Source organism: Lactuca sativa, chromosome 4 (assembly GCF_002870075.4).
Source record: "Lactuca sativa cultivar Salinas chromosome 4, Lsat_Salinas_v11, whole genome shotgun sequence".
NCBI lineage: Eukaryota > Viridiplantae > Streptophyta > Magnoliopsida > Asterales > Asteraceae > Lactuca > Lactuca sativa.
In genome coordinates, this window is record NC_056626.2 from 73,905,316 (window position 1) to 73,977,404 (window position 72,089).

The following is a 72,089-nucleotide window of genomic DNA, read 5'->3' on the forward strand; positions in this document are numbered from 1 at the left end:
AAAAAAACTAAAATATCTATTATAACATTTATATTAACTCTTCATATTTAAATCATAAATCTCTTCAAATAAATTAATGTTTTTAATGAGCAAGATTTTACAACTTTATAAAAGAAAGAAAAATAAAAAGTTATTAGTGATTACTAATTAATAATCATAAGTTAAAAACTTTTGAGTTGTAACTAATAAATATACATAAATTAGAAAACTTTTGAGTTGTAGTGTGAGTTTCAAATAAAGGCGGTACTTGGAAATGTATATTTATTATTATTATTATTATTATTATTATTATTATTATTATTATTATTATTATTATTATTATACTCTTCTAAATAATTGGTTTTGATTCATCATTTTAATCTTTTCAATTATTAAATATAAAGATATTTAATTATAAATTTATAACATACATAGGTGCATATACGTGTTAAACAAATCACATTATATATATATATATATATATATATATATATATATATATATATATATATATATATATTCGTAAATATCATATGTAAATCTTGTCGCATTAATATGGATAAATTACTTTCATATGAAGAACATATCATAATAAGTCTATCATAAGTACATATCAAATGTTCAAAATTATGTTATCTTTTAAATATGTTGTGTAAGATAACCCAACAAAAAAATAATAGAAAATAAACATAATGAAAATAGAAAAACTACAATCAAATAAATAACATGATAATTTTTCACTAACTTGCAATCAAAATATTTTTCTTGAAAAAGAAGAATCGGAAAGATACTCCAAGCAAAACTTTGATGTTTGGAGAGTCATATTCAAGATTGATTAATATACACAAATCACATATAAAGATTAAATGAGAAACTAAATATAAAGAAAGAATAGAAAAGCTTCATTTGTATTGGTTGAAAGAAAAAATCATATTACAATTACCATCGATGCGACATAATCCATTTTTTCAAATCATTATATTTAGATCGTAAATGCTTCAACTATATGAAAACTTTTGAATCATAATATCTTCAAATCCTTCTTACATGTAAGATTTTATATAGCACAAAAGACACAAAAGATTGGACTAAATGCTAATTAAACATAATATAAGTTATAAAACTTTTGAGTGTTAAACATAATATAAGTTATAAAACTTATATGTAAGATTTTATTTCACTAAATGCTAATTAAACATAATATAACTTATAAAACTTTTGAGTGTTAAATCATAATTAAAAAAAACTTTTGAGTTGCATTAGTTAAAAAGGGAGTTTCAAATAAATGTGGTTTGAGAAAGTTAAAAAAGGGGTTTCAAATACATGAGATTTAAGAAAAAATACTAGTTTTATAAGTATCTATGATATGATGATGGCCACATAGATGAGCTATGTCAAGCTTAAAAGAGAGCACATATGTTTGCATAGGAAGATATAACGGTGAAGAAAACTAAATAAAAACGTGGTTCCTTTTTACATTTTAGTGGTGCGGCTCTAGCATTTAATGGTGCGGTTGTCATCTTGTTTTTGAAAAAAAATAATTTTTTGTACGGTTTTATAACCACACCATTAAATAAGGATTTTTTGATACCATATTTGTTGGCGTGGTTCAACACTAATATCAACAAAAGCTTTCCGAACTAGTGCTATCTAGTTACTCCAAGTATCCACATCATTACAACTATTACATAAAGTATAGTGATACACCCCTTAGAGATGGACTTACAAAATATCATGGACAGACATCATCAAAAGTATATGTGTGATCTTTAATCTTTGATCTTTGACTTGGCTTCGTAATAACATCAGCAAGCTGCAATTTCCTATAGATAAGCATAAAATGGATGGTCTTCATCACAAATACAGTGATAGTCAATCCCTATATGATTCATGTATATCTGAATGTAGGATTAGAGCATTTTCAACTCACTCTCATTTTCTATTATTTTCCTCATTCCTCTCCAACCCTACCCCATTTATTCCCCTATTTGGGGGGAAGTGAATAGTATAACACCATATTTATATATTTATACATTTATGGTTTTTATCTACTAATTATAATTTAAATGTAATATTTAATACTTATAATATTGTGTTATATATTAAATTATATTAGTTAATTATAAATATAAAGTTTGTTTTTATTTATCAAATTCATATTAAAATTTAAATACATATTGAAATTTTAAAACACAATAAAGTATTTTACAAAAACTTATAATTAAGTGTTATAAATATAATATTATTTAGTTAATATGATTGTAATGAAAAAAATATAGATTATATATTTGTTAAAATCAAATTAATAGAAGGATTGTGTTTGACAATTTATATAAGTTAGAAGAATGAAATATAATTTTTTGGGGTAAAAATAAAATAAAAAATGGAGTAGAGTTGGAGATAAAACGCTGTTTACCTTATTTTTACTCAATTTTTGAGGTAAAAAATGAAAGTGGGTTAAAGATGGTTTTAGAAGCTAATTGAATAACCTGATTGTTATAAAAAAAACATATAAGAAGTACAAGCAACCATATTAATTTACAAGTAATAACTACGGTAGCTAGTATGGTATTCTTTTTTAGTAAAAGACCGAGAAACAATTGATTGCTTATTAGACTTTGAAGAAATTAGCGAATCTCTAAATTAGAAAATAATAATAATAGACCGATGAATTATATGGGACATCCAACACAATTTGAATCGCTAAAATCCTTTACTGAAGTTGCATCATTGAAATCCCATTTTTGGATGAAGTTTCCCATAGCCAAAATAATCCAAATTAACTTGCATATAAGAAACACTTGGATTAGTAAAAAAAATAGTAATATGATACGAACAAATCAACCAACAACATATGGCCTTGTAATTGTAAGATATATGAGCCTAATGAATCACTCTCTTTGTATGGGTTAGCTTGAAATAGAAGTATAAAACATCATTTTTAAGATTTTTAAATCATTTTCAACATCACAGAATTCCAAAACATATATTTTTTCTGCATAAGGGGTTTAAAGGTATACAAGGGCAACCATAAGTGATTAAGGTGTTGTTTGTTTTTCCGAAACGAAAATTTAAAAAGTTTGCGGACCACCTCTACAAACCTCTGCTGCAGAAGAGGTGGACCAAACGGCTGCAGACTGTAATAAGAAGCACGATTGTTTTTGTTAACATCTGCAAACTGCTGCAGACATAAAAAATTTAAAATAAACTAATTTAAAAAACAACATTAAAATGAATCAACTTATGTAAATCAAATAGAAGAAAACAGTTAAAAGGATTTAAATTTAATGTATTAAATGTTAAAGGGATGAAAATAGAATATAATATATAAATAAAAGACCATAAACATAATATTAAATATACTTCATGGACCATAAACGTAATATTAAAAAAAAAAAAAAAAAACAACATACATATGTCAATTGTTAGATTTTTGGAAAAAAAAAAGTGATTGTTAGATTTTTGGAAAAAAAAATAAAAAGGGCCAATTGGTTTTTGGTTGGATTTTTTTTTAAGTTTAGGTTTGAAGGAGTGGAAAGAGGTGGGAAGAGGTACAACAAATGCTTCTCCAAAAAGCACACGGGCAGAGATTTTAAGCACAGAAGACTTTTAAAAAAACAAATTGATGCTGGACAAAAAATGTTGCGCGTGTGCTTCGCCGCGCAGCACTAACAGTTTTGAAGAGGTTTTTTAAAAAAACAAACAACACCTAAAAAGCTAAAGTGAAAAATTATATTTTCAAGTTTTTCAACATAATAAGTCTTCTAATTGTTTGACCAACCACTCCATTTACCTTTGGTATGTACTACTAATATTTCTATAACTTGTATACTAGTAAAAATAGTACCTTGGGTTAGGAAGCCTAAATAATCAAATTGTAGTTAGGAATCATAAAGATAATATATAAATAAACATATTATTAAACAAATTCATTTCACCTTAAATCATCGTTAAAATTTATTTAAAAAAAATGTACACAACAATTAAATCACACAATAAATGTAAGGCGAAGTGTATGCTATAAAACTATTACAATGAAAGTAAGGTGGGATGTATGATATTCTCTCTAATAAATGAAGATTTTTTTTTGCCATTTCTCGTACTCTCATTTAATTTGCTAAATATCATTTTATAGTTCTTTTAAATTAATTTTTTTTCATATGTCATTTTATGAGTTTTTCTATTTTATTAAATTCAACATAATATTTTAACGTAATAATTACAATAAATCTACTCTAATAAATTAATGTTTTTTTGTCACATGTCCTCTTCTCATTCATTTGGACACATGACATTTTGTAGAATTTTGAAATTAATTATTTTTCACTTGTCATTTTATTGTATTTTTTATTTTATTAAATTAAAACTCAACATTTAATGTGTAAGGTAATATATATGTAAGGTATTTATTAAAAATGATGTATATATGTAATGTATTCAATATATTAAAGCCTCATTAATTTTAATAATTCAAAAAATTTCTCATTTTTCTTACAAATTCAAACTTTTCAAATTGTTAAAATTTCATATTTATTTTATTTTAAATAAACTCATGTAATACATGGGTCTCACACCTAGTGTAGTAATAAATGGATATCAATTTCATTAATGAACTTACCTTTTAATTTCAAAATTACCAAATATAAAGCTCATTAATTTCTTATATTTATTTAAATTATTTGTTTAAATTTAAAATATAAAACATTTATATTATAGTAATTTATAAGCATTTAGCCTCAAATGCTAAATTTTAAGAGGTACAACCCTTAAAGCATCATGGACAACAACTTTATGCATTTCAGAAAAATCTAATTAACCATCGAAAAAGTCTAGACAGGAACTGAATGCGTCAAAGTTTAGCAAATATTGTTAACCTCCATCCAATATAATCGGTCAGTGTAACATCCTATATACTTTATAAAGCATTTCCACTCTATTTCTCTTATCTACCTCTCAGGACCACCATTTCCAAGAAACCCTAAAATACAGTACTCCCCCCAAACTCAGCCTCCACTACCACCGCTAACCGTTACTGTCGTAAACTTCCTTAACCACTGCCATGATCTACACTCCACTAATCATTGGGTCCACCGCAATTACCACGCTAGAGTTGATGGTCGCTACCATCTCTCAAAACCATATAGCCCTTAACTCCATCACACCTACGTCGTTTCTATCCGTTGGTCTACCCAAATTTATCTCCCACATCTATGATCGCCACCTCGATATCTCTAGGAAGCCTTCACCTATGCATCCTTTCCAACCCAACACACCTCTCCGATTTAATACCTGTTACATCATCCTAAACACTTTATGCTATATCGACTTCTCTTCCCTCATCTGGATCTGCCCACCGTGACCATCATTTTTCGCCACCCACACTAACCCTCAAACTATAACTTTTTTTCTAATTGAGCCGCTGTTGTATCAGAGCATTTTTTTCATATACGCTATCATTTTTTTGTGGTTTTGTCAATGTAGGGAAAAGCTTACTGAATATTCTGTTTTTTTGTTAAGAGTTGAGATAACAAAAAACATTACACGACACAACAACCACTAACTCTTGAGGTATTTTTGCTTTCACATATTTCATGCCTAACTTTGTTTCATTTTCTCTAACAGTCATTATTGAATGACAATAGGCATCCGATAATTTACTGTTGTATTTCGTTTAGCCTAAACTACTAAAATAATGTCATATGTTGGTTACAGTTTTAGATCAATTTATCTAATTTCTATTACTAGAAGTTTGATTAAGGTCTTTAAATTGGTGAACTATCTAATGGACTATTTATTTATCTATTAGTTGTGTTTAGGTTTTGCAAGGAAAAGTAGATTCTCATATTTGCAAGCAATTAAGTTTCACTACCAATTGTTGTATAAGAGGGTTTCATTGGTATTCACTAGTGTTGTTTATAATATTTTTTAACTTTGCATTAATAATCAAATTTCAACTTATGATCAAATATTGGCAATAAGGTATTCATGTTGGACGATGCTTCAGATTCTGGTTGACTCAACAAACCTAATGAAAACATCATCAAAGGCAACACGGGTCAAGTATGAAGGTTCTAGGTTGCTTCATAAATGTTTATCAAAAATGATATATGCTTTGTATTACCTGATTGCATTCAACATAAGTTTTGATATTTTGTTTTGGACATGAATGTTTATGATCCTGGAAGAATAATCTACAATTTTAAATATGCTTAATGCACATTTGTTTATTTTCATTGATCTGGTGTAATTGTGATATGAATATTCATATTTAGCAGGTGGTTCATGTAAGGAAGTTTGGGTTTGACTTTGTGGGGACTGCAAAGCCTATTGTAAGTTCCAACTTATGTTTCTTCTACTTATATTATTTGTTAATGTCTTAATTAATAATGTTGCCATGTATTTGGGGATTTACATACTAAATTTATGCTTTTATGTCCTATTAAGGTTTGGACCTTTAATTCCATTAATGATGATATTAACTTGACCGGGAAAGTTAATACCGGCTAGTGAATTCCATGATTCTTGCCCCGTAGCAGCATCGAAAGCTAATAAGTGCATCTCCTTCCCTTGCTAGCAATTTCATTTTAATTTATCCAATCAAATTATATATTAAATAAAGAAGAAAGTTTAACATAGATATAGCGGGTAAATGAGCAACAAGCTGTGCCACAACCCCTTTCTGGATGGCAAAACTAATTCTTTTAAAAACAACATCTATAGATCTTGCAGTCATAACATTACTATGCATGATCCGTTGGACTCTATTGAGTAGCTCCACAGCTTCTGGCGGAAGGAAACCGAAAGTATCAAATGCAAAGGGTATAAACGTGTGTTGATTTTTCATGCACACTTTCTCATGTTTTGCCACTTTGCTTGATGCAGCTTTTAAAGCAGCTTGCCCCACAGTGAAAACCCAACTCCCTAGGCCCACAATAGGTGAAACCCATGTTAGATCCATGCATGCATATTTTCCTCCGGCCCATCCAAACTAAAACATCAGCTGATCTAAGTGTTGATCTTCCTTCCAATTTTATGACTTATATCGGCCTTTTGCTAAAAGATACAAAGTTTTCCTTGTTTTCTGCTTTCTTTGGTTTATAGTAGTCCTTTGCTAAAAGACACTGATGTCGTATGGTTAAAGAATAGAGAGAAAAGGGTTACTGTTGAATCGATCGACTTGGTTATTTTTTCTTTTATGTTCCATCAAAGTGTGGGTGGGTTTATTTGGGGTCTTTTTGCTGATATGTTATCCGCAACTAGGGTGAGTTTGGTGTGTGTTGATTCACTGGGTAGACATGCTTTAGGAGTTGGCTGTAGTTGACAATTTTTTACAAGAAATATCAATGATTTATATGCTAATTTTATGGAAGGTTGATGTGTATCAAGTTATTGGCTTGAAATTTTGGTTTGTACTGTGGATGGATTTAATTTCAGAATTAACTTAGTCCGGAAGAAGTATTATCTCTTACATATAGGTGTGTGTGAGAAGGACGAAGTGTTGTTAGACTGTTATACACCTCAACTTAAAAACATTTCCGATTTTACCCTTGGTTTTGGAGCAGCTTCAAGTGTTGCACACTTTTCTTTTTCACCGGTGGCATTTTGGGACTATAGTTAGAGTTAGATCGTGCTTTGTTTCTTAAACATCAAACATTTAGTGCAGGAATTGTTTTATATATTTTTATAGCATTATACTTGCCAAGAAATCTCAAACACAATATTTAAGAGTTTGTTAATACATGCAATTATATTTTTGTTTACACCAAACAAATAAATATTAAGCCTGTTAGCTTTTTCTACTCTTTATGGTTCTCTTTATTTTCACTTTTTTTTAATTTTTTTGTATTACAAGTCTTTAGCTTATTTTTGTTGTATATTGTCTTTTTGGACCTTTTGAGTCGTTAACTTAGATATTTTGTGGTACTCTCATTCGCATATATGTTTGTTGTAGTTAACCATAGTGTTATTAGATGTAATTTTAATATCCATGTTTTAAAAATCGGACCGGGCCGCCGGTTCAACCGGCAACGGTTATTAGAGGGCCAAAAACATTTCATCATGTTAACCGATAAAAACCGTTCAAACCGGTCTGGCCGAACCAATAAAGACGTTGAGTTTTAAGAAATACTTGTTTTCATTTTTAAATTTTTTTATATAACTAAAAGTAATAATAATGTAATTATAACATCGTCTGGTTTTTCCAGTTTTTAAGACTGATGCAACTGATTGGATCAGTTGAGCCATCGAACCACTGAGATTGTTGGTTCGGTCTTCGACACATTTTTCAAAAAATACCAAGTGTTAATGTCAAAAAAAATGAGAAACATATATGCAAGTTGGTATCATTGTAATTTATACTAGACGCTTTTCAAAAGTTTTTTCATCGAATAACATTTAAAGTTTATCTTCCGTTGAAAATACAGACAAAAGTGTTTCAATTATAAAAAAAAATCAATACTTTGTATAACAATGATCTGGAAACTATATTTTACAAACATTTTCGCTTGATGTAGAATGCGAAACTAAAAAGGCAAAAACAAATTTAATTTTTTTTAATTAATAAATTATGTATGAAAGTAACTAAAATATAATTCTTATATAATTTAATTTACATGTATTATAATAATAAAAATATTAAATTACAAAAAATATCCCTATAATTTAATAAAAGTTAAAATTTACATGTAAATTTCTAAAAGCTGGACAACCCGCCATGTTTATGGATAAAATGTTGAAAACTTAGTGTTTCTTTGTGATAATTTCATTATTTTTAATCAAAAAATTATGTGTTTGCTATGTGGACTCTAGAATGTGACATGTGTGTGAAAATAAACAATTCAACGCAACCACTTACATAACAATTGACACTCAACACTATAGTTGCAGATAGATTGTGTGTTATTTGAAATCGATGTGTTGTGAGTTATGTAGAAGATGTTTCTGAAATGCAATTTTAAAGAATAGTATATGTTCCCAAAAGAAATTATTCATCGTCAGTCAAAAAGAAAACTAATCGATGTTATTGTAATGCAGCACTTTCCCTTTTTAACTCAGTTTTTCAATTTTTCCATTTGACCCGTGAATTTAAAAGATATGGAATACATTGCGTCTTATTTTTAAATATCGATGTTCGCTAGAGTACACCCTATATGAAATTTGTGTTCAAGTATATTTATAAGGGTCATGACGAAAAAGTTATCAATATATTGTTATTATTGAGATAAAACAGTTTCATGATGCAGGATATGTCTTGCCTCGCGAGGAGATATGGAGGTTTTTGATGTAAAAAAAAACAAAGTTTTTGCCACATGTGAATATGAATCTAAACAATGTTATTGTTGAAATTTAATAGTTAAGATATAATTGGCTAAAATTAAATCTAGTATAACAAATGAAGATAATTTTGCCACATGTGAATACTGATGTTAAAAAAACAAAGTTTCAGTTTAGATTCATATTGTGAATATGCTCAGATTAACAGTGTGAATAATAGCAAGTCAGATTCACATTGTGAATTTTGAAAACTAAATTATATACAGTTCATATTCACAATGTGAATAAATCTACTTGTTGATTTTACAAAACTAATTTATGAGTAATCAAAACGTTAAAATATTATAAAACTACATGGAAATATATTTCGATTCATACGTAAAATTTCACTTAATTTGTACATGATCAAAGAGTTCAAATAATAGGTTAGATTCTCATTATGAATGCTAAACTTGAAATATTTACAGTTTAGATTCACAATATACATTTGAACTGATAGAGTTTTTTTTAATCGATGTTGATTTTTATTAATAGAGGACAAAAAAATTAAGCTTTTTAGTATACTTAGTTTTTCTTGAATAAAAATAAACTTAAATACTGAAAAAAAAAAATACAACAAAACGAAGTGAGTTTTTTTCGGGAAAAAAATTTGTTTTTTATATATTAACATGAATCTCTATGGAAAGAGGACGAAAAATCGTAAACACAAATATTCGTTTTCTTTTTTTGCTAAAAAAATGAAGCTTAAAAAATTAAACGAAAAAAGAGGTAGGTTTTTGGTAAAGAGTGAGTTTTATGCTATAATCTGATGTATGTATGTTCAATATATAATTGTACATCTTTTTCCTTGGCCGTTGATCATTATGATTTCCGACGCTCAAATATTGGTTCTTAGGTTCCTTGTTAATAATGGTTCTCGATTGAACCTCAATCGATATATATATATATATATATATATATATATATATATATATATATATATATATATATATATATATATATAAGATAGACCTAACTATGAATCCTGAAATCTAGGATCTTATCTATACAACAAGTTATAACTTAACTCTAGGGTTTTCGTTTATCTTTAAATTCCCCTTCCATCTTAACCATGACAAGGTTCAGATTGTATCTCATATGATCTAAAATATTGTGAGTAGTTGGCTTTGTAAATTCGTCAACAACCTGGTCATTTGAAGAAATGAATTGAACATCAAGAGCTCCCATTACCACCTTTTCTCTAACAAAAAGAAAATCAACTTCTATTTGTTTTGTTCGTGCATGAAAGACTGGATTTGTTGTTAAATATGTACCTCCCAAATTATCACACCACAAAACAGGTGGTAGTGTTTGACGAATTCCTAATTCCTTGAGTAAAGATTATATGCATGTTGCCTCTGATGCGCCTTTAGCTAAGGTCTTGTATTGAGCTTCTGTATTAGAATAAGATCGTGTAGGTTATTGTCGTGAACTATATGAAATCAAATTTGGACCTAAAAAAATTGCAAAACCTTTGGTAGACCTTCGATAATCTAAGGAACCAACCCAATCCGCGTCTGTAAAGCCCAAATAACAATGTAGAAATTGTTTTTCGTATACGAAGCCTTGTAGTTGTTATCTGATTTATATATATCTTAATATTCTTTTCACACTTTTAATATGCATATTGGTGGCTCTCGAAAAATATTGACTAATTTGTTAACAACAAAGGAAATATCTGGTCTTGTCAAAGTGAGGTACTGTAGACCTCCCACCATGTTCTTATATTTGAAAATATCTTCGTCATTTAGTTTTGTTCCGTAGTCGAGTGCAAGCTTATCTGTTACAGAAATTGGGGTTAAAATACTTTTACAATTCATAATGTTAGAATGACAAAGTAAATCAGATGCATACTTGTGTTGTAACTAGGTAATTCGCCTTGAATTGTGAAGTACTTCAATCCCTAAGAAGTAATGTAGTTGGTAAAGCTCCTTCATTAGAAAAGATTCAAATGAGGCACGAATCCAACGATCAATTGATTGCCGAGAAGAACCAGCTATGACAATATCATCAACATAAAGTAGCATATAAAAGGTAGTCTCACCATGATGAAACAAGAAAAGGAAAGTATCAGTCTTTGATGATGGGTTTTAGTCCTAAGAACATCCTATGTGCTCATACATACCCTAATGCTTGGATCTAGGCTTCTCTATTGTACATGCAAGTTATCCAAGACTATAAACCCTAATTCTAACATTCAAGTAATCATATTAACATGAGAATAAGTTTAAGATATTACCTTGATTGTTATGTAGCAATAACAATCCCAAATCTCCTTGTATTGACTTTGGAAGGCTTAGAGTCACAAGTGTCACTCCTCTAATGGTTCACAAACACCATAAACAAGAGGATGAAGAGGAGAGGGGATGGAGGCTGCCCAAAACCGTCTACAAACCCTAGAGAAGTCTTAGCCACGTTTTTGGGTCATAAGGGTCTTATATATAGTTAGGCAATTAGGGTTATCTAACAAGGAAACCCTAATTTGGATGCTTAAGCCCTAAGCAACCCATGAAGCCCTTTCCTTAAGGCCTTGGACGATTTCATATGGGCTTCCCCATAGAATTCGTCCACCTTATAATAAAAGGAAATCCATGGCCCAAATTGCAATTATCTTATAATTACAATTCCAGTCCCTTAAGTTTAATTAATCTCTTTTAGTCACAAAACTAATTACCAATTAATTATTGACTAATATTAATTAAACAATATGATTTCTCCTTTAATATATTATTCCCATAATATATTAATAAATCATATTTAATCCTTTCTCTCCATAATTCATCCTATCAAGTTGCTTTGGTGAAGGCAACCCAAAAGGACCATGCACCATCGGGTCAAGTACATACCAAAATAGTTATGGACTTAGACACTAATCCAACAGTCTCCCACTTAGAAAAGTCTAATAACTATTATGCGTATTACTTCAGATCCTGATCTGCAATCGTAGCTTTCCAAAGCCGCTGTCAACTCTGATCCTATCAGATACGCGTGTCCTTAGATAAGGGATCATATATTCCTCCATTCTAGATATCATATGAGATATGATTTCAAATCATTCTCTTTGTATTATATCTCGATTCCTGATTTATGACGACTGACTAATTGAACAAATCAAATTAGCCCTAGCCCGGCCGAGCATTTACGTTTGTCATCACTAAATCATCGAGGGGCCCAAAGATATCGCTTTTATCCTACTTTGGATAAAAGGAATGGATAAACTTTGATACAATGCTTGCTTGCACTTACTCACCAAATCACACACAACAATATGTTTTATAACACCAAGTTACTAGTGCGTTTACATATTATCAATGTGCAACCGATTTGCAAGATACAACTCACACATCTCGGTTTCAAGAATATAAGATGTTATCGTCTCACCAATCACTCGTGATACAATTCATGGAGTGATCCAAGTGAGCGTGGGTTTAATCCAATGCTCAAATCATATTCATAAGCACTCATGAACGTTGCAGCAAACATTTGCTTATGTCTAATACTCTTTTAGACAATCCACACACCAATTCACGACAGTCTTCATTCATACCTACTTCCAACATATGAACGACTGTGGCCCGTTCGAATAATTTGATTATTCTTAATAAATTCAATTATTCTGGAAGTCAAAACATGCAAATGTGAAACACAAGAATAATACTAATCCCATATGGCCTCAAACCTTTGAGTATAAATAAAACTCCTTTTATTTATCACCATATCGATTACTCATTATTTGTTGTTTCGGTTAATCAACTTCTTACTTGAATTATTACACTTGTCATATGCTCCCAGCATGCACACAATGTTTACCTATGGTTCTTACTTTGTGAAATAGATAAATTGAACACATTTTCAATCATTCTCATTTCACAACTCCAAATCCTTTTTCATAAGTGTAAGAATATCAAATTCTTGCTACTTACAGAATATGCTAGATTCTAACATTCTATGCAACGATCCTTTCGTAATGTCACTGCACCAAAGTCACAAAGACTATTGCCAATGATATTACAAAGTCCTGTATCGGAGATTGTTACAAGACAATTCCTTAGATATGATGTCTCTCACTCAAAGTACATTCCTTTGAACATCCTTTGCATAAAAGTTTCTAATCTAGTCATAGATTTTCAATATCCAATTCTCAATATGGACACGTTTCCATACTTTCCATATGACAACTCATTCTTAATAGAATCTTATCTATTCATAATAATGTCGATATGGTTCATCCAATATGGAAACATTTCCATATTTTCCATATGACAACTTATTCTTAATAGAATCTTTTCTATTCATAATAATGTCGATATGGTCCATCCAATACCAGGCTTCCAACTACTCACAAGCGACCAATCTTCGTCGAACTTTGGATTGTCCTTTGATAGTTGTTTAATTATTTTAGTCAAAACCGATTCTAGTCCCTTTTCCCTCTAAATGCGCTAGACATTTAGAAAATTTTAGAATGGTCAAACATTAAAGCATTTGCAATCGGTCCTATACCCGAAGCGTATGGGACACGACGCATAATGTTTCATTTGCTATGTTCTCAAAATTCGAATTGTGAAGAGGAATGTCGTAATCATAATCGAAATTTTAAGAACACACTATGTACCTTTGACTAAATTTATTAACATTTCTCAACCTAAGCCTTTAGATTTGAAATGAAGCATAATATTCTCTCCCTTAATTATAGTAAAACAACTTTACAACCCTTACGACTTTGCAAGGTATAACTCTTGTTTTCTATAATTAATATTGCCAACTTGCAATACGTGCCTTAATAATCATACAATCATAACATTTATACTCCCGCTATCATGATGATTATTATAAAACATAACACTTATGCTCCCACTAGCTTCGACATGTATTCATAAACATCTTAACTTCCAGAAAATCAATACTTATTGAATTTCTTAAGTTCATGTTTCTAATACTTAATGCTTTGATAATCTTTTATCAAGGCCTCTTAAACTTATACACCTTTGCCTTAGATAGTTCCTATGTGTGTCTAAACAATTAAGACTAATTGTCAAACCTCACAATTCAAATTATGGAAAGGGATACCGTAACCATAATTGAATTCGAGAATGCAATTTTACAATCACTATCTTCTTAAAATCTTTCTTAGTGAGAGCATTTCCTCACAATCATTTTCATGAAGGAGGAAATCTTATGACACTTAGATTTAAATGGTGTATTTGTTCCTATCCAAAGTTTACGACAAATTCAAACTTATATGGATCGAACTTTCTTAATCTCAATTTCTTGCCTTATGGTAGCACAGCTGTCCACCATGTCTTCCAAGTAGTTAAGCAGCTCACCTTTTCTTATTAATGTACTTTCCATTGATCAAGGTCCTTGCCTTTTATGCATTCAAATGAGAGCTCATAGGACTCACATGCATAATTAGTTTGTAAACCTCAACTCGTGTGCTAGTGATGATCGATAAGGTTTATTTGATTTGTTCTTGAAACTTTTCAAGACCATTAAGACTCCCACTGACTCCTTGACATATAAGATCCTTTTTGTCAATAAACATTTCTTGACAAACAAATATTCAAGAGTTAGTGTAGCTTTTATCAAAACACTTCATAAATTGGTTCTAGTTGGTCTTTGTCTTATCCAAGACATCACAACTTTCCACATTTGATGAATGTTATAAACCTTTAATACTTTTCACTCATTGTCACAATCTTAACTTTAAGACTTGTCATTGGAACGAAGTATGATAGACTTCTTGATTTAACCATTTCTTCAATCCTTGATTCCTCTTCTTCAACATAAAATTGTACTAAGACTCACTTAGAGGATCAATTGAGATATGGTTCTTATCATTAAGACCTATCATAAAGCATAAAAGCTACTCTCCCTTCTTCTTAGAATGGAGAAACTTTTATCTTTCTGCCTACTTGGTTCTTCTTATTCGTTCTACTATTGATTTAAACCTTTTTAATCAATTCCGAATTACACTTAATCTTATAAGTGTAATCATATTTACTAAACTTTTAGTAAACCATGAAAAATATCTTGTTACTCTTATGGTGAACTTGATCAACACGCAACTTTGTGTGCTCGATCTCCTAGTCCTTCACTTGACACTTTGTCAACGAATTAGTCTAATTTCCAAATATGAAATTTCTCATTCATCATGTAACCAAGTTGCGTGATTCCAAATTTCTGTCCAATTGAAACTTGGGCGATGAGAAACTCTCCCTATTTGGTAAATTCTCGACTTTCCATAAATAACATAAATAAGAACTGAATCCATTAGAAACATTTTAACATTAATTTTTCATGCACGCCATTGCAAGGATAAATCAAAATTTATTTTATTGCGGAAAAAATTTGTCCTTACAATGCAATTCATTGAAAAAACTATGCTAATACATCTTTCTTAGCAATCTAATTCTAACTCTAAGTAGTAGCTCAAGAATCTAATCTTCGAGAAATGCGATCGAAATCCATTCCTTCACGGTTAGATTCTGCTCACTTCTTCCCTTAAGCTTCCTTTCTTTTCTTCGATCCTACAAAACATCAATTGTAATCTTATCACATTATGTATTAAGAATCTAGAATAGAAGCTTAAAAGATTTAGTTAATGGATTTTACCTATATTAGAGCCATATGTTTCGACTCTCCCATCTCTTAGATCTCTTAGGTAAATAGGGCAGCTTTGTCTCCAATGCATTTTCTCTTGGCAATAAAAGCAAATTGACTCTTTTGAAACATGACATGGAACTATTTCAAACATTGTCTTTCTCTTATGATCAAACTTTTCGATCATAGCATGTCTTTCGTTGCCATTGTTCATATCCATAGAGGTCTTGAAGGCAGATTCACCAATCAACTTTGCTTTTCTATTGCGCCAAACGATTGTTGATTCAGCAGCAATAAGCATATAGGTGAGATCTATAAGGGTCACGTCGCGGTTCATCATATAGTACTCTCTTACGAACTCACTATATGAGTTAGGAAGTGACTTAAGAACCCAATCAACAGCCATTTCCTCACAGACAACGGAACCCAACATTCTTAACCTATCAATGTGTGACTTCATCCCTAGGACGTGTGCACACACCGGCTTTCCTTCTTTATGTTTACTTGCCAAAAGGGCTTGAGTGATCTTGAACTTTTCAAGCCTTCGAACTTGTGGGTTAGGGAGAATAATTGGAGGAGGTGGAGGAAGCGAAACATGATCTCTTGTTCCTCAATCGAATCGTGGAATATCATCTTCATGTGGAATGCTTGTTCCACGGGATTTGGGAAGACCATAGTTGTCGAACTTTGACATCTACAAAACGGGAGAAAATGAATTCAAGTTAGTTGATTGATTGAGTCCTTAGTAAATCACCCAAATGAGATACTAAGGCTAGGACCCAACACAATATGCTACAACCTAGAAAAGGAATGCCGTAATCTAGTTGCAGAATATTTGAAGGTAAGTGAATGACGATTCACTAATTTCCACTATGAAAAACGAAAAAGAAATTTAAGTTTTAAATCTATGAAAACTCCTAGATACTTTGAGATTCATTGAACATTTCAATGGCATGTTTAAATCTCGGTATGCCCCTCTAGTTTGTGACTGGGATGCCGAGGATCACAAAGCGGGTGTGAATAACCATACAAACTTACATGGTGCCCTCACATGTTACAGTCACCTATTCGATGTGCCGGCAAACCACACACGCTCCACCGAACTATGACAAACATTGAGTCACCCTTTGCTACCTTTGCTTAGAACCATTTAGTGTGTCAGTAAACCACACACGCTCCACTAACGTCTTTGCAAGGGAACAAAGTGTAATTTCATGGAATTGCATCAATTCACTTTTGCCTAAGTAACTAAGATTGGGAATTTTATGAAAACATTTAGTTAATTTTATACTTTATTATACTTATAATGGAAGGTTTCGTCCTATCCTACCCGTTCGGCTAACGACCCTCCACTAGTCAAGAGTGCGATGGGTAAGAGTAGATACCCATTCAATTGCCATTTTATAGGCAATTTCCTTAAACACCCCTTATAGACCAGCTTCATGAATGAGGCCTACTAACTGTAAGACTGACTTTTACTCATACATATATATAATGTTAGACTCTTAATGTTATATATAGTATAGGGTGTATTTTATACTTTCAAAATACTAGGTGGTCTAATTTAACAATTATACTTTTAATTCAATTAAATTGTAAACCTAAACTTTTATGGATTTATTAAACCTCTTTTAATTATACACCTTAATTAATTAATAAAACCATAGGGGTGTGATTTGAACTTTTTTCAAAACAATACTAGAGTTTTAGAATTTAACATTCCTAATTAAACTTTTAATCAACTTTTAAATTCCAAAACTTGAGGGCAAGTTTTGAAACATTTCAAAACATTAGGGTTTAGAATTTAAATATACATCAAAATTAAACTATTAATCAAAATTTAAATTCCAAAACTTGAGGGCAAGTTTTGAAACCTTTTTCAAAACATTAGGGTTTTAACTATTTAAATTTCAAAACAACAAAACTTTTGGGTTCAAATTTAAACTATAAAACCTAAGGGGAAAATATGAAACATTTCATAACATAAGGATCAAATAACAAATAATCTAAATTAACAATTAATCACATAATTATCCATATTTGATTTATTTAATGATTTCTTGCAAAACAATTTACCAATTTAATCAAAATAATTAATCAATTATCACATAAGGAAACAAATATTTTATTAATTGATAAATATCTTTAATTAGATCAAGAATATACTCATATATATCAAAAAAATGGATTTATATTGATCTAATGTGATAAGGCAACTTTCCATAAGCAAAAACAACAAGAAATCGCGAAGATATCCCCATCTGACGAGTTGACTCGTCGAGTCAAGCATGGACTCGTCGAGTCTGCATGGACTCGGCGAGTTCAGCTATGGACTCGGCGAGTCCAGCCTCCAGAAACCAAAAAATTCGAATTTTTCAACCATATCAAGCATCAATACAATAGAAACCAGTCTAGGCTCTGATACCACTGATGGGTTTTAGTCCTAAGAACATCCTATGTGCTCATACATACCCTAATGCTTGGATCTAGGTTTCTCTATTGTACATGCAAGTTATCCAAGACTATAAACCCTAATTCTAACATTCAAGTAATCATATTAACATGAGAATAGGTTTAAGATATTACCTTAATTGTTATGTAGCAATAACAATCCCAAATCTCCTTGTATTGACTTTGGAAGGCTTAGAGTTACAAGTGTCACTCCTCTAATGGTTCACAAACACCATAAGCAAGAGGATGAAGAGGAGAGAGGATGGATGCTGCCCAAAACCGTCTACAAATCCTAGAGAAGTCTTAGCCACGTTTTTGGGTCATAAGGGTCTTATATATAGTTAGGCAATTATGGTTATCTAACAAGGAAACCCTAATTTGGATGCTTAAGCCCTAAGCAACCCATGGAGCCCTTTCCTTAAGGCCTTGGACGATTTCATATGGGCTTCCCCATAGAATTCATCCACCTTATAATAAAAGGCAATCCATGGCCCAAATTGCAATTATCTTATAATTACAATTCCAGTCCCTTAAGTTTAATTAATCTCTTTTAGCACAAAACTAATTACCAATTAATTATTGACTAATATTAATTAAACAATATGATTTCTCCTTTAATATATTATTCCCAAAATATATTAATAAATCATATTTAATCCTTTCTCTCCATAATTCATCCTATCAAGTTGCTTTGGTGAAGGCAACCCAAAAGGACCATGCACCATCGGGTCAAGTACATACCAAAATAGTTATGGACTTAGACACTAATCCAACATTTGATGGGTAAAAATCAAGCTTATGTAGTTTATCACTCAAACGAGAAAACCATGCATAAGGGGATTGTTTAAGTCCATAGAGTGCCTTTTGTAACATACACACTAAGTGAGGGTGGTATGAATCCTCAAAGCCAGAGGGATGTTACATATAAACTTTTTCATTGAAATGCTCATGAAGAAAAGCATTACTCACATCAACTTGATGATGATGCCAACCACGAGAGACAACAATAGAGAGAATTAGCCAAAATGTGGAATGTTTTCCAGTAGCGCTAAGCATATCTTAATAATCTACAGCGTATTGTTGTGTAAACCCAAATGCTACCAAACATGCCTTTGTGTTTGTCAATAGAACCATCCAGGTTTTGTTTGAGTTTAAACACCCACTTTCAGCCAACCACGTTACCTAGGGGTCTTAGGACAAGAGACCATGTTTTATTCTTTTGTAAGGCTGCAAACTCAGATTCCATAGGGGTACACGAATATGGATCAGACAATGCCAACTTATAACATGTAGGCTCAGCCAAAAAAGAATGTTTCATTGGATTATAATAAAATGTACCATCATTGAAAATAAGAGGGAAAGATTTATACATACGCCCATGAGTAACAATCACTGGTGATGGAAAGTTCGAAGTAGTAGAAGGAGCACCTGATTCAACCATAGGCACGGATAAAATAGCAGTAACATCATCAACTAAAGGGGGCGTCGATGTTACTGGTGTGTCCTAAAATTTGGTGAGTCATTTGGTGACATCGGTGCTGCTGCTGGGGTTTTGTCATTCGTGAGGCTGGCTCAAAATGGAGAGGCAATGAGGGCGGCGTTTCATGAGAATGTGAACTTATATTTGGAGAACAACGAATTGGATTTGTAGTACACCTTGACACAGATGGTGACAAGGTATTAGGTTATGCATGTGGTGTTGTAGTTGCATGGCTGGTAATATGCATTAAAAGAGACAAATCATAATTTCTCATGTGGTTATTTGTAATTTCTGGTTCAGTCTGAGGAAAAGAGGCAAATCTAGACAACTGAGATGGAGTAGTTTAACATTTTGAGGTTGCAAACGGGAAATATGACTCATCAAAAATGGCATCTCAAGTATATATATATATATATATATATATATATATATATATATATATATATATATATATATATTCCCCTTGTGTATGGAACTATAGCCAAGGAACACACATAATTTGACCGAAACTCAACTTTATGACTATTATATTTCCTTAGGCTTGGCCAACATGCACATACAAAACTACGTAGGAAAGAGTAATCAGGATTTTTCTTAAATAGTCGTGCAATAGGATAAATATTATTTGTAACACGACTACGCATGCGATTAATGAGGTAGCAGGCTGTTAAGAATGCTTCATCCCAAAAATAAAGAAAAAGAGAGGAGTGTACCAACAAAGCTAAACTTGTTTTAATAATAGGATGGTGCTTTTGTTTAGAAATACCATTTTTTGTGACGTGTGGGGACATGACACACGATGAGTTATTCGTGTGTCTTGAAAATATTTGTGCAACCTATGATACTCACCACCCCAATCAGATTTTAAACTTTGAATCTTTGCATTCAACAAACATTCAACATGATTTTGGAAATTATAAAAGATTTGTTCAACATTAGATTTATTCTTAATAATATAGATCCATGTGTAATGTCTGAAATCATCCAAAAAAATGACATAATACTTAAAACCTCCACTTGACACTTGAGGCGGTCCCTAAATATCCATGTGAACAAGCGCAAGTGGAGATGAAGTGACTCAAATAAAATTACTATAAGGAAGTTGATGAATTTTAGCAAGCTGACATGCATCACAAACAGATGAATCATTATTAAAAGAATACACTAATTTGTTTAACTTCATAATTGACTTGACAATAGTAGTAGTTGGATGACCAAGATGTCGATGCCATTTTGATGGAGAGACCTTTACACTAGATGAAGCATGATGAGGAGTACTAGAAGAGGAATGACTTATTGGCACCATATAATAACCTATTTTTCTTCTGTCGAGTAGAAACGTTTTCTTTGTGACCATGTCCTTAACAAAAAACACATTGCGATAAAATTCAGTAACGACATCATTATTAGAGACAAGTTTATATGTAACACCCATTTTCCATTACATGTTATGTAATTTTTTAATGTTTAAAAATAATAATAATAATAATAATAATAATAATAATAATAATAATAATAATAATAATAATAAGATTTATTTATTATAAATAGGATTTATAAATCAAGGGTTGTTTTGGTAACATGTGGAAATTAGTTTTGTTAAAGGAATTGTGTATTGGGTTGATTATGTCAATATGCAGGGACCAAATAAGCTATTTAGATGGAAAATTGGATTCCACCTCTTTTAATCAGCACACAATGTAATGTCACATCTTATGATCTAATGAGTCAAACACTTTATATGCTGATCACCAACACCAATGCCTAAAGACCTTATAAGCATCAATGTGAAGATAATGATCTTATGTAATCTGTGTATATTAGGAAATTATACGTGTATATATATATATATATATATATATATATATATAATAGATAGCAGATCTGATATCTTGGTGATAAGGATCAGTTCTTAATATAGATTAGATATAATTCCTTGATTGAAGTGATTCACTAGAATAGTTTTTTTATATATTCAACATTAGGGTGAAACCCTAATGTAATGTCATGGTGACCGTCTTTGTAATCTTCCTTCTCTTGGTGAGAAAAACCGCTTTCTTGGTGAAAGACATCTTTGTGATTACTTGTGTTCTTTACTTTTCTGTTCGATCTTTGTTTATTTAGTTTGTTCTTTTTTAATTATACTTGAAGTGTATCCGATTGATACAAATCCTCAATTGGTATCAGAGCAGGTTTTCGATACAATCAAGTATCTATATCGACCTCTCACAATCCCAATTCATTTGCTTGCAACAAGATACCTCCTTTTGATGAACTCAACTTTATTTCTTGGAAATCAAAGGCCATGGACACTCTCGAGATCATGGACTATGATATGCTCGACATCATCAACAAGGGTTCCATCGTTGTTTTGCATCAATCATCTAATGATGGTGCATCCAGTAGGGAGCTAAAGAAAAAATTTGTGCCAAGATACAACAAGGAAGATAAAAGGGTGCTAAATCTCGATGTAAAGGCGATAGTTGCTATTGGAAACTCACTCCCATACTATGTCTATCGTTTGGTTCAAAACTGCTTAACTACACAAGAGATGATGATCACACTATCATCTGCTTTTGATAAAGAAAATCTCTCAAATGAGGAAGTTTCAAAATGTAAGTGTCTCATGGCTCAGATGGTTGAATCTCATGTTGATGCAATGTGGGTACACTTTGCGCTGATCTTTCTCAAGATGTTATAGGCCTTACGTCTGACTGTGACTCAACCTCAGAGTATGACGTAAAAATCTTGTTAACTATTCTTCCATCGAAAATATCAAAAAGTTGACATGATTAATCACTTGGTTTTCGATTTATCTGTTTCAAAGAAAGTAAGATATTCTCTCAAAATTAAGTTAAAAAATCTCAAAGAAAAACTTTCCTTTTTCGAAAATTCTCTTTCTATTTTAAAAAGGGAAAACCTTGTATCTCTATGACCAACAATTTTATTATCTCTGAAAAAGAAAAAGTTGTTGATCATGCTAGATGCATTAAACTTATTTTAAAAAACTGGGCTTCTTCTCAATATAATGTCACAAGAATTATTAATGATCAGATTCCTGATTAGTGTGAGAAAATTCTAGGAGGCGATATAGATGGTGTTGTCTCTGAAATACCTCCTAAGCCTCATGACAAAGTGTCATCTGAGCATACCATCGACGAAATTCCTTGGTCCATAACTAAAGCAAGAGTTTTCAAATCAAATGATCATAGTTCTTCAGATTTAGCAGTAAAAAAGGAACCAAAATCTAATGTTAAAGGAAAATTTCCTGGAACCAGAGTTTGTACTCGATGTGGTGATACTTCTCACAAAGTCAGCGAGTGCACTATTAAGAAGAGCTCCATTCGCACTAAAAACATCATGATTTGCAATGATAAGTGGATAAAAAAGGGAAACTCTTTAAATTCTCTCTAATGCTTGTTATCATATTTTTTTTTTCTTAAGTGACTCATTGGAAGATGGGTCAATGAATATTAATTGTATATTTTAGTTTCAGGGTAAAGAACATCTTTGGTATTTAGATACTAGTTGCTCAAGAGATATGACCGGATTCAAGTCTCTTCTAGAAGAATTCATAAAGAAGGATGGTCCTACTGTTACATATGGAGATAATGGCAAGGGAGCTACAAAGGGATATGGAAGCATCAAGTGCAATTCTATTATATTCAAGAATGTCTCTTACGTAAAAGGTCTTCAGCACAATCTCATTTCAATCATCCAACTGTGTGTCGCTGGCTATCAAGTTCACTTTAAGAAGAGAGAAGGAAAGGTTGTTGATCAAAAGAATGTCACCGTTCTGAGTGCAAATCGACTGAATGACATTTATGTTTTGGACATGTTCTCTACCGACAATCTCCTTCGTTGATGATTCTTCTATCGTGCCCAGTCTCATCTTAGTTGGTTGTGGCACAAAAGACTATCCTATTTGAACTTCACAAACATATCAAATATTTATGTGAATAAACTTGTAATAGGAATTCCAAAGATGCAGTTTGTCAAAGATAAATTCTGATCAGTGTGTGAAAAGGGAAAGAAAACCAAGTCCACCTTCAAGCTAAAGTCCCGTTCCTCCATTATCAAACCATTTCATCTTCTCTACATGGACTTTTTTTATTGTCCCCGATTAAGTCAAGGGTTGGGAAGAGTATACTCTCGTTATTATGGATGGATTTTCAAGATTTACCTTGGTAGTTTTTTTAAGGAGGAATAGCCATGTTGCTGATGAAATCATTTCACTCATTAAGCAATGGGAAATTCTTTATGATCACAAAGCCAAACAATTACATAGTGATCATGGAATTAAATTTAGAAATTCCTCCCTAGAATACTTTTGCCCAATCTTAGGAATCTCTCAAAACTTCTCAGTTGTTAGCACACCCCAATAAAATGGAAATGCTGAAAGAAGAAATAGAACTCTCATCGATGTTGGAAGAACTATGGTCGTTAAAGCTGGTATTCCTCTATCATTTTGGGCTGAAGGTGTCAACACAATGTGGTATACCCAAAACTGCTCCATCATTGTTAAGCATCATGGGAAGACTGCCTAAGAGCTACTTAAGAGAAGGAAACTAGACATGTCTTACTTTCATGTATTTGCATGTGTCTGGTATATTTTAAATCAACGAGATAACCGATTTGAGTTCGAAGTCAAAGCTGATGAAGGATTGTTTTTGGGTTACTGTAGTGTGCCCAAGGCTTTCCGGATGTTCAATCTTTTAAGACAAACTGTTGAGGAAACTGCTCATGTTACATTCGATGAAGACTCATTCATTCATGATAGGATTGATCATCCTTCATTCATTCTAAAGGAACTTACCTTTAGTCAATCAGTCCCTGATTCTGAATTCTTACTAAATGTTACTAAGCCTATTATTCCTAACGTTGATCAAATCATCAACTCCAAATCTATCTGTGAAGACCAGCCTATCAACACTAAAGTAGCTAATTCATCTAATCAGGAAGATTATGTTCCAAATAATTCAAATGAATTTACTAGTCCTAGAATTATTTAAGATCATCCTGAATCTCAAATCATTGGAGATGTAAATTCTAGGAATCTTACTCGTAGCAATGTCAACAACAAGTTTTGCATGTTTGTGAATGTTGTCACAAGGATTGAACCAAAGAATATCGTTGATGCCCTGAAGGAAGCTGACTGGATCAAGGCTATGTAGGATGAGCTGAATGAATTTGAACAACATCGTGTGTGGACTCTTGTTCCTAAGCTTCAAGCAAGACCTATCCTTGGCACTCGTTGGGTGTTCAGAAAAGAGATGGATGAAGATGGGATCATCATTAGAAACAAAGAAAGACTTGTGGCCCAAGGACTTTAAAGTTTATCAAATAGATGTTCAGACTATCTTCTTACATGGGAATCTTCAAGAAAAAGTAATCCTAAAACAACCTCCAGGGTTTGAAAATGAAGAATTTCCCAATCATGCATATCGTCTTTGATAAAGTTGTATATAGTTTGAAGTAGGAATCCAGAGCATGGTATGACATATTGGTGAGTTATCTTTTGGATAATGGATACAAACGTGGAAAAATTGAAAACACCTTGTTCATCAAGCATTCAGGATCTCACATCATTCTTGCTCAAGTGTATTTTGACAATATCATATCCGGGTCCACCGATGAGAAACTAAGTTTTGAGTTTGTTGAGGTCATGGCTAAGAAATTTGAGTTGAGCATGATGGGTAATGTAACAACGTAAATTCCAAAACAAATTTTTCAATTTTCATCAACCAAATTCATATAAAACATTTTCAAATATTTCCAATACTTAGTTTTTGAAACATAACATATCCCAAGATCATAAAATCAACTCTCTCTCTCTCTCTCTCTCTCCAGTGTGTACGAGTCACGCCGGCGCCTTCCCACGGCCCTCGCTAGTACCTAAAACACATAACACAACAACTGTAAGCATAAATGCTTAATGAGTTCCCCAAAATACCACATACAACACATATGCCACTCGAGGCTACTGCACGACCCCCTGGTCCTTGTGCCTCCTTGAACTCCAGTCCCGTAGCTCGTTGGACCCTCTGGTCCGGTCATAGCTCGTTGGACCCTCCGGTCTGGTCTATATCGTCATACAACATACATATATCACATAGCACATAATCTCATACATAACACATAAGACCCTCTGGTCATCACATAATACCACTCTAGGTAACGTATAGTGAGAAGACTCACCTCGGTGTCTCGGTAAGTCTCTGACACGGTAGAAATGTGATCTAGCCTCCGCCTAATCACACAAAGTAAATATCCTCATAACTATCACTATACTCGAACCTTTCTTAACACCCTCAGAATGGTAAAAAAACCATTTTACCCGTCTCTTGGCTTAAAGGCCTCACCGTTGACCAAACCCTAAAAGTCAACAAAAGTCAACGGTCAAACTTTGACGCGACTCGTCGAGTGCACTTGGGCGACTCGGCGAGTCTACACGTGTCCACTGACTCTCTTAGTCCCTTTCTTGGCACGTCGAGTCCTTCCCCTTACTCGACGAGTCACACCTGGCATGAATCACGGGGCCACCCCGACTCAACTCGCCGAGTCTCAAGAACAAATCGGCGAGTTCCTCCTTGAACTCCAGTCCCCCTAACTCTCCCTGACTCACCAAGTTATTCCCCAAATCGGCAAGTCTACTTACTGAGTGATTTACGGGAAACCCTCATCCTACTCGCCGAGTTTGTTCTTCGGACTCGGCGAGTTCATGCCATGCACAAACTCCATAGGCCTCCTGAGGTCAGATCTGTTCCATGCATTCATAGATCTGGCATTCCCAAGCATGATAATCATGTAAAGTTCAGACCTGGCATGAATCACGGGGCCACCCCGACTCAACTCGCCGAGTCTCAAGAACAAATCGGCGAGTTCCTCCTTGAACTCCAGTCCCCTAACTCTCCCTGACTCACCAAGTTATTCCCCAAATCGGCAAGTCTACTCACTGAGTGATTTACGGGAAACCCTCATCCTACTTGCCGAGTCTGTTCTTCGGACTCGGCGAGTTCATGCCATGCACAAACTCCATAGGCCTCCTGAGGTCAGATCTGTTCCATGCATTCATAGATCTGGCATTCCCAAGCATGATAATCATGTAAAGTTCAGACCTTGACACTCATATAACATCTAAATGGTCTAACTTGGTGATTTAGCCCCAAAAATGACATCCCAAGCTCATGGCTCCCAAAATGACTCATAAAGCTCCAAGGGTTAAGGTCTCTGGACCTTTTTGGGTCCAGATCCAAAACATAAACTCGAGAAGGGACCAAATGTTCCACTTATCCAACCTCTAAAAGGGTTAGAAAACCCTAACACTAAGAATCAACACCAAAACTGAAGAAGGTCCGAGCAAAATACCTCAATATGATCTCTATGAAGTTAGAAGTCACCAAAATCGCACCTCTTTCAGCCTCCTCTTGCCTTGGTCACCTCCTTCTTGCAAATACACCAAGAAAAGGATCAAGAATGGCCTCTCCTTCCTCACAAACGCTCTAGATCTCTTAGGGTTTCTCTCTGGGGTTTGGTAGCCGCAAATGACGGCCTTAAGGGCCTTTAAATAGGTCCCAAACCCAGGAAATTAGAGTTTCATTAAACAGCGTGGACTCGTCGAGTCCACTCATGAACTCGCCGAGTCCGGCTGTGAACCCGAATACGATTCCGCGACCATACTCGGCGAGTTTAAACACTAACTCGCCGAGTCTCCTCACAACTTCCAAAAATAAAAGAATAAAAATATTATACCTGGAAATCCGGATGTTACAGGAGAACTAACTTTCTTTTTAGGTTTGCAGGTTAAATAACTATCTGATGAAATTTTTGTTTGTCAAGCTAAATACATTGCAAACATGCTAAGGAAATTTTTTTTTTTTTTTTTTTTTTTTTTTTTTATAAAAAACGAGAAAAGTCTCCAATGTCCTCATCGACATCTATTGTCGCTGATCCAACTCGCGATGATGTAAATGCAACCATGTACTGAGGAGTAATTGGTTCACTACTATATCTTACTGCCAACCGTCCTAACGTTATGTTTGCTACCATACTGTGTGCTCGTTATCAAGCCAATGCTAAGGAATCTCATATTCTCGCTGTAAAAAAGATCTTTCGTTACTTAAAAAATACACCCAATCTTGGATTATGGTATCCTCACGACTCGTTCAAGCTAGTGGGATACACTCACTCAGATAAAAAGGACAAATTTATTGATTCAGAATTAGCTCAACGAACTTAACATTTTGAACTGACAAAACATGAATGAGGATTTTTGAACGTTTTTTAAACTTCGTTGGATTTTTTTAGACAAAATGTTAAGTTCGTTGGATTTTCTTGAACAAACAAAACATGATTGAGGTTTTTCGAACGGTTTGAAAACTTTAAGTCATTTTCCGATATCTTTTTGTCAAAAGTTTGTGTTCAATTGTTGTTGATTTCTTCGACTTCAATCTAGATCTACGTTTAAAACATATTTTTGAAAGTTGTGTATTTACCAACGATCATCAAATTAATGACAATTCCAAGCCCTTCGTCTCTAACATAACACTTTCCATGTTTCATTTAATTATGTAGGGGAAAACACAAAATCAAACCGTAATTTGGTGAATTTTGTTTAAGTAGTTGATGTAAAGAAAAACACATAATGAGATACAAGTATTGTCATCAATGTAATTTATGTTTATGTATAGAAAGAATCAGAAAACAATATGTATCATGCAACCTTGTTGAATGTTAAAGTCGAGCAAGATGACTAATATCGTATGGAGATGCATCCGTAGGTAAGAGTGCAATGTATGACCTTGTTGCAACTAGCGTGTTTGCTACTTCTGTGGGATGAAAACCATCATAGAAAATAGACAAAATCCGAAGAGGGCATGGGATTGAGTTTGCAACACATTGTCCATCTTCCCTTACTTGACAACAAGGAACACTTGGCACCGGTACATCTGCAATATTGGGAACATTAATTTTATTAGAAACTAAATCATTCTAATTGAAGTTAATAAAAAACATATAGTATAATGTTGCAATGAACATCAAACACTATAAATATGAAGAATTTATACAATTTTCTTACCTCCTTGTGGGGCTGAAATGCTTTTCAGGTTGATGAAAGTGAACTTTGCATCAGAATAATCACTATTTAGCTTCTCAACAAGATGCTTAAGCCTGTCATTGAATAGCATAACTGCATCATTAATCCACTCAACACATGGTTTTCCATTAGTGCCAAACATTGCTATCTCAGCTGGGGCGCACCCTACCTGACCCAGACCAAACACAGCAATCTTCCTAGCTCCCAAATTGTACAACGTCTATCATATGAATCAAACACATATAGTATGTAAAATATTCAATATCAAAAAAAGAAAACTAAATAAGAATACTGAACACATTTCCACCATACTATATATATATACATGCAAGGAAAGATAAGAATGACCATGAAAACCAATTCTAGGAAAATTTACAAAACAGTATTCCGTGTTACCTTTAGTTGTTGAGAGTATTGTTGCACAAGAACTGTTGCATACTGATCAACAGTATATGTGTTGCTTGTGGGGTAATTATTAGGTATCAAGTAATTGTTGATGTAATCATTGCTTCCTATATTTGATAAGTAAATGCATTTTTTAAGGTACTCAGCGGTAAATGTCTTGTTGCTTTGCAAGGCAGAAATGCGTGAAATTGTTGTGACGTGATTGAGTAATTGCCTATCTAAACTGATCCGATCACCCTGCAATGAAGTACCACACAATCAAATAAAATTATATCTTTTAATATGTCTCTATGCTTATACAATAGAAGTAACTATGAAATGCGATGAAGCTGAAAAAATGTCATTTTAGCTTTGAGAAAAGAAGAAGAAGAGAAAGTACTATTGGCTTAACTTTCTCTGTATGAACACAAAGACATCGTAAGATCCCTTCAAGTATTCTTTCAGCTTAGATGTTCTAAGATATGTAAAGTTGAAAATGAAAAGTATATTTGCCAGTTGTGATTACCAAATGACTTCCAGATTCCTCTCGGATACCAGCACTACCACTAGCGTAGTTTACGCCTGTGGTGATCACTTTGTCTGTTATGGTAGCGTAAGGTGGGATAAAGTCAACAAAACCCAAAAGTTGACCTAAATAAAAAACAAGATTTGCCGACATCAATATTTGTATCCTTTTTACTTGAACAATGTTGGAATGAATGATATAATTCACAAATATAAACTGTTTAAATTCATATAAATTTTAAGTATTGTAAACTATGGAAATTGTATATTATTAGATGCAAAAATAGAAAACGGTTTTTTTTTCTTGAATTCAAAGTCAAATAATTAAAAGTATTACTATAGCATTTTGCATTCATATATTCTAACTATAATATTATATTTTAAATATTTAAGACATTGTATTTTTACTCTTTGTACTTTTACAAAATATGAAACCAGCCAAAAAATAATGATCCAGTTCGTCCAACTTCATGCTGCTTTATATTTTGGTTTAACAAGTTTTTAACTTACCACAAAAGGGTAGTCAAATAGTCAAAACCAATAATGTTTGGACAGAACAAAATTGAGCTAAAATACAAACATAGAAAATTGAGCTAAAATACAAACATAAACGTACACACACAAAAAAAAAATCAACCAAGTGTTAAAATCAAGATTCTAGGTACGATTATTTCTGGGTTTATAAAAATTGGGATCGGGATTCTAAGATCCACAAAATAAAACAAAATTTTAACTTATACTTTTAAAATAAGAAAAATATTTCAGACATTTAGTTTTTCGTTCAAAAGTTATAGAAACTTTAAAATATTACTCACATCTCACAACATAAAATGATAAACAGTAAATTTATAAAAAAATAAAAGACATAAAGTAGTAATTAAACTTTTTGTTTTAGAAAAAGAAAATTAAGGAAATGTAGGATTAGATCGGACTCCAATTCTCTTATTTTATTTACGATTTTACGATCCTACCTGCGAACCTACTCTAAATACGATCCGAGTAATTTTTCATACATAAAATCGTAAGATGAAAATTGCGATTTTAACAACTTTGGAATCAACCACCAACTCACCTTGACGTCATCAAATCTCATCTTAGACTAAAATTCCAGCTGGCGATTTGATATTAATAACAAGTAAATTTAATTTAAAATATAAAAAAATGCCAATGAAGAGGTTCGAATAGGTTAGAAATGAAAGGAATTTGTCTGAAAAAAAATAGTTCTTACATTTTATTAAATAGAATTTTTTTTATAAGAACTAGAGGAATAAAACATCAGCATTATCTAATAATTATAATGTGAAAATGAGTAAATTTATTTTTTTCCCAAACAAATATTTTACTTTTTTAATTAACATCCTAAATTCTAAATTGTCAAACAAAATACTGAAATAGGAATGAGAGGAAGATACCGATGATGTCTGCGACGGTTCGGCCGTTGGTGAATCTACCGGTACTCACCCCTTTTGAAAAATCAATTCCATAAGGCGGATAATTGGCTTTAGCTGTCGTTTTGAGACCGTTGTTATTGCCACTATCAAACAATGAATCTCCAAATATGAAGTAACATGGCACTTCCGGTTCACCTGCAACTACACAAATTTGACCATGCAACAATCCTACCAATATGAGGACCGGCAAAAATAGGCTGAGCTCACCGGCCATGTTCGTTGGACTATAATGGAAGGGATTTGATCGATTTTGAATGCAGAAGGCGTACTATTTAAAGAAAGAGAGAATGAGAGTTGGCCATGTGGGAATTCGTTTTTTTTACACGTTGAGAGGTGTGCAGGTGGGAATACAATTATAAACTTAATCAAAATTTAATGTTTTTATTTGGATCTTATACCTTGCTTTTGGATATTACTTGTTACTTTATTATGCCATGTGTCATTGTACCAATTATTGTGTTATTTATTAGCAAATGTTTGACTGAGATGAGTTTCAATCATAAAATCGTAATACCTCTTTTCACATAATATATGTTTTACTTAGGCAAATCTCATATAAGTTAAAGTATTTGAAAAAAAAAGAACTAATATTTAATAAAATATGTAAAATGACTAAATACTCCGTGTTAGCGTATATGTTTGTATATAATTTTCAAAAGGTTTTAAAAAGTTGGCTTCGTTATAGCTCCAAAGCTTATAGTTGTCGTTAAGTTTTAATAAAATGTCCATTTAAATCATATAAATATATAAAAATCAATAGTCATAGGAAATTTATATAAAACTATTAATTATATACAAAAATTTTCGTCTTACACTCACTACAAGAAAAGTCTACTTTAGTGACCAGTTTTTAGTGACGACCTAAAATGTGGTCACTAATAATATCATTTAGTCACCATATATTTAGTCGTCACTAAATTTTGGTAATATTACAAATTTAATGACCACTATCATGATAGTCGTCACTAAAATGTAGAATATAGTTTAAATAATTACGTTTGTACGTCATAGCAAGTATTAGTGACCAAAAATAGTGGTCCCTATATTGGAGACTTAGTGACGAAAAATAATGGTCACTGGATTGGAGGGTTAATGATGAAAAATAGTAGCTCTAGAGACTTAGTGACCAAAAATAGTGGTCACTGAATTGGCGACTCAGTGAGCAAAAATAGTGGTCACTGAATTAAAAACTTAGTGACCAAAAATAGTGGTCACTAACTATTTATATATTTATGAGCTGAAAAAAATAGTAACTATTAATTGAATATACAATTGAAAATTACAAAAAAGTTATGATTGTATAATAACGATCACCGAAACAAATTTCATTATAAATTTAAAAACAAAATGAGAATTATAAACTCCTATTTGGTCGCCATGATCGTTATTCAATTGAAGTGCACTGTGGTAATTTCACATTTAGGCCCGGCCAATAGGTGGGCAAACCAGGCGACGGCCCAAGGCCTTATTATGATTTGGGCCCAAAATTAATTCTACTTCATATATATATATATGCTTTTTGTTAAAGAAATTACTAAAAATTTGTTAGTTGAGTTGGTTAGAGGTTTTGTAAGTAGGCGTGTTTCATTTTGATGAGAGACGTAAGTTCGAATCTTGTTATAAAACTCTTTTGCTTTTTTAGGTCCCTTTTTCTTTTATTCCTTTTTATTATAAACAAACAGATTAAAAACTTACATTTGAATCATGTCTAGCACTTTATTGAATTCGAATTCAAATTACAAAAAGTCCCCCTATATTCTATTTTGTTATTCACAAATCATCCATATTATAAAAATTATCATTTAATTTTTTTTTGTTTTTCTAACACAACATCCAACCATTTATTTCATTTGAAATTTTAGTGTTTTTATGCTCAATTACCATGTATATTTTTGTTTCTGTTTATTTATGGGAATTTCACCCTCTTTTGATATATAATAGCTAATTTTCTTAGATTTATTAACAAAAATCTTATTAATCTACCGATTAGACATGACATTTTTAAGTTTAATTTTTATTTTACAGTTTTCACCAACATAAGAATTTTTTATTTTTTACAAACATAAACTATTGCTTTTTTGTTCCAAACACCAACCCGACGACGGGTTTTCAAAATGGTTTGGTTGTTCAATTGTCCGGTTTTTTAATTTTGTTTTTTCATTGTTTTAACCGACATCTTCTAAACACCCTCCAATTTTTTTCGTTGTATTATAGTTGCGATTACTAAATTTTGAAGGGCCTTATGTTTTCTTTTTGCCCTAGGCCCCAAATCGACTTAGGCTGGCCCTGTTCACATTAAATATACAATGTTACATAGCATGGTCTCATTACATACATGTCTGTTAATTTCATTGTAGTGATTTTTACCATTTGATGTCAGGGTAATTTGTAATTTTGTATAAAGGGGTTTGGAGTAATAAAAATCCTAGTAAGGGTCTTAGTGAAAATGCTTAAAAGATGAAGGGGTGACTAATTATGATAACATGAGGGTTAAATTACAATAAAGTATCGCAACATGTGCGTATCATCTCCTACGTATTTACGCTATGCAGCCTCCTCTCGCTTTCCTCTATTCACAATCTGCATCGAACACTACCACCATCGTTACCTCGCCTTCCATCTTCTGTCGGCGCTGCTACCGCATCGAATCACCACACTCTCCTTCGTTCACTGCAGTACCGTGCTCCAAAGTTTGAAGCCCTAGTTTTCCCAATTGAAGCTTCGATTAGGTAATCATTTCCCCAAATTTTGGTTAATTAGGGTCGAAAAACCTCAAATGGAGCTTAATTCCTCGCATTTGATGGTGTGTTCATCATTACTAAATGTCGAAAGTTAATGTATCCTTTCCTCAATCTCTTTTCTCATTGCTTAGGGACGACATCCTCCTCTACCTACTTTTCCGGTTCTCGACTCCATTCTGATTCATGTTCACAATCACACACTTACACAAGCACATATCAACACACACAATCTAAAACAGATATAAATACGTGTAACAATGGGTAAAATCAAACCCTTGAATTGTATTGATATTAACATAACAATATATAAAGAGGATTACAACAATTACTCCTATGATAAAGGAGATAAACAAGTATACAGATAAATACAATAAATACTAGAAATTATCCTCTAATACCCCCCTTCAATCGAAAAGGTGGCGGACCAAGACGAAGCATTGCATGGAATTTCTCAAATAGTGCACGCGGAAGACTTTTTGTGAAGATATCTGCCACTTGAAGATTGGTTGGAACATACTTTGTGTATAATTTACCCGAGCTAACAAGCTCCCGAATAAAATGATAATCCAAGTCAATATGTTTGGCACGCTTGTGTGAAATTGGGTTCTGAGTCATAAATAGGGCACTTTTGTTATCACATAGAAGCGTTGGACGGTCCGGTGGTAAAGCATGCAATTCGCGAAGTAAATGTGTGATCCAAACAATTTCTGCAGCTGTGTTCGCCATTGCCCTATACTCGGATTCACAACTGGACCTGGAGACCGTTGGCTGTTTCTTGGCACTCCAGGAAACAAGATTTCCACCAAGGAACACTGAATAGCCATAAGTAGAGCGACGTGTTTCAAGACAACAAGCCCAATCAGCATCAGAGTAGCCTACGACAGAAGCTTTGTGAGGACGGCTATAAGTTAGACCAAAAGAAATGGTGCCTTTAACATACCGAAGTATTCTCTTAACAGCTTGGAAATGATCAATGGTTGGAGCATGAAGGAACTGAGAGACTTGATTAACGGCATAAGATAAGTCCGGTCTAGTTATGGTTAAGTACTGAAGGGCGCCAACTAACGACCTATAGAGAGTAGGATCAGAATAGGGCAGGCCGTCCATTGTGAAGGATGCATGTGGAGCCAAAGGTGTACTGACAGGTTTGGAGTCCAAAAGCTCAGCACGGATGAGAATGTCTCGAGCATATTTTGTCTGTGAAAGGAAGAGACTGTTGTCCATGTAAGCAACTTCAAGACCGAGGAAGTAATTTAGTTCCCCAAGATCTTTTATGGCAAATTCGTGATTCAGACAAGAGATAAAGGTGGCAATGACAGATTCATTATTTCCCGTAAGAATGAGATCATCAACATAAACCAATAAGTACATAATGCATGAGTCTTTGAAAAAAAATAAAGAGAGAAGTGTCTGCACGGCTACATATAAAACCATAAGAAATAAGAAAGGCGCTTAAGCGTTGAAACCATGCACGTGGTGCCTGCTTTAAGCCATATAATGCCTTGGATAATTTGCACACATGATTTGGAAACTGAGGGTTGATGAATCCCGGAGGTTGTTCCATGAAGACCGTCTCAGTCAAGTTACCATTTAAGAACGCGTTTTTAACATCTAGTTGATGCAGCTTCCAGTTATTCAAGATGGAAAGAGCAATGACAATTCGCATTGTGGATGCTTTGACAACCGGACTAAATGTGAGAGAGTAGTCGAGACCCGGGATTTGAGTATATCCTTGGGCAACTAATCTGGCTTTGTAGCGTTCGATGGTTCCGTCTGAATGGTATTTGATGCGATAGACCCATTTGGACCCTACAATGTTGGTGAGACCAGGACGTGGTACTAAGGTCCACGTTTTATTTTGTTGCAAAGACTCAAATTCTTCATTCATGGCAGCCATCCATTTTGGATCTTTGGCTGCCGTTTTAAAACCTTTGGGTTCAGTTGTCGATAGTAATGCAACATGAAGACAGTGAGTAGAGAGGGAGGCTAGATCAACCTGAAGTTTTGGTCGAAAAATACCAGCCTTGGACCTGGTAATCATTGGATGACTCGATACGGGAGGTTCAGGTGATGGCATAAGAGACGATGTGTGTGGGGCTGGATTATCAGATGAAACAGGAGCCTGGTCAGCAGGAGTTGTAGTAGACGAAACAGCTGGAGAAGGATAAGTTGCATCCGTATGGACCTGTTCATTTAAAAGGTTGGCAGGGCGGTCTAGATGTTCGTCCAGTGGCTTGCAAAGAGCACAAGGTGCTGATTTTATAGTATGCTTAGGAGCTTTGAGAGGAGGAGTAAGACGAGGTGGCACATCAAGAGATGATGGAGACTGTGGAAGTTCTTCAAGAAAAGTAGTAAGAGTTAATTGAGATAAATTTGGGTCAAGAGATGTACCATGAAACGAGAACACTTGCTCATTAAATCGTGCATGTCGAGTGATGTAGACACAAGAAGATGCGGGATCAAGACACCTGTACCCTTTATGTTGCGGACTATAGCCAATAAATACACATGGAATGCTTCGAGGTTCAAATTTGTGTTTGGAATAGTCACGCAAATAAGGGAATACCTGACATCCATATGTACGAAAGTTGGCATATTGTGGATCTTGATTGAAGATCAAGCGGAACGGTGATTGGTTTGCCAATAATGGAGTAGGTAAACGATTAATTATGAATGTAGCTGTGGTAAATGCATCAACCCAATAACATGCAGGAACTTTAGCATTAAACAACATTGCTAAGCCAGTTTCCACAATATGCCTATGTTTTCGTTCCGCTCGTCCGTTTTGTTGAGGTGTGTAAGGACACGAAAACCTATGAAGTGTGCCATTGTCTTCAAAAATTTTACGGACTGTGTGATTCACAAATTCCGTGCCACCATCGCTTTGAAACACCTTTATCTTTCTCGAGCATTGAGTTTGAACAAGATTAATAAAAGCAGGTAGGATCGAATAAAAACCCGTTTTGGTTTTAAGTGGGTAGAACCACATAAACCTGGAGTAATCGTCAATAAATGCAACATAATATCGATAACCATCTTTAGAACAAACGGGAGCTGGTCCCCATAAATCACAATGTATTATATCTAAAGGGTGAGATGAACGTTTGTAATTTAGATTAAAAGATAAACGTTGCCCTTTTGCAAGTTGACAAGCAGTGCAAACAGTTGGTTTTGGTAACAATGAAGTAATAGATAAAACACCTAACTTATTTAAAAGGGAAATAATATCAAAAGACACGTGGCCTAGACGAGCATGCCATAATTCATAAGAAGCTCGATTGGAAACTCTAGAGGTAGCAACCAAGGCTTTAGGTTCATCCTTCAACACATAAAGACCATTTTGACAGCTTCCTTTAGCAAGTACCAGTTTTGTTTTCCGATCCTGAATTTCAAAAAAAGGTTGAGAGAAAAGGACATCAACAGGATAGTCCTTGGTAAGCTTGCTGACAGATAATAAGTTTTTTGTGAGATTAGGAATGACAAGAACATCACTTAAAGGAATGATGTTTGAGATAATGGAAGAACCTGTATGAGTGATAGGAAGCTTTTTGCCATTTCCAAAGATTACTTCATTGTTACCTTGGTATGGTGCTGAGTGATGTAGGGTTTCACGATCTGGGGTCATATAAGCAGTGGCCCCGGAATCAACATGCCAATCAGGAGTGTTGGTGGTGACATGACATTGGGCATGGAAAGCCTTCGATAAAGATTCATCTGAGGAAGCAGCTTGACTGGCATAGGTGTGAAGATTTGGACAGGAAGACGCATAATGTCCATTGTTTCTGCAGAGTTGACAATGAGGAGGTCGTCTCCCTTGACCACGCCCCCTGCCACCTCGAGAGTTGTTCCCACGGTAAGAGGTGGAACGACCCCGACCAGGAGATGATTGGTGTTGTTGCACATGAAAAGCGGCCGAAGGAGTAGGAGCACCATGGAAAAATAACTCGTGACTTTCTGCTTGCGTAACAAGATCACGAAAGACGGGTGCTGGCTTTGTGGCTCGAATTGCTGTAGAGAATGTTTCATAGGATGGTCCTAAGCCACAAAGAAACCAGTGTAGTTTGTCGATTTCAACAACCGGGTGTCCAATCGCAGATAGTTGATCACAGATGGCCTTGAAACGACGACTATAATCAGGAACAGAAGATGTTCCTTTGGTCAACTGACGAAGAGAATCACGCAGGGATTGAATGCGTTCTACAGAGCAATTGCTATAAGCAGATTCAAGAGCTTGCCAGATCTGTCGAGCAGTGGAAAGACCCAATACTTCAGCCGCTGCTTCTTCAGTGAGAGATGAATGCAAGAGAATAATGGCACGCTGATCTGCATCATTCCAGAGAGCAAGAGCAGGATTTGAAATAGTTTTATTTTCTTCAGTGATGGTAGGCGGCGGAGAAGAAGAAGTGTCGTCGATATGCCCTGATAGTTGTTGATAGGTGAAGATGGGAAGCATCTGGTTGCGCTAGAGAAAATAATTGTTGGATGAAAGCTTGATAGTCAGCATATGTAATAGAGTGTTCATGGAGAACGGGCCATCGGTGGATGAAGAGGAGGACGACGATGGAGCCATAATAATATCCCAGAATAAAATTAGAAATTGAAGGGGAGAGAAAGAAGGTGTGAACGACTGATACCATGTAACAATGGGTAAAATCAAACCCTTGAAATGTATTGATATTAACATAACAATATATAAAGAGGATTACAACAATTGCTCCTATGATAAAGGAGATAAACAAGTATACAGATAAATACAATAAATACTAGAAATTATCCTTTAATAATACGTAATCACTTATGAAAGGAGCCGATTTATTTAACTTTATTGTATGTTTCCGATTGAGGGTTGTTGTGGTGGCGTTTGTTCCCCACTGTTTAGTTTGAGGTTTTATGATCGATTTGTTGTGTGCCTCTGAGTAATGTTGGAATTTTTTGTGATTTTCTGTTATTTATCCTCCGTATTATGGAAATTTTGAGGTGATTAATTAGTGTTATGATCTTATTCGTTTAGTTTGATATGATTTAACATTTGACATTCTTTTTGTTTTTATCAACAGACTTTTCAGATTCATTGCAATATCAGTCTATAGTTGATGCAGAGTGGAATATCATTTATGATAAGTTGGATAAATGTGTGAAGAGTGGTGCCAAGATTGTACTTTCTCGTCTTGCTATTGGTGAAATTCAGTTTTTAAATGTTTTTTTGTTATCAGTATTTTGCAGAAAGAGACATCTTTTGTGCTGGAAGAGTTGTTAAAGATGAGGTCAACAATGTTATAGATGAGGTCGGCCTCTTGACTCTTCTACTTTATATTATTATTATTGTTTAAATGTTTCATTTTATTTTGGAATTTTTTTGCAAAATATATCAAAGCTTTGATTCAGAATTTGGTGCCCTAATCGAGGTGATTACCCAATCTTTTTTTATCATGTGGGACATAAATTATTTCAATTTTGGTTTTTTTGAAGCTTGATATTTTTTTTGAGTTGATTTTGAGTTGTTAGAAAAGAAGGCTACGGAATGAGAGACATGTATTTTTTGGTACAATGTAATCTGAAAAGGAATGAAATGGTATCTGATTCTCTTTTATTTCAATTTACCAATTCTACCACAACATTGTAAATCCTAGAAATAGCTACATACTTCCACTATATGTGTATTATAGCAACCTAGTTTTCAATAAGTTTAAACGCACCAATGAAATGATGGATATCGGTGGTGAAAATTTTTCTTGTAACAATGCATTCCATTACCTTGCTTATTCCATTCCAATCCATGTTCATTCCATTCCATCCACTTAATCTCATATGTATTAATGTATAGTAGTGTAATACTAATAAAGCAACATATTGAATTTTTAATCCCTCTGCTTCATCTAGGCCCACAGATATCAATGCTACATCAATTAGGGGACATACTACTGTGGACCCCCCTTGCCCCTCCTTTACCTGATAGAAATGGAAGTAAGTTTCTCATAATTCCTTTTTCAATAGGATGATTTGATCATTACTCTGTACCATTCTCCGACTATTAGGAACCAATGTAACTCTTAGGATTTTTTCAATTTGCATTTCGAGAGTAGCATGAACAAAACTCATAGTAGCTAACGATCATTATATCTTGAATTTTATCTATTTGGTAGGCCCTTCCATACAATATGGGGTATTCCAGTCAATTTACAGTTACTCGAAAGAAAAGGTATCTCATTTTTTTACAATGAGTACTCTTGGTGTTATGCTTTTTAATTTTTGCTCACAAATTTGTTCCTTTTTATCAGCGTGAAAGATGGCTTAAACGCGTTCTATGTCGCCTGCAGGTTAGTTTCCTCTTTCAAATGACCATTTTGCCCCTGAATGGTAAAAAACAAATTTTTTTCCTTTTTGTTGTTATTACAACCACTTCCTCCAGTTAATGACACCAATCCATACAATGTAATTAGACCAAGGGAGAAAGCTCACAGACTTCATACAAGAAGGGTAAGTATTTCAATTCTTCATATTTTTACATAATCTAAGGTATTAAAAATGTTTATATATTTTCAGATGCAAAGAAGAGAAAACAATGTCCAATCATTTGAAAAGCTTCGCCAGGTTAGCTTTTTGACCCATATATGTTCTCATCCTACTTCTTAATCTTACATTTTATTTGTCAATCATGTGAGACGCAATCTTGATCAAGCCAAAAACTTACTAGAAGCTTTAATCAATGTACCTTTTGAGACATTTCTTTTTACTTTTTTATTTTTATTTTGGTAGTGATAATGACTAGATGAAGAATGTGTGCAAGAGAGGAGAAAAAGAGACATGTTTACCTTTTGAGAATCATCGTTCACAGAAGAACCCCATCCCTTTCAGCTTTCAGTTTTCACCTCTGTATGTGTGGTTGGTCGAACACAAGTTTACCCTTGGAAGCAATTTGAATTTACTTTTAATCCACATTGATCTTTATATGTTTGTTTTTTGAAATATTGGATAAAATATATGGATTTTGTTTTTTTTTTAAAATGACATTTAATTTTCATATTATAATTGTGAAGATTTATTTGGTTATTTTTGTTGTATTGTAAAAATTTATAGGATTGAAATTTTCTCCAATTGGATATTGTCATATTTCATATTAAAAATGACATTTAGTATTTCAATAATTTCTTAATTATTGACCTCTTTTTGTGTCTAATATGATAAATCAGTGACGTGTTATAGTCATTAATTAGATAAACATGTGACAACTTTCTATGGTTACTAATTGGATAAAACAGTGACGACATTTATTGGTCACTAAGTAGAAAAAATAGTGACGACTTTCGTTGATTAGTGACAACATTTAGTGACGAAGTGGATCATCACAGATTTAGTGACGAATATATTTTAGTCACTGTTTAGTGACCATATTTATATTTGGTCACTAAGTCGGTTTTGTGACGGACCTATAGTGACGAAAAGTGACAACCGGAATTTTGGTCACTAAATCATTTAGTGACGATTCATTCTATTGTTAGTGACCATTTTGTTTTGGTCACTAATTGACATTTTTTTTGTAGTGCACTACTACAAAAAACCACATAGGACCCGCCCGGTTACTAAAAAAACCAGGGTGTATTATGTAGAAACCGGGTTTTATAAAAAGGAGAACTATATGACCCAGTTTGCTGTAAGGAACCGGGCTACATGATCGAGTTAAAGAACCCAGGTTCATTGAAAAAACCGGGATGTTTTATCTAAAGAGTCATATGGCCCAGTTTTGTAAATAAACCGTGTTATATTTCCAGGGGATGCATTTTATAAAATTATAGCACAAGGTTTTTAACAAATCATGAAACAAAATTTAACTATTAGGCTCAGCCTATTAAGATATTGAGGATAATTTCTAATAGTTTCTTGCGATTTATTATTTTATTTATTCATCCATTAGCTCAAGATAATAAACGTTAGCAACATATTTATCCATCCCTGGTGCCCTGGTATTTTTCTAATTTGCTTCATATTCTGACCATTTTGCCCTTGGTGCTAATTTGAGTCTTTTTTGCCTGCTGATTCCTCCTCTCTGGTTCCTTGCTTGAGTATATAATTTATACACCAGAAAACTCATCTGGTGAAGTTCGTGTTGTCGGTCTTTTCATCTTAGTTTTGTATTTTGACGTTTTTGCCCTTAGTGGTAGCCAATCTGCTACAAAAACAGAACATCAAAATAATTGCAAGGTGCATCCTATACTTGAATCCAATTAAAAAGGACACTAAACATTGAGATGTACAAAAGGAGAATAAAAAAACAAACATAAAAAGCCTCTACATATCTGAAGTAGGGGAAACAGATTTAACACAAATAATGATAGGATAGACTTATTGAACCATTAAGAAAGGAGTAACGGCGTGAATCTGGTGGGTAATTCGGTGAGGGCGTGAGGGCATGATAGAGGAAAAAACAGAGAATTAGAGAAATAAAAGTCGTGAGTGTTGAATGAGAAACCAGGATACAAACTATGGAGGCTGAATCTCTTAGATTGTAGAGGGTGTAATGTTTTCTTCTCTCCTCTCTTTTTATGTCCTCTATTTGTATATCACATCCATCTTCGCCTTTGTGTTGTCTCTCCATACAATAGCCCTTTGTGTTGTCTCTCCATACAATAGCCCTTCTTGATTTCTTCCATTTTTTCTCTACATCTCTCTTTTTCTCATTGTTGTGTATATTAACAATTGAATCGGTGTTTGTGTATATTAGAAAAGAAATCGGACGATGTTGAATCTAGATGGAGACATGGAGTGGGCTGAAAGGTGTAGTGTTGTATATACCTAGTCAATCGATGATAGAATAAAATGAAGTTTTGTGGCGGGAAAAATAATGTATTCCCGCCTTCAAGAAGAAAACATAAGTTAAAAGGGAAAGAATGATAAATTAAAGAATTCATAAAGGTCTAAAAAAAATTATAAACATTTATATTGAGAGGGTATTTTTGTGCCTTAGTAATTTCATTTATAGATAATTCACCTTATTTATGAAATTATTTTTATTTTTATGTTGTTAATTTTGCCTATTTATTAGTAACTAGGGTTGTTCATGCTTTGCGGCTCTGAATTAACGCATTGTACTTTTCATTTTTATCTTGTTAACTCTGCTACTTGTATATTTTTAGGGCTTTTGAGAGTTATGAAGAGAACATATCAATTCCAATTGTATGGAAGCTCATTGAGGTAATTTATCTCATTATTTATCTACTAGTTAGATGTAGTTTCATTTATGATTTATGTTTACCTTCTATCACAATTTTAGTACAACCATGTCGGTGTATTGGAACGTGAGCTGAGTGAGCATTATGCAATGAATTGGATCTTTGATTCTGTGTTGAACAGACAACATGGATTTCTGAGTAGAATAAGTACTAAAAAAAAATCTTTTATTCTAAAGCCAGAAACAAATTGTTTCGTTATTTAGTAGTTTTAATTTTATTTTCATATAGTTTGGTACCCTTTGGAATGACAAAATTGCATTTGAGGAAAAGGTGTTGGTTACAACTGTTGCTGCATGGGCCAAAAAATTTATGAAATTCTTTTTGAATGTTGTGGTTGTCTAAAAGTGCATATAAGGTTAGTTGTTAATCTTTATAACATCCTACTACTTTAGTTTAATGATTGTTTGCTAAATTCAACTCTTTTAAAATGCTAGACAAAAACTAATTATTTGTTTTGTTTTGTTTTTTCAGTGAGAATGAAGGATACTTATTGTGTTTTGCTTTTAAGTGAGGTTGGTGGATAGCTTTAACACTTGATTATTGGATAATACCTCTGCATGGGAAAACAATTTTATTTTTGAATTTATTTATGTAAGTTTTATGTACTATGAAATGACCAAATCAAGGAATTTTTAGCAACACTTAAGCTTGTTTTTATCGATGACTAACGATTGGTTAGCTAGCATATTTATATTAATATAATTTGTTCGTCAATGCATAATTTTTGTTTTGTTTTGAATGTGTGCTTTGGATGCAAGTATTAGTTTGTGCTTTTTATATGGTTATTTGAATAAAGTTGTCACCAATTTAATTGTTATAACTATGCTTTCTGGTACTGTAACTATAGTTGGTGTTTGCAAGGCTGAAAAATAACCTTGTTATTTGAATGGAACCGGTCCATATTTAATCTTTATATGAACCGGTTTGGGGATTGGAACTGGGATCTTTTAGCCATATATGACCCAGTTTCGTATGGTTCGACCGCGCCCTAATCTTCATATATAATCAAATATTAGGTGTTATGCTCCTCTTATATGTCCCGGTTTTATGAACAACCGGGTTCTTTTGTGTTAGATAGGAGTCGGTCTTAAAACCGGGTTCTATTCAGTTTTTCGCATAGGTCTCGCTGGCTTTAGGACCCGACTCAAAACCGGGTTATTTAATTGAAATAACCGGGTCCTGTAAGCTTTTTTGTAGTAGTGAATTAAGTCACGCCTTACAAACGACATGACTCAACATAGCTTGAAAAAGCTTGAGGTTTGACATTTTCGTCACGTCACGTCTTACGTTATTTAGAACCTTGAATTTTCACTGTTAGCGCATTTACTTGTATTGCTTATTGCCAGCCCATGTTTTATACATAGCCCAATACTCTTGTACATGTATTTATTTGGAATAATGGAACTCGGCTCGATTTATGGGAGAATACCATTTGTAACATGGTATCACAGCACACAAGATACCCTAGCCGTATTCCCTTGTCGTTCCCACCTTCACCTTCACTATAGAATTCTTCATATGTTATCTCTTACATACTCTCATTCATCTCCTTTTATTGATATCATGGTGACATCATACGTTGGAGCCTCTAGTCTGAAATCAAGTCCTAATGAGAACATTTATGGGATTACAGAAATCAAGTCCTATGTTCAACTTCTTCTTGACCTTCACCGTCTCAATTACGACTCTTCGAAGGAGCTTTTTCAGACTCATTACTTCAGACACAAAGTTTTTTGTCCATCACGATGCTTCCACATCAAACACCACTGAAGATCCTGAATGGGACACTGTTGACAACATAGTCAAACAGTGGCTATAAGAAATTCTAACACAAGCGGTTCTTCAATCCATCATTAAGCCTGATTCCACAACTACATATGTATGGAAAGATATAGAAGAGCTATTCCATGAAAATAAAGATACCAAGGCCATGGAGCTCGATGATGAATTACATAACATAGTTATTAGAGACTCTTCTATAATGGAATATTACAACCTCAGCAAGTCTATTGCCAATATTCTTGCAAATATTAGAGCATCAATCCTCGAGCATAATCTTTTCATCTATGCCTTCAACGGGTTGTCCCAAAAATATGCTAATGTTGTCACCACAATATGCCATAAAAAACCTTTGACCACGTTTGTTGAGATGAGATCCAAGCTTATACTCAAGTCAAAGCTCTATGCAAAAGGATCAAAGTCAATTGTTCCAAAACTCTCATCACGATCACTCTTCCTCTCCAACAATTTATGTTTTCAAACATCACAACTGGGCTGCAAATCCTTCACATGGGAATCACAGTAATGGTTAAAGTGGTGGTCGAGGTGGTGCTCGGATCCACCGTGGAGGTGGCAAAGGAGGTCGATTTTACATGGGTCATGGCTAAGCCAATTATGCTGCCTCATCTTACTTTTAGTTTAGTAGATGGGGAGGATTCATGCATTGGTTGTTGGTGATTTTGTATCATCAATGTGTATTTAAATGTAATGGATTCACTTGTTGACCAAAAATTAATCTTGATGAATATTAAACAAGTAAGGAAAGTGCAGAGTGCACACTTGTTTAAGTTCATTCAAGATTCAAAGTAGACTGTCATTTACGGGTGAATCCCTTAAACAAACCGGGCTCCGGGATAGTGCTCTTGGGAGCGGGGTTGAAGGGGCAGAGCTTATGGCTGGTTTTTTTACTTCATTTTGACCCTTATTAATGATCCGATTTTAGTGATAGTTTATGACTATTATAAACAGGTTTTGACAGTTTGAGTAGTTTTGGGAGAAAGAAAACTACATTGATAATTTTGATACAAATGAAGTACTTAATCATTTTGGTCATCATTTTTCATGTACAACAATAATCATGAAAATCATAACTTCATATTCTATGTTCTTGAAACTCTTCAGAGTCTTATCCGATTAAAGTTTGGGAGTACCACCCAAATACTTTAATCTGAAAGTGTACACACGATTCTCAAAATTTCCAAACCTTTCTACACCCAAATTTCTAACAATGGAAGTCATGGTAACCTCCTCAATGAGGTCTTCTTCCAGTGATTACATCTCCCTCGTGGGTTCTCTCTGCTGGCCCAAGAACCCAACAACAACCATGAACCACTTTAGCGACCCCATTTTCTCAACCATGGGCATCTGCACCAACAACCTACCATCAGTCTCTTTTTGCTGCTAGTCTATCTCTATATCAGCCCAATACATGGCCTATTGTTCAACAATTTGACTTCTCGGATTAGGCCACTACTCACCCTTAGGCCTTTAGCACCATGAGCATTCAGGACCCAGGAACTGCAGACTGCTATATGGACACCGGGGCAACCGCATACCTCCACACCGACTTAGGTATACTCAATTCCTATAGTAATAAGCTTATTAATTCTAGTTTCTTTGTTTTAGCTAGTCGGAAATGGATCTCGTATATTGATCACTAATATTGGTCACTTATATATTTCTTATAAACCCTTTCATACCCAAAGTCTTAAAAATGTCCTTATTACTAAAAATTATTAAAAACCCCATATTTATCCATCAATTTACTCGTGATAATAAACGCTCAATCAAATTTGATGAATTTTGTTTTTATATGAAGGACTTCAAAATCAAATAAATCCTTATCCAATGTGATAACTTGAGTGATCTTTATTCGGTTATAAGTCCTCCCCCTCATCCTTTTGTCTCTGCTAATTTTACTTTGTAGCACCAAAGACCTAGCCGTCCTGGTCAACCTGTTTTTCAACATAGAATTTATTGTAATAAAATGGACTCTCCCTTATTGTGTTATGTATGTCAGCTTGGAAAGCACGTACATTTACCCTTTGAGGTGTCTAAAACTAAGGCATTATTTCCGTTTCAAGTTATTCACTCTAATGTTTGGACTTCTCCTATTCAAAGTCATAGTGGAATAAATTATTATGTTATTTTCCTTGATCAGTTTACTCATTTTGTGTGGGAGTACCCTCTTAGAAATAAATCTTAAGTGTTCTCTAAATTTCTCCATTTTTGTTCATACATTGAAAATTAATTTCTCACCAAAATTCAAAATTTCCAATGTCACAATGGAAAAGAATATGACAACTCCAACTTCCATCCCTTTGTGACACTCATGGAATTCATATGTGTTTCTCTTTTCCTTATACCTCTCAATAAAACGGGAAATCTGAATGCATGATTCGTACACTTAACAACATCATTTATATTCTCTTGTTTGAAGCTCACCTTCCACATACATATTAGGTGTAAGCTCTCCACATGGCCACTCATCTCTTGAATATTCTTTCATCCACATATCTCAATAATGACACTCCCTACCACAAACTTTTCCACAAACATCTGTTCTATACTCATCTTTGTGTTTTTAGTTTTCTATGTTATCATCATCTTAACAACTCCAACAATATTCAACACTGTTCAATTCCTTGCGTTTTTCTTGGATACCCTTTGACTCAAAAGGACTTTCGATGTCTCAACCTTCACACCAAAGAAATTATCATTTCCCGCCACATCACTTTGTATGAAACTGTTTTCCCGTTTGGATCTATGATTCCAAAAAACTCTCCCAACTATGATTTCCTATAGATCGAGGACTCCACAAATCATGTTAATGACCCAAACACTCCATCCCACCCTATTTCTCACACCCCCGGTCGAGGCGGCAGAACACGTCGGGCTACGCAACTAAGTTCATGGATCACATGTAAACTGAATATATAACATAAGTGCAACAATAAAAGAATATAGCATTCGTGTTCCATCTTGATATTTCAATACAATGTTGTTACAAATAATAATAATAATACATTAATTGCCTTAACAAATATGCATATAATACAACATCAAGTAAACTACGTCACCTATAATCCAATCCATCTTCAATGTTTGTTTGGTAGTTTCCTGAGAATACATGTAGTTTTGAGGGTCAACACAAGGTTGGTGAGAGTTGCAGGTTTTCTGCTAACAACAATAATACTTTTAAAAAGTCTAAAAACTATTATCTTTGTATGTGTAACAATAGTTAAAATTGTGCTTGCAATGAGTCTTTAAAATCGAAAATGTATCATTGTATAAGTAAATCCATACTTAAAACCATATTTTTAAAGAATATTTGAAAGCCAAAGTGTATCTTTGAATAAGTAAATCCATACTTAAAATAGTTTTGAAAACAACCAATCATATGGTTTGTAATGAGAGAGAGATATTCAAGTTAATGTTTATAGTGACTCATATAACCAAGCTATGTGACTGAATGTACCCCCTACAATGCTTTATTGGATGTTGTAGTAACAATTGTAGACACTTACCACCCGCTTCGATTGATATGTTGAGGTTATAGCTGGCAACCGCTGGTAGGGATGTAAACCCGATATAGATCTTTACATACATACATACATATATATATATATATATATATATATATATATATATATATATATATATATATATGTTCAAATGTTTTTCACATCTATTGTGTGCTAGAATGCACCAATAGGAATCTAGTATTAATTATATGTATATTAAATGCTATCCATACTTATAACTCATTTTTATGGAAACTAATTAAATTCGTCATTAATGTCAACAATAATATTCTTTCAGAATAAATTCATATCTAGAAGAATGAGAGTGTATTGCAGCAGAATGAGAGTGTATTCTAGTAGAATACACTCTCGTTCTTCATATTCCATACAACTTTATTGTATTTTAAGTGATTGAGTCTTGAAACAAAGTACGAACTCATATATATAAAAACCTAGATGCAAATTCATTCTGAAAGAGTGTTATTGCTGGCATTAACGACGGATTTAATTAGTTTCCATAAAAACAAAATTATAATTATGGATATCATTTAATATACATATAATTATGGAAATCATTTAATATCTATAATTATTTAATTAAATAATTATTTAATTTACTAAATTTCTATTGGTGCATTCTAGCACACAATAAATATAAAAAACAAAATAACCTAGCCCTATATATATATATATATATATATATATATATATATATATATATATATATATATATATATATATATATATATATATTGCTTTGAAGATTAACGGTTATACTAGTGTGGGTATGCTAGGTGTTTACACTCAACTAACAAATATTGTCTCACTAAAAAGCCCTTAAGTAAAAAGTATGTGAATAACTCTCAGCCCTAACTTAATTTTGATTATGTCACTAGACATAATGAGTTTCATTGTATAAAGTTTATAACAAGCCGAGTAAGCTTGGCATGTATACCAAAAGTGTAACGTACTCACTTTTATAAGGATGTATGTTTCAAAATAATGAACATATGTATATGTATAACTTTATGTATTTAAACATATAAATATATTGAATAGTAATAGCTTGAATCCTTGAAATACTACAAAGTTTATAACTTGCGTGTTAAAATATATAATGTCACATAAAAACATATATTTTTGTATCATGTAGCATTTGTTATGTGGACTAATTATTTCACGATAAAATAACCATAATACATATACAAAAAGTTTATACTAGTTTATTTGAAACAATATTTTAAATTGTTAAATAACATTTTTGTAAGCTATATTTATTGTATTTTCACATAAATGATAATATATTTGTATAAATAAGGTATATAGGCACATGTATCCCCCCCCTTTGAAATAATTAAAATATTAAAAATGATCCCTAAACACTCACCTTGAAACTTGAGTTCTATTTGTTTAATTTCGGTTTCTTTTGAGAAGCTTGATGTAAGAAACCACAAAACAACAATTCATGAAATTTGAAATTCTTTCGGGACTGTTTCGTAACAAACTTAAACTATTGGGGGTTGTCTGTAATTTAATTAACCAAAATAGGATTGCTTTGGTTAAAATAAATAAAGGGAGGGACTAAAATGGTTTAAATTGAATTAATGTTTAAGGATTGGACTGATTTTGTTAAGAAAATCTACATGGAAGGGCTATTTTGTTTTAAATAAATCTAACTTTGGGGAAAAGGGACTCATTTTGTCGAGACATACTAAGGAAGGGACTGATCTGGCTATCATAAGCAAATGGAGGGGTTTAATGTGTTCATTTTATAAAATGAAATGATTTTAGGGCTTTTTGTGCCCGTCGTCATTTGATGATCGGGCAAAGGAACAAAAAACTGTTGGATTTAATCGGTTGTTTAAGGGTAATTTGGTCCATAATTTTCTTTATGCAGAATTTGAAATAGGAAATGTAGGATAAGGTTAATTGACTGATTGGGTCAATCCTTGTACCGGTTCTTTAGGTGGCAGTGGGTTAGTAGGTAGCATTTTATTCCTTGTTTTATGTTGCCACATTTGTTTTATCTGTTGCTAGTTTGTAAGCCTATATAAGGCACATCTTTGGTTTAATTAATATACCAAGAAAAGCACCTTCAGTGCATAACGTAAATTCTGAGTGTGTGTAATTGTGTGTGTTTTCTGAGGGGCTTGAACCAACAATTGGTATAAGAGCCTAGGGCTTGTGAAGAAGTATAAGGCTATTTTGAGAGTTGACTTTCGAAAGGATGGAGCCTTCAGGTGCGGGGCTGCCATTACATCAAACGCCAGGTGTTTGGCAATGGCTTCTTGAAGGTTCTAGTTGATACAGATGGAAGAAACTGCTGTGTGCAACAGGTGGCTGTAGTTTATTGTGGTGATTTTCCGGTTGAAACAAGATGCGATGTTGGTGAAGTAAGTCGCAGAGGATGGTTGTGGTTCTCAGTATAGCATGGAATGGGTGTTAATAAAAGATGTAGGAGATCGTGTTGCTCATGATTTTCTTTAGTGCAGAATCTAGTGGTGGTGTTCTTGGCTATTTTAACAGTGATTCAGCGCTCCTGTGGCATTAATGGTTCATGGTGGTGGTCGTGAAGACATGTGTTGAAAGATGCAGGTCAACTGTGAAGGTTCGATCCCGGAGATGACAACAGATGGGTGTTGAGGATGCATTCATAGCAGACACGTGAATAGGGTCAAGACTGCAAAGGTGCAATCTCCATCCTTGATCAGAATGTTCCAGGTTTAAGAGTGCCTAACCAGAAGCGGAGAAGAGAAGCGGAAATAAATCAAAAATCGGTGGGTTTTGATTTGGCTTTTTTTCAGAGCTGGTAAATGAAAACAGAAGAAGCATGAGCTTGGTTTTCGTAAATGGTGGAAGAGGAATCTAGATTGGAACGGATTAGATCGGAAAAGGTTGGGACTATCACAAATAAGACAAGGTGATGATTCTGGTGGTAGGTTGTGGGTATGTCACCGAAAAATGGAGAGAGTTACCGGAGTTGCGCGAGAAAACGAAAAGAAAAGATCCTTCAAAGCAGGTGGCTTTGGGTTTGTTTCGTTTTTGCAGGTGAAAGAAGACGGTAAAAGCGGGTAGCTTTGTCTTCTTTATCGGTGGGAGAAGGTTCTCGTGTCATAGAAGTGTTAGGTGGAAACGGATTCTGTGTGGTGACAAACAACAGTCGGGTGTGGAAAACTTTGGACGTGACTGAGGTGGAGGTCGGGTGTCCGGAAAAGGTCGGGAGTTGGTGATGACTTTGGACGTGACCGAGGTGGAGGTTGGGGTGTCCGGGAAAGGTCAACAATCAAGATAACAAATGGTGTGAACAACCAATTAAGTGGGTGATTGTTGGATTTAATCGGTTGTTTAAGGGTAATTTGGTCCATAATCTTCTTTATGCAGAATTTGAATAAGGAAATGTAGGATAAGGTTAATTTACTGATTGGGTCAATCCTTGTACCGGTTCTTTAGGTGGCAGTGGGTTAGTAGATAGCATTTTATTCCTTGTTTTATGTTGCTACGTTTGTTTTATCTGTTGCTAGTTTGTAAGCTTATATAAGGCACATCTTTGATTTAATTAATATACCAAGAAAAGCACCTTCAGTGCATAACGTAAATTCTAAGTGTGTGTAATTGTGTGTGTTTTCTGAGGGGCCTGAACCGACAAAACAATCGAACGATCGCATCAAGAAGCAAACACGAAGGCAAAAACAAATCAGGTATGGTGGTTGCTGATCTCTCGTCGAAACTTCCAGTGCTTCCCTCAGATCAAGAACCACAAGGTGGTGGTTGGATTTAACAATGGCAGCAGCAGGAAAGCGACGCTGGGTGGCAGCAAGCAAGCGGCGCTGGGTGGCAATGGATGGCTCCATTGCCCCTTCGTTACGTTCATTAGTCAATCGGCAATGGGAAGAGGGATAACACAAACGAATGCTATAAAGAATAGACACAAGGGGATAGGAGGAGGTTTTGGGTCCTCATCTGGTCGATCAAGAGGAAGGAATGAATCACTAGAAGAAAGTATGCACCCCCGGTCTTCGACAATTGCAGGTAAGTGGATGGGGGGTCTGCTCTGGCAACCTCCTCTATTCTTCTTATTTCCTTTTTTTTTTACAGAAATCAATGGAAGGAAATGGTGTTTGGTTTTGATGTTCGACAGGAGGAGAGGTAAAGTAGATATTGATCTTCAAGGGGATGTTTAGGTGGGTCAATCAATGGAACAAATGTAAAGGAGGGGTGTTCATGGTTGCTATTTGTCGAAGAACGGAGGAGAAGCTGTTGATCTTTCAGTTTGCTGGAAACACTAGAACAAGTGGTTTCACTAACAGCTTCAATCATGGAAGGATAATAGAGTGTACAAAGTGAATCATAAAGTATTGTGTATTGACAATCTGAACATATACATTAATTTATACATGGAAAGTGTGAACTGATACCTAACTTAGCTCCTTTTAATTAGGGAGTACATACACGTGAGTAACTATGCTAAAGACCAGGTATAGATGGACTCAGTCAAGTTGTATAGCAGTTATTACCCCCTTCAAGCTCAAGTGGGGAACAAACTTGAAGCTTGTCTCGTAAGATAGCAATGTGATGTTTGTTGAGTGGTTTACTAAATATATCGCGGAGCTGGTCAATGGACGAAACTATTGGATTAAATGTCTAAACCCATAACTATAATTGGTAGGATGGATATTTGAGAAACAGGTTATGAATGATTTAATAATATATTATAAATATAATATATTAATTGAGAAATAATAATATTTAGTTAGTATTGTTCAAGAATTAATTTTGAATTAATTTAGTGATCAAAAGAGACTAATTAAATTAATGGGGACTGATTTTGTAAATCAGTGATATATATTCTTTGGGCTATTGATCCATAATGGGCTAAGTTTATGTAAGTATCCATAAAGAGTTAGCCCACATGAGATATGGATCATAACCCAAGTGTATACATTAGGGTTTACCCATGACTCTTGGAATCATACAATATATATGTGTTATCGCTTAGCTAAAATCGACCCTAACAGTTCTAGGAATAGAGATAACCGATTTTAAAGTGTCTAGCCTCTCTCTCAAAGTCTTCTTTTGTTCATGGTGTTTGTGAAGCATTTGAGGCATCACACTCGAGGTGCTAAGCTCTTGAAAGTCCAAAACTACAAGCTACAATAAAGAGATATTATTTTAACTAGTTTTATGATTCATGTACCAAAATTGTATGCTAATTGTAGGCTTCATGCTTTGGAAATTTTATTGCGTGTATAACTAGAGAAAACTTAGATCCAATGCTATTAGAGTTATATGTGCACTATATAGGTATTATAGTATACAAAACCCAACAGTGGTATCAGAGCCATGGGTAGTTTTCTGTTATATAGTTGCATTTGGAAATTGTTGAAAGTTGAAAAAAAATGAAAATGGCCTTCTGCCAGGCTGAACTCGCCGAGTCCATAGATGAACTCGACGAGTCCAAAGCCTGGCTCGACGAGTTGCACTGGCAAATGGCAGACTTTCGGGTTTTTTGGCCTATATTGGATTAGGATCACTACCACAAACTATTTTGTATCATAAAATTTGTTTTTTCTTATATGGTAGTGATATACTCATCCAATGAAAAGATAATTGTCAAAGCTTTAAGATAATTGTTGGTTATATGATAAACAAAGTTACATGTAAATTGGTGATATGAATTATCTTCCCTTATGAGTTAAATTATATCAATCCTAGATTGTTTGATAATTTTATTTGTTGAAATTGATCCAAATGTTTTTAATGAGTTCCATAACTTTTCCTCAATTTATGGAACACGAAAAGTCCCATCCATTAAGTTAACATTAAACTCATAAGTTATGGAATTTAAGAGTCTTGGATGGTTACAAAACTTGTCATCAAGATAGAATCCAAAAGGTTTTGAAGAGTTTCAAAACTTGCCATCAAGTTTTGGAATTTGAAAAGTTTAGTTAAAAGGTTTTAATTTGTAATATTGAATTCTAAAACACCTAGTAATTGAAAGGTTTCAAAAGATGCATCTCTTGGGTTCATAACTAAAAAAGTTAATTAAATATTTTTAATTTTGAATTTTTAATAACCTAGATGCCCTAAATAGTTCAATTACACCTTATGGAGTTTATTAAATTTATTAAAAGAGAACTTTAATAAATCCATAATGACATGGTTAAGTATAATTAAATTAAAAAGTTTAATATATTATATGTCTAATTAAAAATTCAGTCTTACCGTTAGTAGGCCTTATTTACGAAGCCGGTCTATAAAGGGGGGGGGGGGGTGGGGTATAAGGTTACTGGCTATAAAATGGTGGTTCAATGGGTATCCACTCTCACCCACCGCTTCCTTAACTGGTAGAGGGTCGTTAGCCGAATGGGTAGGATAGAACATTAATTCTCATTAAAAGTATAATGAAAATACCAAGTAACTAAACACTTATAAATTCATAATCTTAGTTACTTAGGAAAAATGTGAATTTGGTGCTAACCCTTGAAATTGCACTTTGCAGCTTGTTAAGTCGTTAGTGGAGTGTGTGTGGTTAACCGACACACTAATCTGGGACTGAAAATGTATGGCAAAGGGTAGCTTGATGTTAATCATGGATCAATGGAGCATGTATGGTTAACCGGCACATTGATTGGATGATTTGTAACACTAAGTGTACCAAGCTAGTTTGCATGGTTATTCACACCCTGTTTGTGATCCTCGGCATCCCAGTCGCAAACTTGAAAGGCATAATCGAGATTAAACATGCCATTGAAAAGTTCAATGAATCTCAAAAGAATCTAGGAATTTCAATTCAGTTAAAACTTCATAATTAATTTCGTTTTTCATGATGGAAATTGGTAAATCATCATTTACCTAGCTTCAAATATTTTACAATTGGATTATAGCATCCCTCTTCCGAATTGTAGAATATTGTGTTGGATCCTAGCCTTAATATTTAATTTGAGTGTTATACTAAGTACTTAAATCAACTAACTTGAATTTCTCCCATTATAGATGTCTAGGTCAGACAACTATGGTCTTCCTAAATCTTGTGGAAAAATCTTTCCTCATGAAGATGATATTCCACAAGACAACCAAGGTGAAAGATTAATCCCTTCTTCGTGTTGTAATGGAACTTCACTTCCTCCACCTCCTCCAATTGTTACCCCTAACTCACAAGTTCAAAGACATGAAAAGTTCAAGGTCAGTCAAGCCTTATTGGCTAGCAAACACCAAGGTGGAAGGTATGTGTGTGCACATGTCTTGGAGATGAAGTCACACATTGACAGGTTGGAAATGTTATGAGTTGTTGTCTCGAGGAAGTTGGTTGTTGATTAGGTTCTTCAATCACTTCCTGAGTCATATCGTGAGTTCATTAAAGATATACTTCCCAAACTTCCATGGACAATGACAATGTAAAATTGGAAGTCCATAAAAGATTTCTCTTACCAATGGAAAGGGAAAGGCTAAGTATGAGATTGTCCCATGTACCTTTCCGAAAGATTTTGTTGGTTTCTATTTCCAAGAGAAGGGGCATTGGTTACGAAGCTGACATATCTACCTGAAGGATCATAAGGATGGTAAAGTCAAAAAGTTTGACTCTGTTTTAGGTAAGTCCACTATCTATCTCTATTAAGGTCATGTTTGATATCTGTCTGACCCAGTCGAGTCAGACGTTTTGGATGACTCGGTCAGCAATAGGCGTTTGATAGTCGAATTGTGGCATCTGACTCGGTAAGAAAGAATCTGATTCGGATAGATATAGGAAAGCAGCTGACTGAGAAAAGTTCCTCCTTTACCCTTTCCCTACGTTTTCTTTAATCGCCTTCATCCTTCTCTTTCTTACAGTGCCTCCTTCTCGTCGATTCTGCATCTTCCCCCGCCGACGATCTCCTCTACATCCAGCCTTCATCGACAATCTCCTGCCTCTTCATCAGGTACGATCCCTTGCCTCTTCAACGACGATCTCCATCCTTCTCTTTCGGATTCTGATTTCTTTTTTGTATGATTTCTTCAACTGATCATAATATAAACATAACCTAGTTTCAATTTTGGATTCTGATTTGTTTCTTGTTGTGAATTTTTGATTTTTGAATCCTAGATTCTAATGTTCTATTGAATTTTTGTTCAGCAAAATTTTGTTGTTTTATTCATGTTTGATATTGTTTAAAAGTTCCGATTTATAGTTGTTTTTGTCCATGTTTGCTGCAGAATTTTGTTGTTCAATTGCAAAACAAAAATTTTAGTTGTTAGGTGAGAAATAGCAATTTCCACGTCCATGTTTCATGATTTTTAATGGGGGCACATTAGTCTTTTGTCTAGAAAAGTAGACAACAATGCAGGGGAATCCATCCAAGAAAATGAGTCCATATTTGACTTTGGATTGCAAAAGATTTGCATAAATAAGATGCCTTCTACTGATGAGTTTGCTGTTTTTGCGTCTGTTATGTTCATGTTTGATATTTCTATTTATGTTTTGTTCATATTAGGAAAATATTGGACTTAAATTGAGTTTTTGTTGCTCTAGTGATGAATTTTTGTTGTTCTAGTGATGAGTTTGAGAATTTTATTCTTGATTGTTGTTGATTCATACAAGTTTTATATTTATATTTATATATATGCATTATTTCTATCATTTTATTCTCTCACATTGGCGGAATATCAAATAATAAGAATATGATATCCTTAAATAAATAAATGGTTATCATAGTAGACTCTTAACTTCTTTTTCTTTTCTCATCTCCATGAAAAGCCTTAAGGACTATATGAGTGCATTTCACAATATATAATTGTGCACTTCAAGAAAAATCTTGTAATGTGTTCCATTTTTTTTACCAAATTGTCCCTAAGCTTTTGTTCCTCTCCAGTTTATGATAAACATCATCGTTGGTTCTTGGGAGGCTAAAATAAGCAAACTTTTGCTGCCTAGTTTAGTACTTGTCAAGTTTATGTTATTTTGTCCGGTTCAAGTTGTAGATACTCAATTTCGGACGAAATTGCCCCTGAACTTTTGTACTTGCCCTTGAGTTTTTTTTACCTGTTATTTTTTCCTATACCGGTAAAAAGGATCTTCCATATTCGTCCCTCAAATGTCTTTCTTTAAAATCAATAGAATGCTCTTTTTTACTTGTTTTTTTTGTAACTTTGTAGATATGGAGAGTTGAAAGCCATGGAGTTGTCTTCTTTAGAAGTCATGCGGGTTTGTTTAAATTTTATAAAAAAAACATGAATTTGTTACCGAGGTGGAATAGCTTGGATGCAACTACCAAGCCATTTTGTTGCGAAGATTAGGAAGAAGACAATTGAAGATTGTTATTTTATGTTTAAAATGACGGATTTCGGAAACCATTTCGATTTAGAACTTTATTATTTTGAAGCAATTTTGATTATTTGTTATTAGAACTTGTGTTAATTTGAGAAATTTAAATAATTTTTTTAATAAAAATGTTAGTTTTGAAGTTATGTATGTCAAATAGAGTTATTATTACCATTTTTTATAAAAAGGTAATATGGTCATGATAAAAGTTATGGTAAATTACTTTAAATATTAATGTTTTAGGATGTTGGTTTAGAACGAGGGTAAAATGGTCATTTGTCATCAGTCAGCACATCCAATCAGATCTACAATCAAACAACATGATTTCTTACTTGGTCAGGATTTCTTACCCAAATAGACCTTTCCCAGTAAGCACTTCCTCAGTCAGCAACTATCAAACGGGGCCTAAGTTCCTATTTGAAGATTCGTAATATTTGATTTGATAAGATTACATTTTGATTTTTTATAGGATCAAAGGAAGCTTAAAGGAAAATCATGTTGAGTCTGATCGCGAAGAGATGGATTTCGATCGCATGGTTCGATGATCGAATATTTGAGCTGATGCTAGGAGTTGTGATAGATTGCTTAGGAATATTTAGAAACATAGTTTTCATATGTACTTGCATTGTAAGGAAAAGTGTTCCGTATTTTATAAATAAAGAGAAATTTTGATTTTGTCTTATTTATATTTCCTTGCAATGGCATTTGTGAAAATTGATGTTTTGTATGTTTCTATATTTAGCAATATGGATTTGATTCTTTAGTTTGTGGCAGTGTCATAATTTACCAAATAAGGAAAGATTCTCATCACCAAGTTTCAATTGGACAGAAATATGGGATCATGCAACTTGTACTGCATGATGAATGAGAACTTTCGTTATTGGAAAATTAACACTAACTCCTTGTTCACATGTATATGTGAGTCAAGTGAAGGAATAGGGGATCTAGTACACATGGTTGTACACTGATCAAGTCCACCACAAAGAACGATAAGACTACTCGTCATGATTTACTAAAGTTTAGTAAATATGGTTATGCTTACAAGATTAAGTATAATTCTGAATCATTGGAAAGGTTTCAATGTATAACAGAACGAATAAGAAGAATCAACTAGGAAGAAAGCTAAAAGTTTCTCCAATCTGAAAGGAAATTAGAGTACTTTAGTATCTTGTTTTATGATCATCTTAGTGATTATGGAACCATATCACAATTGATCCTCTAAGGACACCTTAGTGCACTTGTATGAATAAGAAGAGGAATCGTGAATTGTTGAAATGGTTAAATCAAAAGGTGAGTCATACTTCGTTCCAAAATCAAGTCTTAGAGTCATACTCCAAGACTGTGCCTTGAGTGACATAATCTTAAGAAGGTTTATAACACACTCACCAAATGTGGAATAGAAAAGATGTTTTTTTTTACTCTTGAACATTTGAAATTGGTAAGTTGTGATGTCCTGGATAAGATAAAGACCAACTAAGACCAATTGTGCGAAGTGTTTTGTCTTGATAAGAAACCACACTAACTCTTGACTATTTGTTTTTCATGTAATGTTTCTTGAGAAAGAGAATCTTATATGTCAAGAGGTCAGTAGGAGTCTTAAAGATCTTGAAAAGCTTCAAGAACTAATCTAGAATAAACCTATTGTTAATCACTAGCCCACGACTTGAGGTTTTTAACCTATCATGTTGACATATTCTAGTTTCTATGTCAATTCAAGTTAAAGTTGGCTATGCATATGAGTTCTATGAGTGCTCAATTGTTTGCATAACAACTTGGAAGACATGGTAGGCCCTTGTGCTACCAAGTGGCAAGAAATTAAGATTGATTTAGTTTAATTCATATGATTTTGATTTTGTCATAGAGCTTATCTAATGATAATGGTTGGAAATGACAGTGTCACATGGATAGAAACACATACACCACAAAATCTAAGTGTCATAAGGTTTCTCTTCAATTCATGAAAATGATTGTGAGGAAACGCTTTCACTAAGTAGATTTTATGGAGATAGCAGTTGTGTTAATTGCGTTCTCAAATTCAATTATGATTACGACATCCCTCTTCATAGTTCGAATTGTAAGAAATGGCAAATAATCTAAACATTCAGGACTTACTGTTGTAAGTTCTGAAATAGTTTAGACACACATATGAGCTATCTAAGTTAAGGTGTATGATTTTGAGAAGCCTAGATAAAGGTAAAGGGTTTTGAGCATTCTAATACTCCTATGGTGTACATGCAACCGTAGAAACATTGGATCTATGTTTTCTCAATTATACATGAAAATTTGATTTTTCCAAGGTTGTCAACCTAACTAGCATGTTATGGGGTACTAGTAACATAAAAAATTTTGTAGAACAACTGTAACGACCCAATTTTCACGTCCAAAAATTTCGTTTTTAAAACATTACTTTAGAAAACATTAATAATTAAAACTTTGTTTGATCAAACCACATCACAACATAAACCAAGTCTAAAAGCCAAATCATACAACCAATCGAAATATCAGAGTATAAATCCCAGAGAAATCTTGTAAATGCGGAAACCAGTGTGTGTGCATGATGTGCCGCTACCGCGCCAGCTCCTTCCCCTTTGATGAAGAGGTACCTGAAACCAAAACTGTAAACTGTAAGCACAAAGCTTAGTGAGTTCCCCCATCGTACCACATACCATACAACACATATCATACATACTGCCAGGCTATTCTGGGGTGCCTGACTACCTGGTACGGACATTCTGGGGTGCCGACTACCCGTGCGGCCATTCTGGGGTGCCGTCTACCCGAGCGGCCATTCTGGGGTGCCGTCTACCCGTGTCAAGCCATTCTGGGGTGCTGACCACCCTTCGGTCCTAACGACCGAAACTCGGGGACTATTTCACCCCCTACTACTACTACTACTACTACTACTACTACTATCACATATCATAACATAACATATTATCAGATATATCTGGGGTGTCTGAACTACCCTTCGGTCCTAACAACCGAACTTGGGGACTACTCCCCTCCTACTACCCCTAACTCATATAACAGATCCTGCTAACATATAAACATAACGTCACATACTGTCAGACGTATCTGGGGTGTCTGATTACCCTCCGGTCCTAACAACCGAACTCTACTACTGTCACATATAACATATCATGCTAGCTTATAACATATTAGGTAGTAGCAAACATAGATGATATCACAAAGACAATCATCTAACATACGACTCCTACTGGTGGGCCGGCATTGTGGCAGTAGACCCACCACTACTGGAAGGTAACTCACCTCTAAGTAGCTGCTGATCTGATCGGGAACTGACTGCCTACTACTGCTGCTGCTGCTCCGGAAATCCTCTGGCTGTAATTCCCACAACATACTCAATCAAACACTGCTAACTGTCCTTTGGGTAAAATGACCATTTTACCCCTAATCATGCCCCAAGTCAAAGTTAGAGTCAACTTTCAGTTGACCCGACTCGCCGAGTTGGCTCACTAACTCGCCGAGTCCCTGCCCAAACGTCTGACCTGGATCCCATCTCTACTCGTCAAGTTAGGCATTGACTCGACGAGTTCTCCTTCCAAACTGATGTTCAAGTCCTTCATCCTACTCGCCGAGCTGTATGAACAACTCTTCGAGTTCATCTTCATCCGATGAACACTTATGCTGCGACTCGCCGAGTTGTATGAACAACTCGCCGAGTCTGATCTTGATCTAAGGAGATTGCCTTGAACTCGCCGAGTCGGGGCAATGACTCGCCGAGTTCATTCATGGATGAGTTCGGCTTCCAACTCACCGAGTTACACCCCGTGACTCACTACACTACTCGACACAACGAAAAGGGGACAAACTCGGAGACTCGCGAGCAGACTCGCCGAGTTAGATGAAGGACTCGCCGAGTCGTTACCATGCAGTCTCTAAATGGTCGATTTTGCTTGAATCCAACTTATGCTATCCACAGATCTGGGTTCCTAGAGCATGAATAACACGTAAAGTTTCCAACTTTACGTGTAGATACTCGCCAATGAGGGATTTAGGGCTCAAAATGCCTCAAAAGGGTAGATCTAGGGTGAACAAGCAACATGGGTCCATAAAGGTGGTAGATCCAGGCTCCTGGAGCTCGATTCCACTTAGATCTATGAGCTACTCTGCTTATTATGAGTCCTCAAGTAAACACAAGCTTGGAAATGGTTCAAGAAGGACTTTAATGGGGCCATAAGCATGAAAACATGGGGTAAAACGAGCCATACCTTAGTGAACACTCTGAGATAGCTCAAAGATGCTTGACCTCCTCTTCTCCTTCTTGATCTCCTCTCCTTCTCACTCCAAAGCTTCAAGAGAACACCAAAGGCTTCAAATCCACAAGAATTAAGGCTTAGAACGAGGTATAGGGCTCTAAGGGTGAATGGGGGCTGGGTTGGGGCGGAAATGAGAGATTAAATAGGGTGCAAACCCCTGAAACTTAGGGTTTCATCAAACAGCGGTGACTCGCCGAGTCCAGGATATGGACTCGCCGAGTCGCCAACTTAAACATGTCCCGGGTCCCGTCTCTACTCGGCGAGTCGGATCTATGACTCGCCAAGTCCAAGGCTAAAAATGGAAAATACTCAAATAATCTTACATACCAGGAACCAGGTGCTACAACAACATACCTTTTCTTGTGGTTGATTTCTGGGAGTCTTGAGAGCCTAACACCAATAATGTGGATGCCTCAAGTGGAATCACAAATCACCAAAGACCTCTTTATATAGTAGTGTCATTTCATGTGCCAAAGACCTATTTATATAGTATGGATGATTAGGATTACATCCATATAAACCCTAATACCCATGACCTTTAATTTCCATAGGATCCATGGGTCAAAAACTCCATGACTATGCATGCAAGCTTAGCCCATCCTAAATGAACTTGGTCCATTATATATATATATATATATATATATATATATATATATATATATATATATATATAAGAGTCCATATTTAATTAGTTCCTTTTAATCACTAAATTAATTTTTGATCAATACTAATTAAATAATATGATTTCATATTAATATATTATAACTAATGCCGGGTTGGGTCAAGTACATACCAAATATAGTTACGAACTTAGACACCTTATCCAACAGTGTCCCACTTGGATAAGTCTGATAACTATAGTTGCAAGTATGACTTTAGGAACCAAACAAAAATCGTAGTTCTTACAACTCTTTTGAACTATGAAGTGCCATTTTAGATAAATGATCATATAATCCTATGTTCTAGATATCAGCCGGACAAATACATGGAACAATGTCGTACTTATTGTCCAGTAGTTTGTTTCCCGATTTCCGATTTGTTTGACATAGAACTAAACTGAACACATCCATTTGGTTATGACCGGGCCCGATACATAGGTCGAAACGAAATCATCGAGGGGACCACATATCGCTTTTAATCCTCCAAGGACTTAAGGGAACAGATAAACTTTGACACATATGCTTGTTCTACTACTTGTTGAGTCATACACAAAGGCACATTTTATAACATCAAGTTACTGATGCGTTTTCGTACAATCAATGCACAACTAACTCATAGGCAAGAACTCATCTCTCTAGGTTTGAAGACTTATATGATATTACTATCTCACGATCACTCAAGATAAATTCCATGAATTGATACAAGTGAGCGTGGGTTTAATCCAGTACTCAGAACTTATGAGCACTCATGAATGTTGTAGCAACTTTTGCTATGTCTAACACCTTAGACATCTACAAGCCCAATTCATAACAGTCTTGATTCATACCTACTTCCAACATATGACTGACTGTGGAGAGTTTGAATAAAGTAATTATTCTGGAAGTCAAAACATGCAAAATTGAATCAATAGTAAACAATTGACACAAGATAGCAACACCTTAATTATAAATAAACTACAACTTTTATTTAACCATCAAATGTAAATTACATTTTACAAGTTTCAGAAAAAGTATCTAATCTGTAAAACTAATATCGTCCTTTAGCCCGATGCGCCTCTCATGCTACAAGTGCTTAACCCTAGTCAGTCCCTTCGTGAGGGGATCTACTGAGTTCTCTTCTGATTATACCCTCTTTGCCACGAGGAGTCCTTCTTCTATCTTGTGTCTTATATAGTGATATTTTCTGCTAATGTGTCTGGATCTGCCTTGATCTCTCGGTTCCTTGGCTAAGGCAACTGCACTATTGCTGTCACAAAAATCTCCATAGGCTCCTTTATAGTTGCTACAACTCCTAGGTCTCCGATGAAGTTCCTCAGCTATATCGCCTCCTTCGCCGCTTCACTCGCTGCTATGTACTCTGATTCACATTTCGAATCGGCTACTGTCTCCTGTTTGGAACTTTTCCAAGTAATCGCTTGTCTATTCATGGTAAAGACCCAACCTGACTGAGAGGGGAAATTATCCCTATCAGTATGAAGGCTAGTGTCACTATACCCCACTACTCTTAAGTCATCACTCTCACCAAGGGTAAGGACCCAATCCCTAGTCCTCCGTAGGTACTTGAGATTGTTCTTCACTGCAGTCTAGTGAGTCTTGCCAGGGTTCCGCTGATATCTGTTGACCATGCTTAAAGAAAAGGACACATCAGGGCGGGTACATTTCATAACATACACGATCGAGCCAACATCGGAAGGATATGGTAATCGACTCATCTCAGCTATCTCAACCTCTGTACTCGGGCTCTAAGCCTTGCTCAGTTTGGCATTATGCTGGATGGGTAAGTCACCTTTCTTGGAATTCTGCATGTTGACCCTTTTCAACACCTTGTCCACATAGCTGTTTTGACTAAGTCTAATTAGTCTTTTACTCCTTTCTCTCAATATCCTTATCCCTAGGATATAGGCAGCTTCTCCAAGGTCCTTCATAGCGAAACACTTCCCAGGACAGCTTCTCCTAGGCCCTTTGTAACCAGTTGCACCTTATAAGTGTGTACATTACCATCCACGTCAGTCTTCTTGAAGATCCATTTGCACCCGACTGTCTTGCAGCCTGGTACATTGTCAACCAAGCTCCAAAATTGATTGTCATACATGGATTGTATCTCGTTGTCCATAGCCTCTTTCCATTTAGCAGCCTCAGGGCGTGCCATGGCTTCCGTGTAGCTGTTAGGTTCATCCAAACTTACCAGTGTGCTATCACTGATAAGTGTATCACCTTCCGCAGTAATATGGAAACCATAGTAATGCTCAGGTGCATTCCTAACTCTCGTGGAATTCCCTAGAGGTACAAACTCTTCTGTCGGATCAACAGGAGTTTCCTCCTCAGGTTGATTGCTAGGGTTTGAGGTTCCTTCACCACTTGACTCTTGAATTTCTTCAAGGTCAATTTTTCTCCCACTGTTTCCTTGGCTCATGAATTCTCTCTTGCAAAAGACTCCTCTCCTTACTACAAAGACCACATTATCACTAGGTCTGTAGAAGAGGTACACATAGGATCTCTATGGGTAGCCGATGAAAATACACTTCTGACTTCGAGGTTCTAGCTTATCGTGAGACTCGTGCCTTACAAAAGCCTTGCAACCCCAAATCTTGATGTGGTCCAGATTGGGAACTTTTCCGGTCCACATCTCATGACGTGTTTTGGCAACCTTCTTTCTAGGAACTAGATTAAGGATATGGGCGGCAGTATCTAAGGCATACCCCCAAAATGAGATTGGTAGCCAAGCTCGAACCATCATGGAACGAGCCATGTCCAGCAAGGTTCGATTGCGCCTCTCAAGCACACCATTAAGCTGTGGTGTCCTGGGAGGTGTCAATTGTGAGATAATCCCACATTCCTTAAGATAGTCAAGGAACTTTGTACTAAGATACTTACCACCTCGATCGAATCAGAGCATCTTAATATTCCTGCCCAACTGATTCTCCATTTCCTTCTTGAACTCTTTGAATGTTTCAAAGGTCTCAGACTTATGCTTGATTTAGTAGATATATCCATATCTACGAAAATCATCAACAAAAGTCACATAGAAGCGGTTAGCATCTCTTGTGGCAGTTCTGAAGGGTCCACACACATCAGTGTGTATGAGGTCCAACAAACCCTCACCTAGCACAAGTATCAGTGAAGGGTGACTTTGTCATTTTCCCAAGCAAACAAAATTCACAACCATCATCTGAATTTAGGTCAAACGACTCCAAGACTCCATCCTTTTGGAGTTGGCCTATGCATTTCTTGCTTACGTGCCCAAGACGACAATGCCATAAAGATGCTTTATCCAAGCTAGTGGATGAATTGATACACAATTATTTCCTAGGTTATCAACAACCGACACAGTTTCATATGCAACATCACAAGGTAATGCTTTAAAATAAAAAAAAACATTATTAAAGAAAGCATTAATACCACCACTATCATTATTAAATGAAAAGTTAAAGCCCTGTTTGTAAAAACCATGAAAGGAAATAATATTTCTCGCCATTTCAGACGAGTAACAACATTTATTCAAATCTGATACTAATCTAGTATTTAGCAACAAAGAATAAACTCCAGTCTTGGTGACAGGTGAAGCTTTCCTATTCCCCATGATCAAGTTTATCTTCCCATGCTCCACATTTTCACTTCTTCTTAGTCCCTGCAAATCAGTACATATGTGAATACCACACCATGTATCAATGACCCAAGAATTAGAATGGGGTGAATTATTAGACAAAATAGTGTATGTACCTGCATGGTTGGGTTTAACTTTCCCATCCTTCACATCTTGTTGATACTTTGGGCAGTTTCACTTCCAGTGCAACTTTTCATGGCAATAGAAGCATTCAGCCTTTTTAGTGTTAGCAGAAGGAGTGACGAAACCTTTCTTGGTTCCACTTGAAGAGGAGCCATCAAGGGTCTTCACCTTGGTGCCCTTCAAAGGGCTCTTCCTCTTTTTTCCTTTGGCTTCCCCGATTGCCAAGATAGGGGTCGCGGTAGGAGTAGGAGTGGTAACAACCGACTTACCTTTAAGACCACTTTCTGCGATCTTCAAAAGTCTTTGAAGTTTTCTGAGTATAACTTCCTCCTTGTTCATATGGTATGTTATACGGAATTAATCATAACATGAAGGTAAGGAGTGAAAAATGATGTCTATTGCCAACTCCTCGGGGAAGTTCACATTCAGTTTCAGCAAACGGTCCACATACCTTTGCATTTTCTGAATGTGGCCCATGATGGGTTCACCATCCTTCATCCGGGTTGCTATCATGGAGGAGATGATTTCATATCGCTCTTGACGAGCACTTTGATGGTAGCGGTCCATCAAATCCTGGTGCATCTCAAAGGATAGTAGTCCTCATAGGATTTTTGGAGCTCAACTATCATAGTGGCCAACGTGATGCATGCCACCTTGGTAGCATCTCTGTCACGTTCCTGATATTCAGCGATCTCGTCAGGAGTAACAGACGGATCATGTTCTTTAAGCTCCTTGTCGTGGACATATTCCTTGTCCTCATACCGAGTGACCATCCTGATGTTCCTGATCCAATCCATAAAGTTGGATAAATCAAAGATGAATCTCCCACAAAGGTTCATCAGAGAGAAGGAGCCGGTAGGGTTTGAGCCAGAAGCAACATTGTTGGACGACATCTGAAAAGAAGAAAGACAAGTTTTTATTAGATATAAAGATAGTCCTTAAGAAAACACCCAAAAGTAATATTTAGGCTAGGACCCAACACAATATTTTATAACGTAGAAGAGCGATGCCGTAATCCAAGCTATATAAATATTTGAAGGTAGGCGAATGATGATTCACCAATTTCCACCATGAAAAACGAAATAAATTATTAGGTTTTAATTGGTTTTGAAACTCCTAGATTCTTTGAGATTCATTGAAATTTTCAATGGCATGTTTCAATCTCGAGTGTGGCCTTCAAGTTTTGTGACTGGGATGCCGAGGATCACAAAACAAGGTGTGAAGTAACCATGCAAATTACTTGGTACACTTAACATTTACCCCTCAATCGATGTGTCGGTTAACCACACGTGGTCCACCAATACTATGATAAATATTAAGTTACCCTTTTCCTACCTTGTTAAGTCCAGGTTAGTGTGCCGGTTAACCACACACGCTCCACTAACGACTTAATCAAAGTGCAAAGTGTAATTTCATGGGTTAGCACCTTATTCACATTTTCCTAAAGTAACTAAGTTTGGGAATTTATAAAAAAAACATTTAGTTACTTTATATTGATCATACTTTTAATGAAGATTTAAAGTCCTTGTCTTACCCGTTCGGCTAATGACCCTCCACCGATCAAGGAAGCGGTGGGTGAGAGTGGACACCCATTAAGCTGCCATTTTATAGGCAGCAACCTTATATCCCCCTTATAGATCGGCTTCGTGAATGAGGCCTACTAACGGTAAAATGACTTTTTCTTATACATATATAATTATCATTAAACTTATAATATTATTAAGTATAAGGCTTGAATTTGAACTTTTAAAATTCTAGAGGTTGGAACTAAAGTTTTTTTTTAAAGTGACTTTACATGTTCCAAAACTTGAGGGTAATTTTTGTAACTTTACAAAACTTTTCATCTTTCATAACTTATGAGTTAATGGTTTAATAAAATGAGTGACTTTTTCATTTTATGTAACCTATGTATTTCTTAATGGACTTTAAAATAATGACTTTTGGATTGTAAGGACAAGTTTTCCGCACTTTTATAAATAAAGAAAAATTTTGAATTTTATCTTATTTTAAATTTCCTTACAATGGCATTTGTGAAAAAATGTTGCTTATATGTTTCCATTAATAGCAATATCGGAAAATGGATTTGAATCTTTCGTTTGTGGTAGAGTCAAAATTTACCAAATAGTGATAGATTCTCATCACCCAAGTTTTATTTGGATAGAAACTCGGAATAATGCAAATTGTATTGTGTGATGATTGAGAACCTTCATCTTTGGGAAATTAAGACTAATTCCTTATTCACATGTATATGCGAGTTAAGTGAAGGACTAGTAGATCAGGTGAACTTGGTTGTGCGCTGGTCAGGTCCACCACAAAGAACGATAAGACTGTTCGTCATGATTTACTAAAAGTTTAGTAATATGGTTATACTTAAAATATTAATTGTAATTCTGAATGATTGAAAAAGTTTCAATGTTAAGCAGAACGAATGAGAAGAATCAAATTAGGCAGGAAGATAAAAGTTTCTCCAATCTGAAAAGATGGGAGACTACTTTAGTATCGTGTTTTATGATCATCTTAATGATTATGAAAGACCATATCACAATTGATCCTCTAAGGATACCTTAGTGCACTTGTATGGCTGAAAAGTGGAATCATGAAGTGTTGAAATGGTTAAATCAAAAGGTGAATCATACTTCTTTCCGAAATCAAGTCTTAGAGTCAAACTCCAAGATTGTAACTTGAGTGACATAATCTTAAGAAAGGTTTATCAAACTTATCAAATGTAGAGTAAAATGTTTCTTACTCTTATACATTTGAAATTGGTAAGTTGTGATGTCTTGGTAAGGATAAAGACCAACTAAGACCAATTGTGTGAAGTGTTTATGTTGATAAGAATCCACACTAACTCTTGAATATTTGTTTTGTCAAGGAATGGTTCATGACAAGAGAATCTTATATGTCAAGAGGGCAGTTGGAGTCTTAAATATCTTGAAAAAGTTTCAATAACTAATCAAGAATAAAATCTATTGTTTATCACTAGCACACGAGTTGAGGTTTGCAACCTATCGTGTTGACAGATTCTTGTTTTTGTTCGCATTCTAGTTAAAAGTTGACTATGCATGTGAGTTCTATGAGTTCTCAATTATTTCCAAAACGCAAAGCACCTGGATCAATGAAAGCTTCATTGATCAGTATGGGTGAGCTGCATAACAGCTTGGAAGACATGGTAGGCCCTTGCACTACCAAGTGGCAAGAAATTAAGATTGAACAAGTTTAGTCCATATGAGTTTGGATTTGTCACTAACCTTGTCTTGTGATTATGGTTTTGACAAATTCACATGGATAAGAACACATACACCATAAAAATCTAAGTGTCACAAGGTTTCTCTCCAATTCATGAAAATGATTGCGAGGAAATGCTTTCACTAAAGTATATTTTAAAGAGTTAGCAATTGTGATATTTGCATTCTCAAATTCGATTATGATTACCACATACCTCTTCATAGTTTGAATTGTGAGAAATGGCAAAGGTCTAAACATTTGAGACTTATTGATGTAAATTCTAAAATTGTTTAGACACACATGTGAGATATCTAAGGAAAGGTGTATGAGTCTGAGAAGCCTAGATAAAGTCTTATCGAAGCATCTCATATTAGAAATCTAAACTTTGGTAAAAAAGTCAATAAGTATTGATTTCTAGAAGTCCAACTGATTTATGAGTACATGTCAAAGCTAGTGGGAACATAAGTGTCATGCTAATAAGAATGTAATTATTATGCTAGTGGGAGCATAATTATTACATTAAGAGTTGCAAGTTAGCAACGTTAATTATAGAAAACAAAAGTTTCAATTTGCAAAGATGCAGTGTTTGAAAAGTTGTTTTGTTATAATTAAGGGAGAGGAATTCATACTTTACTTCAATTCTAAAAGCTTATATTGAGATTTTAATCAAATTTGGTCAAGAACATATATGAATGTTATGTTGAAATGATTAAACATAAGGAAATTCTATATGTCAAAATATTATAGCAAGATACTGGTAAAGTATCATGTCTTTATGTGAAACATTATGTATCGTATCCCATATGCTTCGGGTATAGGATTGATTACATATGTTGTAATATTAATCTTTCTAATTTTCCAAATGCTCAGGGCATTAAAAGGGAAAATGGACTAGAACGAGAAATGACCAAAATGGTTAAACAATTGTTGAGGACAATCTGAGGTTTACCAAAGATTGGTTGCTTATGGACAGCTGGAAGTATATTGTAAAATTTTGAAAGGACCATATTGACATATTCTAAAAAGAGGCAACTCTTGTTCAGAAGTGACAGTCAAAAAGGGAATATGGAAATGTTTCCATAAGTGTAAGTTATTCTTTAAATATGTGTAAGATTAGAAAACTTAATGCAAGAAGGATGTTTAAAGGAATATACTTTGAATGTGAGACTTCGTTTCCTTGGAATTGCTCTCCATTGGAATACTTTGTAATGTCTGTTGACAAGTCACTGTGACTTTTGTACATGGTCATTAAAAGAGGATCGTTGCATATAAGTTTAAAATCTAACAGATTATAGCAAATGACAAGAATTTGCTATTCTTAAATTTACGTTAAGGATTGGAATTGTGAAATGAGTGTCATTGACATGCTTTCAATTGATCTATTTCACAAAGAAAGGACTATATGCAAACGTAGTGTGCATGCTTGGATTATGGCATAACTATTGTTTTAATTCAATTATTAAGTTGATTAATCGAAACATTATATAATGAATAATGTGTAATCAATATGGTGATTAAATAAAATGTGTTTTATTTATATTCATAAGTTCTGAGACCATATTGGCTTCAATTATTCTTGTGTTTAACTTTGCATGTTTTGACTTCCCCAATAACTAGGTTATTCAAACCATCAACAGTCGATCATATTTTTGAAGTAGGTATCGAGGCAAGCCTGTCATGAATTTGACTGTAGATTGTCTAGGTGCTTTAGACATATCACAAGTTTGCTGCAGTGTTCATGAGTACTCCTGGAATAAGATTCGAGTATTGGATTAAACCCATGCTCATCTGAATCACTTCATGGATTTTATCACAAGTGATTGTGAGACGATAATATCTTATATTCTTGAAACCAAGACATGTGAGTTGTAATTTACAAGTCGGTTTCACATTGAGATATGTAAACGCACCAACAACTTGGTGTTATAAAACATATTGTTGTGTGTGATTTGATGAGGAAGTACAAGCAAGCATTTGAGTTGAGGTTTATCCATTCCTTTTACCCTTGGAGGGATAAAAGCGATATCTATGCGCCCCTCGATGATTTAGTGATAACACCCTAAGTGCTTGGGTAAGCCTGGACTGATTTGATTTGTTCAATTAGTCGGACGTCTTAAATCGGAAATCGGGAAACAACAAATGGACTAAGAGAATGATTATAATCCATGTCTCAGTCCATACGATATCTATAATGGAGGAATATACGATCCGTTATCTAATGGATTCGTCATTGACTAGTTCAAAGTTCGACAACGAATTTTAAGAGCTACGATTGCTGGTCGGGATTTTGGAGTCGTACTTGTAATAATAGTTATTAGACTTATCCAAGTAGGAGGCTGTTGGATTGGGTGTC

The 72,089-nt window shown here is 34.5% G+C and overlaps 2 protein-coding genes across 14 annotated transcripts; one reads left to right on the forward strand and one right to left on the reverse strand.

Annotated features, from left to right (window-relative positions):
• Positions 1-28,383: 28,383 nt before the first annotated feature.
• Positions 28,384-31,581, reverse strand: LOC111886796 (GDSL esterase/lipase At1g29670). The gene is made up of 5 exons (XM_023883040.3): positions 31,241-31,581; positions 29,830-29,954; positions 29,316-29,561; positions 28,902-29,139; positions 28,384-28,770 (listed from the first exon to the last, which is right to left on the reverse strand). Exons 1-5 carry the CDS (start codon positions 31,491-31,493, stop codon positions 28,556-28,558), a joined length of 1,077 nt encoding a protein of 358 aa, XP_023738808.1. The 5' UTR covers positions 31,494-31,581; the 3' UTR covers positions 28,384-28,555.
• Positions 31,582-33,806: 2,225 nt separating this feature from the next.
• LOC111886831 (uncharacterized) lies at positions 33,807-41,070 on the forward strand. Of its 13 annotated transcripts, XR_008231582.1 has the most exons (11): positions 39,138-39,152; positions 39,234-39,305; positions 39,395-39,425; positions 39,526-39,592; positions 39,909-39,984; positions 40,015-40,063; positions 40,164-40,219; positions 40,299-40,337; positions 40,430-40,497; positions 40,564-40,611; positions 40,777-41,018. XR_008231582.1 is itself a non-coding variant. In XM_023883077.3 (9 exons), the coding sequence occupies exons 2-9, from the start codon at positions 39,114-39,116 to the stop codon at positions 40,787-40,789; spliced, it is 372 nt and encodes a 123-aa protein (XP_023738845.2). In that variant the 5' UTR covers positions 33,807-34,008; positions 39,078-39,113; the 3' UTR covers positions 40,790-41,070. The 13 variants fall into 13 exon arrangements, 3 of the variants coding, with proteins under 3 accessions (XP_023738845.2, XP_042756981.1, XP_023738846.2); XR_006190422.2 differs by lacking the exons at positions 39,395-39,425; positions 39,526-39,592 and adding an exon at positions 33,807-34,008 and having other exon boundaries at positions 39,078-39,164; positions 39,901-39,984; XR_006190419.2 differs by lacking the exons at positions 39,395-39,425; positions 39,526-39,592 and adding an exon at positions 33,807-34,008 and having other exon boundaries at positions 39,078-39,164.
• The last annotated feature ends 31,019 nt before the right edge of the window (positions 41,071-72,089 follow it).

What these genes read in the sequence shown, in the direction of transcription:
- LOC111886796 (XM_023883040.3), bottom strand. Translation starts at nt 31,493, where the DNA reads ATGGCCGGTGAGCTCAGCCTATTTTTGCCGGTCCTCATATTGGTAGGA. An exon ending in AACCGTCGCAGACATCATCG is followed by an intron (nt 29,955 to 31,240) that starts GTATCTTCCTCT and finishes TTTTTTATTTAG; the next exon opens with GTCAACTTTTGGGTTTTGTT. An exon ending in AGGAATCTGGAAGTCATTTG is followed by an intron (nt 29,562 to 29,829) that starts GTAATCACAACT and finishes ACTTCATTGCAG; the next exon opens with GGTGATCGGATCAGTTTAGA.
- LOC111886831 (XM_023883077.3), top strand. Translation starts at nt 39,114, where the DNA reads ATGCAGAGTGGAATATCATTTATGATAAGTTGGATAAAT. An exon ending in TTATGATAAGTTGGATAAAT is followed by an intron (nt 39,153 to 39,233) that starts GTGTGAAGAGTG and finishes TTTTGTTATCAG; the next exon opens with TATTTTGCAGAAAGAGACAT. An exon ending in ACAGACTTCATACAAGAAGG is followed by an intron (nt 40,498 to 40,571) that starts GTAAGTATTTCA and finishes TCAGATGCAAAG; the next exon opens with AAGAGAAAACAATGTCCAAT.